Source organism: Vidua macroura, chromosome 27, assembly GCF_024509145.1.
Source record: "Vidua macroura isolate BioBank_ID:100142 chromosome 27, ASM2450914v1, whole genome shotgun sequence".
NCBI lineage: Eukaryota > Metazoa > Chordata > Aves > Passeriformes > Viduidae > Vidua > Vidua macroura.
In genome coordinates this window covers 4,762,630-4,819,843 of record NC_071597.1, presented here as the reverse complement: position 1 = coordinate 4,819,843, position 57,214 = coordinate 4,762,630, and the positions used below count along the sequence as shown (strand labels likewise).

At 59.0% G+C, this 57,214-nt stretch overlaps 6 protein-coding genes across 6 annotated transcripts; 5 read left to right on the top strand and 1 right to left on the bottom strand.

The window, feature by feature from the left end:
• The first annotated feature begins 740 nt into the window (after positions 1 to 740).
• Positions 741 to 6,938, top strand: C1QL1 (complement C1q like 1). Its single transcript, XM_054000270.1, has 2 exons — positions 741 to 1,450; positions 6,209 to 6,938. Exons 1-2 carry the CDS (start codon positions 890 to 892, stop codon positions 6,386 to 6,388), a joined length of 741 nt encoding a protein of 246 aa, XP_053856245.1. The 5' UTR covers positions 741 to 889; the 3' UTR covers positions 6,389 to 6,938.
• Positions 6,939 to 8,106: 1,168 nt separating this feature from the next.
• KIF18B (kinesin family member 18B) lies at positions 8,107 to 17,528 on the top strand. The gene is given in 11 exon segments (XM_054000382.1): positions 8,107 to 10,794; positions 11,341 to 11,430; positions 11,433 to 11,726; positions 12,879 to 13,033; positions 13,510 to 13,614; positions 13,874 to 13,984; positions 14,584 to 14,781; positions 14,889 to 15,056; positions 15,418 to 15,536; positions 15,783 to 15,988; positions 16,682 to 17,528. Coding segments are annotated over 11 exon segments (2,367 nt in total). The 5' UTR covers positions 8,107 to 10,508; the 3' UTR covers positions 17,317 to 17,528.
• Positions 17,529 to 18,001: 473 nt separating this feature from the next.
• FAM187A (family with sequence similarity 187 member A) lies at positions 18,002 to 19,686 on the top strand. The gene has a single exon (XM_054000383.1). It carries the CDS (start codon positions 18,269 to 18,271, stop codon positions 19,511 to 19,513), a length of 1,245 nt encoding a protein of 414 aa, XP_053856358.1. The 5' UTR covers positions 18,002 to 18,268; the 3' UTR covers positions 19,514 to 19,686.
• A 4,184-nt stretch (positions 19,687 to 23,870) lies between these two features.
• On the top strand, positions 23,871 to 29,276 carry GFAP (glial fibrillary acidic protein). The gene is made up of 9 exons (XM_054000228.1): positions 23,871 to 24,371; positions 24,834 to 24,894; positions 25,271 to 25,366; positions 25,433 to 25,594; positions 25,859 to 25,984; positions 26,169 to 26,389; positions 26,581 to 26,624; positions 27,266 to 27,351; positions 27,650 to 29,276. Exons 1-9 carry the CDS (start codon positions 23,905 to 23,907, stop codon positions 27,689 to 27,691), a joined length of 1,305 nt encoding a protein of 434 aa, XP_053856203.1. The 5' UTR covers positions 23,871 to 23,904; the 3' UTR covers positions 27,692 to 29,276.
• A 727-nt stretch (positions 29,277 to 30,003) lies between these two features.
• On the bottom strand, positions 30,004 to 35,161 carry CCDC103 (coiled-coil domain containing 103). The gene is made up of 3 exons (XM_054000227.1): positions 34,503 to 35,161; positions 33,501 to 33,633; positions 30,004 to 32,071 (listed from the first exon to the last, which is right to left on the bottom strand). Exons 1-3 carry the CDS (start codon positions 34,661 to 34,663, stop codon positions 31,604 to 31,606), a joined length of 762 nt encoding a protein of 253 aa, XP_053856202.1. The 5' UTR covers positions 34,664 to 35,161; the 3' UTR covers positions 30,004 to 31,603.
• A 77-nt stretch (positions 35,162 to 35,238) lies between these two features.
• EFTUD2 (elongation factor Tu GTP binding domain containing 2) lies at positions 35,239 to 56,983 on the top strand. The gene is made up of 28 exons (XM_054000226.1): positions 35,239 to 35,396; positions 35,541 to 35,646; positions 36,297 to 36,462; positions 36,888 to 36,966; positions 39,050 to 39,125; positions 39,668 to 39,733; positions 39,989 to 40,024; positions 40,851 to 40,941; positions 41,808 to 41,890; positions 42,360 to 42,526; positions 43,541 to 43,665; positions 45,243 to 45,306; positions 45,665 to 45,755; positions 46,565 to 46,700; positions 46,990 to 47,117; positions 48,125 to 48,318; positions 48,466 to 48,577; positions 48,821 to 48,961; positions 49,411 to 49,512; positions 49,991 to 50,073; positions 51,662 to 51,748; positions 52,005 to 52,131; positions 52,581 to 52,668; positions 53,015 to 53,133; positions 53,522 to 53,616; positions 54,709 to 54,862; positions 55,762 to 55,869; positions 56,426 to 56,983. Exons 2-28 carry the CDS (start codon positions 35,542 to 35,544, stop codon positions 56,519 to 56,521), a joined length of 2,919 nt encoding a protein of 972 aa, XP_053856201.1. The 5' UTR covers positions 35,239 to 35,396; position 35,541; the 3' UTR covers positions 56,522 to 56,983.
• The last annotated feature ends 231 nt before the right edge of the window (positions 56,984 to 57,214 follow it).

Below are 57,214 nucleotides of genomic sequence, written 5' to 3'. Positions count from 1 at the left end.
GTCCTGCTGTCCCCGCCGAGGCTGATGGAGATGGCAGGCGACGGAGCGGGCGCAGCCGCGTGTCCCCATGTCATGAGCCCGCCGGTGCTCAGCCCCCGGGCACGGCTCTTTCGCGTAGCCCGGCCACGCCGGCGGTGGCACCTGCGGGTGCCCCGTTGTCACTGTGGCGTTTGCCACCAGCGGTGACATCCCATCCCACGGACCCACGGTTGACCGCGGTGGATGCTTGGCCACGTGGATGTCATCTGGGCTGTCCCAAAGTGTGGTCCCGCCGGGGAGGGGAAACTGAGGCAGGGAGTAGCGGCGGGCCCTGGGGACCATGCCCCGTGGGTGGTGTTCTGTGGGGACACAGGTGACGGGTTCCAGGGTTGTCCCCAGCTCCACAGGGACGCTCGGAGTGCTCGGGGTCTGGCGTGAGGACAGGGCATGGCTCAGGTGACCACGGGGGGGCCGGGGTCACCGAGGGATCCCGCGCGCTTGGAGGAGGGGGGTCAGTGGAGCAGCCGGGGCCGATCCCCCCTCCCTTCCTCAGTTTCCCTCCCTCGTAGAGGGGGGGGGTCGCGGGTGGGCGAGGCAGGGGCGCTCTCGTGGGCGTGGTTAACACATACGGAGGCGTGTCCTGGATGGACGGGCGGGATCGGGGGCGTGACCAGCGGGGAGTTGGGCGTGGCCCGGCGGAGTGGGCGTGGCCCGTGCGGCGCGGGGCGCACCGGAGCCAGCGGAGCGCAGCGGAGCCGCCGCCGCCGCCGCCAGCCCGAGCCCCCCCGCCGCCGCCGCCCTGCTCCCCCCCGCCGGCACCATTCCCTCCCCCGGGCGCCAGCGCGCCCCGGCCGGGCGGCGGCTCAGCCTGGGCCGGAAAACTTTGCTGGCGGCCGCGGCGGGGGTGGTGATGGTTCTGGTGCTGGTGGTGCTCATCCCGGTGCTGGTGAGCTCCGCCGGTACCGACGGCCGGTACGAGATGCTGGGCACCTGCCGGATGGTCTGCGAGCCCTACGGCCCCGCCGCCCCCCCGCAACCGGCCGAACGCGGCCCCCTCCCGCCGCCCTCCACCCTGGTGCAAGGTCCTCAAGGCAAACCGGGAAGACCGGGGAAACCGGGACCACCGGGGCCGCCCGGAGAACCGGGACCGCCGGGGCCGGTGGGGGCGCGGGGTGAAGCAGGAAGACCGGGACCCCCGGGATTACCGGGACCGGGGGCTACGGGCGCGGTGAGCGCGGCCACCTACAGCACGGTGCCGCGGGTCGCCTTCTACGCCGGCCTCAAGAACCCCCACGAGGGCTACGAGGTCCTCAAGTTCGACGACGTGGTCACCAACCTGGGCAACAGCTACGACGCCGCCTCGGGCAAGTTCACCTGCGCCATCCCCGGCACCTACTTCTTCACCTACCACGTCCTCATGCGCGGCGGCGACGGCACCAGCATGTGGGCCGACCTCTGCAAGAACGGGCAGGTAAGGGCTGCCCACCCCGGCTCCCTCCGCGGGACCGGGAGCTCTGCTGTCCCCAAGCACGGGAGAAGGGCTATGGGTGCATCCTCGGGGTGCCCTGTCCTTTTCCTGGCCTCAGCGACGCGCCCTCTGGGTGTTCCATCCTTCTCCTGGCCCCAGGAATGCACCCCCAGGCTGCCACATCCTCTTTGTGCTGATGATGGACCGCGGGTGCCTCCCCAGGGGCCCCGTCCTTCTCCCGGCCCCAGCCATGCACTCCTGGGTGCTCCATTCTTCTCCTGGCCCCAGGGATGCACCCCCAGGGTGCCACATCCCTCTCCCAGTGCTGATTACGGGCTCTGGGTGCTTCCCCAGGGGCCCCATCCTTTTCCCAGCCCCAGAGATGCATCCCCAGGGTGTCACATCCTTCTCCCAGTGGCAATGATGGGCTCTGGGTTCATCCCTGGCACGCCACATTCTTCTCCCAGATGCTGACATGCACCCCTGGGGTGCTTTATCTTTCTCCCAGTGGTGAAGATGGGCTCTGTGTGCACCCCCAGAATGCCCTGTCCTTTTCCTGTCCTTAGGGATGTACCCCCAGGATGTTCTGTGCCTCTCTCGGTGACAATGATTGGATTTGGGTGCATTTCCAAGGTGCCACATCCTTTTTCCTGGGCACAGAGGTGTAACCCCAGGGTGCCCTGTTTTCCTCACAGTGACATGATGGACTCGGGGTGCACCCCTGAGGGGCTCTGTCCTGCTTCCATTTCTGGAGCTGCATCCCCAGGATGCTCCATCCTTCTCCCAGTGGCAATGACGGGCTCTGGATGTGGCCCCCGGGTGCTCCATCCTGCTCCCCGCCCTGAAGGAGCACCCCTGGGGTGCCCTGTCCCTGTCCTTCTCCCAGGGACAGTGCAATGCTCCGGGTGCACCCCTGGGGTGTCCCATCCTCCTCCTCCCGTTCCCAGACGCTGCCCTGTGTGCCCTGTCCCTCTCCCAATGCTGGGGACAGTCACCATCCACCCTGACGTGTCCCCAGGGGTTCCCTCAGCTCTTTCCTTGGCCACAGAGATGTTCTTTGGGGTGCCTTGTGATGTCTTGTGGTGCCTTGGGGCACCCCCACAGCGTCCCCGGGGTGCCCCCTCCCCCACGCCCGGCCATGCCATTGTCCCCGCTGAGGTCCCTGCGGGGACAGGGCAGGGCAGGGACAGTGTCCGCGGTGGCCTCGAGGGGGGCAGTGCCTGTCCCGCTTTTCGGGGCTGCATCCCCAGCCCGGAGCCGGCTCCGCTGTGCTGCTGGGTCAGGAGAGACGGCCTGTGTGGGGACACCGCGGGGGACACACGCCCCGAGGTGGCTCCATCCTTCCCCCTCCCCTCTCCCGCATCCCCGCGACCTCATCCCTCTGGAATCCCCAATGCCAGGACTCAGCCTCGCCATCCACACGCTTTTCGGGTGCCCCTTTCCCACGCCACGTCCCCCTCCCGGCCACGACTCGAGGGACAAGATGTTTGTGACCCCCGGGATGCCACCCGAGCTCAGTTCCCCTGGATGCCGCCACAGCCAGCATTCCCGCGGGATCCATCCACTCTGCTCTCGCTTCCCATCGCTTCCTCCGGCATCACAACCCGCCATGCATCCTTGTCCTGAGGATGCAGGACCCCGAATTAACCCAAAACTGAGTTATCACCGCAGAAACAGCCGGGGCGTGAGGCAGGAGTGGGAGCCTTGTCACGGCCACCGCGCCTCACCCTCGGCTCCGAGCCTTTCCGAGCGGGAGCACAGCAGGAGCCGCTCGGCAGCTTTTCTCCATCCAAACAGTTCGAATTTCCTTTTGTTGGGATTATTTTTGTCCTCCCCTGCCCTCCAGCCTTAAATTTTGGGGGATGCCAGCGCCGCTTGGCACTTCTGGCTCTTTCTCCCAGGCAGCATCTGTGTAACTCCGGATTGAGCACCCCAAAAACTCACCTCAAACCTTTTGCCTCCCCTAAAATCTTTGTGGGGACCACCCCAAACCTTTCTGCCCCCACCCCCCCAGCTCTGCCGGGCATCGGCATTCCTGGATGAATTTCCAGAAGCTACAGAGCCCCTTGTCAAGAGGAGCTGCGCTCGGGCGGGCGATGCAACTTAATTAACTGCTTGTTAATTACTAACAAGGCATCGCCGCATCGATATCTATAAAGAAGATCCCCCTCAACGGCCCAAATAATTTTAAAATGGGGTTATTTAGGGGGTTGCTGCCAAAAACCTCCCATCCCTGGCATGGTGTGGGGTTCCCGGCAGGTAAAGGTCGATCCTGGCATATTCAGAGCGAGTCAGAAGTTGGGGGGCCCCCTCTGGCCCCCAAAAAATCCCCTGGGTGCTGCCGATTTGAGGGGCTGCCCATCACCGTTGGGTCGGGGCTGGAGTTAATGAGAGCCAGGGGAGCTGCTGCTGGTGGTTAATTAGCATTAATTATTATTTGTATTAGCCTGTAGCTGAGGTGAGGGCAGTGGGAGGGGGGAGGTGGACGGACAGACAGACAGACAGACAGACAGGCAGGCAGACAGACAGACAGACGCACGCACAGGGCTGGTACTGGGTGGTTTTGGGGTCACCACGCTGTAGAAGGGCCATCCATAGCTCAGGGAGGGTCACAGCCCCAGGGGACTGTTGGGGACAGTCCCCAAGGGTACACAAGGACATCCTGGGGGCTCCTACTGCCCTGTCTGGGGGTCGGGGGGGCATCTGCTGATGCACCCAAGGGCTCTGGGGGGCACCTGCTGCTCTGCCCAGGGGGGGTCTGAGGGGGGGCACCCACGCTGTGCCCAGGGGTGCTAGGAGGGCACCCAGAGCTGTGCCCGAGGATCCTGAGGAGCACCTGCTGCTGCGTCTGGGGTCTCGAGAGGCAGCTGCTGCCACGCCTCGGGGGTGCTGGGCCATGGTGGCACGTGGGGCACGTGTTGTTCCCGAGGCCCCAAGTGTCACTGCACATGGCAGCACCCCACTTGTCCCCTGTCCACCTGAAAGCTCCTAGGTGCAGCCACCTTGGGGACCACTCCAGAGTGTCCCCAGCACCGGGGACACCCCCAGCATTGTCACTGGGGGCAGGGAGAGCAGCTGCAGCAGAGTCCAGGCTGAGGCCATGCCACTCCCATGGCTCCCAACTCCCGGCTGTGCCATGGGGAAACTGAGGCACAGAACAGGACAAGGGGGTGAGGCTATCGCGGGGGGCCGTGGTGGCAGCCTCCCTCCTGTTCCACTGCGGGGCCTGGAGCGGCTCAGCCCGGGCCCAGCGCTGCCATTTATCTTCCCTGGTTAGCGAGGGCTGGCGGGCGCGCGGTGATGAGGCGGCTCCCTAACGAGGGAAGACGGATGGCACCGGGCAGCTCCAGCTGTGGCGGGGGGGACGATGGTGGGAGCCCGGCGCCAAATGGCTTTTCCTGGCTCTCCTTCCTCACGGCTTCTTCCTCACTCCTGTTCCTCAGCAGGACTGCCCAGGAGAGGCAGTGTCCCCTGGAGATTGGGGCGCTGTGACTGACTGGGATTCAGGGTTCCCTACCGGGAATGGGGACCCTTGCGGTGGCAGGGTAGACATAAGGGTGACTTTTAACAGGGTGAGTGTTGCTGGTGGCATGAGGGACACGGCTGCGTGGGCAAGTCCTATGGGATCACCAGCCTGGCCGTCGGTAGGTTCCAGAATTAACAGCGTCCGACCCCAGCACCGCAGGCTGCCGGTGGGCTCGGGGAGGTGCAGCTGGGGAGGAGTGGTCCCCTGGGGACCACTGTCCTGGGGGCAAAGGACAGGACTGCACGGGGACAGCCGTCCTTCTCCCAGCGCTCCGGGACACCGCAGCCGCTCGCCGGTGCCTGCCTGCCCCGCGCGAGCCAATTAAAAGCCGATTCTCGTCGGTCGTAATTAGCGGCACCTTCTCCCGGCGCAGCGCTTCTGCATTTCACTTGGGATTTTACCAGCCGCCTTGTCACTGTCACCCAGCGCCGCGATCTCCCCGCGAGGCGCCGGCAGAGATTCGATTACCCAAAGAATTCTGCAGCGGCAGCGGGCTCCAGCCACGGAACCGCTTCTCCCGGCGGTGACGGCTCCTCTGGCTCTGCCGGCACCCAGGAAACCTTTATGGGGGGAGCATCCTGCCCCGCAGTGGGTGCGGGTCCGTGTGACGGGGGATGTGAGTTCGGCCCTCGCCACACGCTCACGGTCCCTGTGCAGCTCCCGGGAAGCGCTGCGGGGTGTGCTGGGTTCAGTGGTTTGGTTTGGGACTGGGCTGGGAGATGGGGTCCCGCGTCCCAGGCATGGTCCTGCATCCAGACCCAGAGATGGGGTCCTGTGTCTGAGCTGGGGTCCTGCATCCAGATCCGGAGTCAGGGTCCTGTGGGAGAGCCGTAGTGGAGCTGTGGTCCCATGTGTGACCCACGGTGCTGTATCCGAACCTGGGTTTGGGGTTCCGTGTCAGAGCTGTGGTCCTGTATCAGAGTGGGGTCCTGTGTCTGGGCTGTAGAACTGCACCTGAACCCAGAGCCGCAGTCACATGTCTGTGCCACGGTCCCCCATCAAAGCCAGAGCCGCGGCCCCGTGTCTGTGCCCGCCGGGTCAGGGAGGGGCTCTGGGCGGTGCTCGGCGGAGCCGCCTCCACCCGGGAGCCGCTCACCCACGGCGGGGGATCCAGGGCATCCCACGCTACTCCGGGGCGGGTGGATCTCATGTGTGTGAGGCGGGACCCGGCGCGTCCCGTGCGATCCGCGGGCCGAGGCGTGCCCTGAGCCGGTCCCGCGCTGTCCCCTGGGCAGGTCCGGGCCAGCGCCATCGCGCAGGACGCCGACCAGAACTACGACTACGCCAGCAACAGCGTCATCCTGCACCTGGACGCGGGGGACGAGGTCTTCATCAAGCTGGACGGGGGCAAAGCCCACGGCGGCAACAACAACAAGTACAGCACCTTCTCCGGCTTCATCATCTACTCGGACTGAGCCCGGAGCCGCGGCAGCGCCCCCGGCACCCTCCGCATCCGCCCAGCCCCACGGCACCGCCCCGGCATCCCCGCAGTGACCCCCCAGCCCCACGGCAACCCTGGGCCGAGGTTCTGTTCCCTGCTGCCCCCCCAGCTCCCCTCGGTCCTGCCCAGCCCCGCGGCACCCCCTGCCGCGGTCCGGCCCACCGATCCCCCCCTCCCCGCGCTCCCGGCTGCCTTCGGTGCCCCGAACCCCCCTTTTCCCGTCAGCTCACACGAAGGCTGCCACTCGAGGGCTTGGCGCTGCAGAGGGTTGGGGGTGGCAAGAGGCTGGGGGTGCCCCCCGCGCTGCCCCACGGCACCCCCATCCCCGGCTGTCCCCCCCCTTGTCACGCCCCTGCTCTGTGCCCGCCCTGGGGCGATGCCGGGGGTGTCGGGAGGCTCCGGCTGTGCAGACGCGCGGTGTCCGCACGGCCCCGGGCCGAGGGGGCTGTGCTGGGGCGGGGGGAGCCGCCGTCCTGCCCCCCCCCGCCGGGGTAACAACATGGTAAAGCAGAGCTGTGATCTCTCCCCGTCTGCTGTGTGTGTCCCCAGTGTCCCCACCCTGGGGACAGGGTCTTCCTGCCACCACCACCTCCCACCCCGACGCCGTTTGCTTTATCAAATCAGCCCAGCCATGAGAATCAGCCCTGTCCCTCCACCGCCTTCAGCGGGGCCACTTGGGGTGTCACCCTTACCACGGCCCTGTCCCCAGAGCCCAGGTGGCCCATGAGGGGGTGTCCCCCTGAGAAACACAGCATTGCCACTGCTCGGGGAGGGACACGGTCAGGCCACACAGAGCCACTGCGACCCTCGGGCACACGCGCCCGTCACCGCTGCCTCAGCACGGGCACGACGTGGTCCAATTCGAGGTGACAGCGGGTGCCCGGGGCCAGCGGCCGCCTCCGGAGTGGCTGTGGTGGGATCGGAAATGGGAGCCCTGGGGACACGGAGTGGCCTTGCGGACAGGACGGGGCTGGGTGTCCTCCTGCCCGTATGTATGTGTCCCCAAGAATGAGTGTTCATGTCCCCAGGTGTGTGTATGTGTCCCCAGGGGTGTGTCTGTGTCCCGGGGCTGTGTGTCCCTCAGGTGTGTGTGCGTGTCTGTGTCACGGGGGTGGGTGTGTGTGTGTGCCAGGTGTGTGTGTTTGTTCCAGGTGTGTGTGTTCCAGGTGTGCTCCCTCCCCCGGCTCTGTGTGTCTCAGGCCCCGGCGGGTCCCGGCGTTGTTCCCCAGCACCGATCCCGGCTGGACGAGGCGGCGGGGCCGGGCTGGATCGCAGCCCCGAGCAGAAGGTCCCCGAGAACGGTGCGGCAGGAGCGCTGCCCAGGGACCCTCCTGGACCATCCGGAACCCCCCGGGACCTCCCAAGCCCCCCAGGGACCCCCGGGACCTTCCAGACTCCGCCGCCCGCCGGGCTCTGAGCTGCTGCTGCTGACTGCCGGCAGGGGGCGCAGGCGGCGACGTGACTGCAGCTCCCATGGCGCATCGCGCGGGGCTCAGGACTACAACCCCCATGAGGCATCACGCGGCACGCAGCCAATGGGCGTCGGAAAGCGAGGCGGAGCCAATCAGGGAGCAGGGCGGGGTTTCGCGGGCCATTTAAAGGCGGCGCGGGGGCCGGAGCCTGCCTAGAGCGGAGGGGCCGGGGCCGGGGCCGGGGCCGGGGCCGGGGCCGGGGCCGGGGCCGGGGCCGGGGCCGGGGCCGGATGCAGTACCCTCTGCGAGGGGTTTTGGGACCCCAGAAGAGGTGCAGGCACAGTGAGGAGGCCGTGGCTTAAGAGGGCGTCAGGTCGAGAGGGGCTGAGCGGGCACTGAGGGGACGGTGTTACCACTATGGCGTAAATAGTTACAGGAGCGGTTTGGAGCCGAGGCGCCTCTCCCTGCGGATCGCCTTGGACCCCCTTCCCGAGGAGGCTCCGTGAGCACCGTCAGCATTCCCGAGGGGGCGGCTCCTTGCGCGGGTTTGCGGCCGGCGGCGCGGCCCGGCCGCACACCACGGGCAGCCTGGGAGCTGCACAGGAGATCTGCCCTGCAGGTGCCTCGGAAAGGAACCACCGCGCACTGAACACAGCGCCCAGCGCACGGTACAGCCCAGGACTGGCAACATTTCCCACTGAATCCTTCAAAATGCTTAAAGGACTCTGGGCTCGCTCTGTCCCCGCCCAGCCCGGCTCAGAGCCTGCTCGCCCGGACCCGCTGCAGGTGCAGGCGCAGCCCCGCACTCGATCCACTGCAGTAACTGCACCAAAATGCTGCACAACGGAGAGGCTCAAACCCACTCGTAGAACTGGTGTGCAACCTGCTCAGGAAGTTTTAACACACTCCCTTTGTTTCCTCCCTGCTGCAAGGATCCCAGGTGAACTCATCCAGCACCAGCAGTTGGATGTTTGGAGAAGGAAGGCGGGCTGGGGTCCCACATGGGTCAGCAATTGCTCAGGAAACTTTCTGGCCATCCATCCCAGAGCCCCTCTGGCAGTCACATTCTTACTCCTCCAGACTGGCACTGCTGGGATTGAAGGCCCCTCATAGCAGCAGCTCCAGAGATTGCTCAACAGGAATTCCTCCCTTGATTTTAACAGGGCATTCCTGCTAATATACTCGAAGTATATTAGTTTCAAGGGGTTTAACACTGCCCTGATACACATCATTATTGCAGGTACCAAACAACAAAATTAAGGTCAACAGAGTTGCCATAGGCCAGAAAGGATTATCAATATAAAATCACAAAAAAGGTTTGATCATTCCCTACCTATTGACATACTGGGTCAGTCACCTGGTGCTGGCAGTTGGATGTTTGGAGAAGAAAGGTGACCTGAGGTCCCATCTGGGTCAGAAACTGTTCAGGAAACTTCCCTGTCATCCATCCTGGAGCTGCTCTGGCAGCTGCACTCCCACCCCAGACCGGCCCTGGTGGGGCCAAGGCCATCAGCAGAGGGGACCTGTTGGCTCCCCCACACCCCATCCCACATTTTCTCCTGATTTCCTCTCCAGCTCAGTCCCAGGCTCTGCTTCCTTTAAGGAATTTTATCGAGCTGCAGCAGCTCAATAACAGCTTGAGATGGAGCCTCTGGGGAGGGACCCCAACAAAGGATCTCCCAGGTTTCCATCCCCTCCCAGTCTGTGCACCTGGCAGTGGGGTCTTCCTGCTGAGCCATCCTCTCCTGCTGTGTCCGAGTGTCCGGTTACCTGCCTGGCACTGCAGGGCCCTGGGCGCTTTGGGTCAGTGCCAGGTGCTGGCCATTTGCTGGAGGCTTTGGCCATTTTCCCCACAGAGCTCACCCTGCAGTTCCCAGGGCAGCTGCCCCACAAGCTTTCTCACTAAATGTGGTCCTTAACACGAGGGACCCTCATTACACACCCCAAACTGTGACAGAGCAACATCCCCAGACACCCTAATCCACAGCTGCACCTTCCTTCATCCCCTTCAAAAATCCACACACGGTCCCTCAGGACATCCTCACCCCTGAGCTGGAGGGACACGGCTGCGAGGGGTGGGCTGCTGTGGGGGTGAGGGGCTGGCTGGCCGGATGCAGCCACAAGGCTGTGGGCAGTGGCCCCTGTCCTGGGGAAGGCCGGTGGCCAGGGTGTCCCTGAGGGCTCTGGGTGGCACCGGGGCTCTGCAGTCCCTTCCTCACTGACACGGACAGTGGCTGGAGCCTGCCCTCAGCGTGTCCACAAGGGTGACACGAAGCTGTAGTGCAGGTGACATCCAGGGGGACCTGGACAAGCTCGAGAAGTGGGACCAGAACATGATGAAGTTCAATAAAGCCAAGGAAGGGGCTGCACCAGGGAAAGCCAAGGAAGGGGCTGCACCTGCGCAGGGACAGTCCCAGGCACCAGCACAGAGTGGGAGAAGAGCCGAGAGCTGCCCTGCAGAGAAGGACTTGGGGGTTCCGGTGGAGGAAGAGCTGCACCCGAGCCAACAGCGAGCACTGGCAGCACCAAACGCCAAACGCATCCTCGGCTGCAGCAAAGGAGGAGTGGCCAGAGGAGGGTGAGAGAGGGGATGCTGCCCCTCCGCTCTGCGGAGCTGTAACGAGATCACCTCTTAGGGTCCCGTCCAGCCTAAATCCGTCAGTGAGCCGTGGTTCCACGGTAATGAATCCTTGGGGATTCCGTTGGTGCCAGCACAGCTCCATGGCTACCAGCGGCACGAGTGACAACGTTCCAGGGCTGAGGCGCACCGGTGGAACCCTGAGCGCGAGTGACAACGGCCGGGCTGTCTGTCCCTCCCGGCGCGTCCCGGCCGCGCTGGCAGCGCTCGGCCGCGCTCCGGTCGCTGCTCCGCTCTCAGCGGGGCGCTGCAGGCGGAGGCGATTGCGAAGGCCGTTCCCGGTGACCGAGGCTGTGCCTCGTCCCTTGCACGGCAATGCCGACCCCACGCGTGGGTGCTGCCGTCCCCGCGGGGGACGCGGTCGCTGGGGCGGGCGCGGGAGGGGCCGGAGAGGCGGAACAGGGACACGGGGACCTGCAGGGGAGGGAGGCCGGGCTGTGGGAGGGGGCTCTGAGTGAACCAAAGGAGTGATAGGGTCGTGAGAGAGGTTGTGGGGGCCAAAAAGGGAGGAGGCTGAGTGGGCTGGAAGGGGAATGTTGGGAGCCTTGGGGAGGCTGTGAGAGGGAGCTGCATCTCAAAGGGATTTAGGGTCTTTGGGGAGGGTCCAGGGGAGCAGTAGGAGCATGAAGCAGTTTGTAGGGTTGTTTGGGATCCAAAGAGACCCGAAGAGGGGCCAGGGTTTTGGGAGAGGCTGTGGGAGCCTGAAGGGGGTTCAGGCTCATGGGGAGCTCCAAAGGGACACTGGGCAGGATTGGCACAGGGAGGGGGTGGGCGCAGACCCCGGGGAGGGGGGAAGGCTCTGAGACCTCGCCCAACCTGGGGATCTCTCTCCCCCACTGCACCTCCAGCTGAACCTATCCCCCCCCAAACCCCCAGACCACATGAGGACCCAGATGATTGGATCGGGAGCCGTGTCCCCGAGCAGCCCGATGCCCCAGGCCCAGGTGCCAGTTGGGGGGCAGAGCCCCCGCCCCAGGAGGGCTCCGTGGCCGTGGTGCTGCGTGTGAGGCCGCCCAGCCCCCGGGAGCGAGCTGCACCCGCTGTCCTGCACGTCCTGAACCAGCACGCGGTGCTGCTCAGCTCCGAGGAGCCCGGCGGCACCGGCGGCACCACGCCGCCTGCCTGCTGCCACAGGCGCCCCCTCAAGAACCTCGAATTTGAGTTCGACCACGTTTTTGACGAGAGGGCCACGCAGGAAGAGGTGTTCCAGCACACCACGCTCCCTCTGCTGGAAACCCTCCTCGCTGGCTACAACTGCTCCAGTAAGTCCTGGCACACACCCTGATCCGTGCAGGAGCTCCTGGCCCATCGGCTCCCAGGCTGGGTGGGCTCAGCAGAGCCCTGAATTTAATTTGAATGCCCATGCCCCCATGCATCTTTGGGAATGAGGTGACACAACAGCAACCCAAAACCACACACCGTGTTGGTTCCAGCAGTGCTCGGCACTGGGAGATGAGGTGCAGAGGATGGATGTAGGCGTTGGGGTAGACGTGAGGCTGGGCAGGAGCTGTCCAGGCATCTTGAGGAACAAGGATTACTTGCTCTTCTCTGTCCTGGGTCAGGAACGGTGGGAAGACCTGTGGTGGATGCATGGAGAAAGAGCCCCTTGGCTTTGCCATCCCTTTCCAGGCTGAATGGCTCCATAGAGCCAGGTCTGACAGGTCCTGGACAGTTCCCTCAGCCCCTCAGTGCTGCTGCTGCAGCCCCCGAGCCGTTCCCAGCTGTTGGCAGCCGTTGCATGTCACAGGAGCATTCCTGGGAGGAGCCCAGCACTCCCCAGGCTCACCCTGCACCAGGTGCTCAGACCAGGGGACGCTGTTCCAGCTCTCGCTGGTTCCTGAGAGCCACTGAAGTGCTGCCCCTGTCCCCAGGCTCCAGCACTGAGTGCTGCCTTCGGGAGGAGGGCTGAGGCTCCAGATCAGTGCGTCCTACCCTGATGAGGAGGCTTCAAAGGAGGTGCTGGAAGATGGGGATAAAAGAGAGGAAGTAGAAATGTCTCATGGGGAGAGGGTCAGAGGTGACCTGGGCATGGGAGCAGCACTCATTTGGAGACTCCTTCTGTCCCTGCTGCATTAGAGAGGCTGAAACCAGGTAGAAAAATTGCCCTGAGGAGCAGTAGGGAAAGTTTTACCTCGTGTCTTATCTGTGTGGGAATCTCCTCTCCTCTCCTCTCCTCTCCTCTCCTCTCCTCTCCTCTCCTCTCCTCTCCTCTCCTCTCCTCTCCTCTCCTCTCCTCTCCTCTCCTCTCCTCTCCTCTCCTCTCCTCTCCTCTCCTCTCCTCTCCTCTCCTCTCCTCTCCTCTCCTCTCCTCTCCTCTCCTCTCCTCTCCTCTCCTCTCCTCTCCGGACCCAACCTTCTGCTGCACCAGGTGAGTACTGATAGATCATTTCACCACCCACCCCTTCTCCTTCCAGTGTTTGCCTACGGTGCTTCGGGAGTCGGGAAAACCCACACCATGATGGGCTCCAAGACCACCCCTGGCATCGTGCACCTGGCCACGGTGGAGCTGTACAAGAGGCTCGAGGCCATGAAGGACAAGGGCTGTGAGGTCCTGGTCTCCTACCAGCAGGTTTGCTGTGGCCCAGCGTGTCCCCTCCTGCCTCAGGGTCCCCAGGGAAGAGATTTGGGGTTGATCTAGAGCCTGTAGTGCCACACTCATGGTACCTGCAGGGTCCCCTGTTGTGCCTGGGGTTGGCAGGGCAGCGTGATTGGGAGCAGGATCACACCTGGTGGAGTGAACTGCTGCTGCTGCTTTCTGCCAGCTGGAGCTGGGGGCTTTTCTCTCTCTTGCTGTGCTCCACAGAGCAGTGAGGGCTTCCTGGCTGGAAGGGCTGGACAGGGGCAGGGTTAGGGGAACTGTCCAGCAAGGCTCTGGGAGCTGGCCCTGCCTTCTGAGCCCCATCAGCTGTTCCCGGTGGAATGAGGTCCCAGAAGTGGTGTCAGGGGAACCCTCAGCTGTGCCAGATCCTGCAGGGGGACCCAGCTCTTCTCCCAGCTCCCTCCCAGAGAATCAAACCTCAGCCTGACCTCGTTTTCCTGCTCCAGGTGTACAAAGAGCGCGTCTATGACCTGCTGGAGCCCCAGGGCCCGCTGAATGTCTGGGAGCAGCCTGGGAAAGGAGCCGTGGCACAGGGTCTCTCCTTCCACCAGGTCTGGGCACAAGGAAGGCACAGGGGCTGGGACAGACTCATCTGCACCAGTGCTGAGAGAGGCTGGGAGTCCTGGGGACACGGGGTGTGGAGGTCCCAGGTGCCTCCTGGCTCCTGGCTGGCAGCAGACGTGGCCTCGAGCTGCCAGGGGCCCGCAGAGCTGCCGGGTGCCTCGGCCCCACTGCCCAGGGCTGCTCGGCCTCGGGGTGCTCGGCTGCCGTGCCCAGGTGCTGATGCGGGCCCTGCCCCTTCTCCCCCAGCCCACGTCAGCAGAGCAGCTCCTGGACATGTTGGCCAAAGGCAATAAAAACCGAGCACAGTGTCCCACCAAGGCCAACGCCTCCTCCTCCCGCTCCCACGCCATCTTCCAGGTGAGGGCTGCTGGCTCTGGGATCGCCCCCACTGCTGCTGCAAACGGGGCTGAAAACACACCTGCACACCTGTGCCAGGACCAGCATGCCAGGGCTGTCCCCCTCAGCACTGAGCTGGGAATGTTGCTCCCCAGGAGCTCTGTTCATGTGCTCTCTGCTTTCTGGGTGCAAAGCTGCCAGTGGATTTCAGTTCCAGCCAGGCCCTTGCCCGAATTCTCAGGGCTGTCACGGCTGCCTGGGCAGACGGAGGCTCTGGCTGTCACTTCAGCCTGAGCCTGGTGCCTCGCCCCTTGCTGCTCGCAGGGGAGCAGCCCAGGTGTCTGCATGCTTTCCCAGTCCCTCTGGGGACCTGCCCAGCCATACCCCTCTCTATCATCGAGTGTGGGAGATGCTGATTGTTCCCATAGCTGTCCCTTCCTGCCAGATCACTTCCCTGGCTCTGCTCCTTGTGTCATCACCAGGTGTTTGGCTCACCCTCCCAACATGCCAGGTTCCTCTCCTCCGCCTGCCTCATCTCCCCACAGCGTTCCCTGTCTCTTGCCCTGAAAGCACAGTGAGCACCTGTGTGGGGCCAGTCTCAGCCCCCTGTGTCCTCACAGATCCAGGTGAAGCAGTGGGACACCACTGGCGGCCTCCCCAGGGACCCACGTGTGGCCAAGCTGAGCTTCATCGACCTGGCGGGTTCGGAGCGAGCCTGGGACACCTCGGACAGGGGAGAGGGGCTGTGGGAGGGCACCAGCATCAACCGCTCGCTGCTGGCCCTCAAAAGCGTCGTCCGTGCCCTGGCGGGAGCCAAGGTGAGTCCCGGGCCCGGCTGGACTCGGCTCTCTGGGACAGCTCTGGGAAGGTGTCCCCAGGGCCCGGAGCTAAGCGGAGCCTCGGTGTCTCGGGACGTGGCGAGCAGAGCCACGTGCCGTTCCGGGACAGCAAACTGACGCTGCTGCTGAAGGACTCGCTGGGCGGCAGCTGCCGCAGCACCGTGATCGCGGCCGTGAGCCCCGCGGCGCCCGCCGGCCCCGACACCTACAGCACGCTCCGCTTCGCCAGCCTGGCCAGGCGCATCCTGCTGCCGGTGAGCAGCGGGCGGGTCCTGCCGGGACTCGGGAGCTGCTGGCTGGGGGCAGGAGGGTGCGTGGTGGGGTGCATTGGTGGGGTAAGCCGTATCCCGTGGGAATCTCCCAGCCCGAGGGTGCCGCTGGGGGCAGGAGCTGCCGATGGAGCTTCAGCAGCGTGTGCCTGCTCTGCTGCTAAAGCTGCTCAGCCCAGATCCCGCAGGGCTTTTGCCCATGGCAGCAGGTCTCTGGGCACAGATCGTGTCCCCTGCGGCCACCCGGGGGCCCTGGAGCCTGGAGGAGGCTGAGGACCAGCTCTGCTCCAGCCCCGGAGATGGGTCCGTGCTGCCCCATCGTGTTTCAACCACTGCCTCGTCCCAGTCCCTGCAGGGCACCGGGATGTCTCCCTGCAGCTCCAGAGCAGCCTCCCCGCTCAATCTGCAGTTCCAGGCAAGGACACCAAGTCCCCTTCTGCAGGACCTGCAGGACCAGGAACAGAAGTGAGTGTCCTTCTGTCCTCCCCATGTCGCGCTGCCTCTTCTCAGCCTGGGCAGACTGAGTTGTCCATGGTCTGGATGGATGTGGGACCAGGGCCGGGCTGGGCTTGGAGATGCTGGCCTGTCCCTGGGTCCCTTGTCACAGGTGCACACACACCTCGCAGCTCAGGCTCTCCAGGAAGGGACTTACAGCTTGGAAATGTCCCATGTTCCAAGTTTGACTCTCTAACCCCAAAACTCTACTCACAGCCTCAGCCCTGATGAAATTACTACGAAGACAAAGGAAGTGAAGGTCCTGGCACTGGAGGTTTCCACAGGGCTGGAGGAGTCCACAGGGCTGGAGGAGTCCACAGGGCTGGAGGAGTCCATAGGACTGGAGGAAGCTGCACCTCCCTGTAGCCCCGCAGAGCCCAGTGAGGCTGCCCCAGCCCCAGGAATGAAGCTGAGCTGTGCCGGTGAGGATTTCGGATGGGGACAGTGGGGATTGTCCCCTCTTCTGTGTCTCGATGGGGGCTGGAGGAGCCTGCGGTGGGACACAGCTCCCGGCTGCGGTGGGCACGGGGCAGAGGGACGGGCGTGTCCCCACGTGTCACCAAGTGGGTCGTGTCCGGCGTGGCTCCGGCCTCGCAGAGCGATCCGAGCTCGGCAGCACCTCGGGTAGGAGCCGGGAGCAGCCCTGGGGGGAGCTCAGCTCGTGTGTGCGAGGCAGGTCCCACGGGAGGGATGTCCCTGGCCCAGGAGCCCAAAGCAGCAGCTCTGAGCCGCGTTTCTCCCGTCTCCGTTACTCCTCCCTGGTTCCCTTGCCCGAGCCAGCCGGGATGGAGCCCCAGCCGGCTCTGAGCAGGGCTGAGCTCTTCCTTCTTATCCTCCGTGCCACGGCGCGATCCTGGCAGCGGAGCTGTGGTTCCGCAGACCCCGTTTGCCGGGGACAGCGCAGGCATTGCCCCGGGGCGCAGGCTGCGGCGCCTGTGCCGGCTCTTTTCCTCGGGCTGGACGCGCTTCGATGGAACAGCCGCTGGCAAAGGGCTGCTGCGGGGCTGGGAGGGCAGGTCTGCACTGAGCTGGGGGCACGGGGGGTGCCCCGGGGGTTGGGAGTGCTCCCGACCTGCAGACAGGGAGGTGACTCTGTTTCCTCTCTGCTCTTTTAGCCGAGGCTCCTGTCACCATGCCAGATCTCCCTGTGCCCAGCACCGACCCGGAATGTTCCCAGGAGCTCTCCCCGTGCTCCAGTCCCAGGCCGATGTCTCCGGGGCCGGTTAAGAGGATGCTCGAGTCGAGCAGCGATTCCCAATCAGAAAATTCCCGCGGCTCCGGAACACGGAGGAAGCGCCAGCGGAGTCGTGGGATGGCAGCAGAGACTCCGCGGGCAGCGCAGAGCCCCGCGCAGAGCTCCCCTGTGTCCCCGGGGCCCCGCTGTGTCAGTCGCCAGCCCTCCCCGCCGGCGGGCACCCAAAGCCCTGGCACCCCGGCACCAGCGCCTGCACGGACCCCCAGCCCCCTGCCCGGGCCGGCTCCAGGGCTGCTTCCCCCGAGCGCTGAGCAGCAGCAGCCAGAGCTCCGGGCAGCCCTCCTGCGTTCATCCCCCAGCACCTCTCCCAGTGTCCAAACTCCAAACGCCTCCAGTTCCTCTCTGCCCCGCTCTTCCTGCAGCTCCGCGAGCATCCCCTCCTGCCCCGCCGTGCCCTCCTGGCCGTGGTTCCAGCTGCGTCCCGGCGTTTGTGCCCCCTCTGTTGGCTCAGTCCTCTACGTGTGTTTGCAGGTTATGAGTGGCTTTAGGAAATAAGTTACTGTGTTTTTAATAAATTGTTCTGTCCCAAATCCAAGGGCCAACACGTGGCTGTTCTCTCCTGCCCCCCTCTTGTGTGGGGAGCCTGGAAAAGGCTCTTGCTCTGGGGTCGGGCTCCATCCCTCTCCTCCGTCATCCCAGGGCCTGTGGGTGCCTCTGATGTGGGAGGCCTGGGCCCTCTGCTGAGTGTCCCAGAGTGCAGGTGAGGGCTGTGGGGGACACATGGCCACGACAACATCAATGACAACAGTCAGGTGAGCTGTCCCACGGTGTCACTGTCATTGCAGTGGGATCACGGCCCTGCCACTGCACATTCACATTTCTAGTTCTTGTTTGTTCCCCATGCTGTGCCTCTTTGTGTCCAGGCACTTCAGAGAGCGGATCGAGAAACCATGTGGGGTGTGAGAGGTTTCACCACAGCCACACACAGCACTGATGGCGTTTGCCCTGTGATTCTCATCTCAAGCCAAGGAGCATCAAGCTCCACGGGCTGGCCTGGTCTCCTCCCCAGGAGGAAGCAATGGCACAAACATTGCCCCTTTGGAACCCACCCCCCCAAGCCTTTCCATTTAAAGCCCCTCTCATTAGATTGGCCAGTCCACGGTCGAAGGTTCTCTTGCCCTCTCTAACAGACCCCAAGCATTAAAGCACAACCCTCTGCTCCAAAAGCCAATACCTTCCCAATGGCACAGCCAAGAAGGTGTTAATCTGCACTAGAGATCCTCCCCAAGTTCCCATCCAACTCAAACCATGGTGAGATATTGGGGGTTCCGCTGATCCAGCCCAGCTCCATTGTTGCCAGGCACACGGGTGACAACGCTCCAGAGCGGCTGGGGACGGGCGGCTCCAGAGACGGTGACAGAGGCTGGGCTGTCTCAGGGCAGGATGCTCCCAGCAGATCCCTGGCTGGGCTGTGTGAGTTCTGCTGGGCCAGACAGCACCTGGAGTGATGGGGACGAGGCTGCTGGGAGCCACCATACTCCTCTCCCTGGTGGATGTTCTCCAGGCCTTTGCCATTGAGAAGAAAGGGGATGTGTTCAAGAAGACAGCGTGTCCCGCCTTCCTGATATTCGAGAATGTCGCGTACTTGGTGGACATGACCTTTGAGCTGCCCTGCAAGTGCAAGCCCGAGGAGGCCTCCTCTGTTGTCTGGTACTTCCAGAAGAACCTGCACAGCCACGAAACCACGGTGCTGACAGACTTCAATGGCACCGTGATTGTGGACTCGAGCCACGTCCGTGCGGGCAGCGACCTCCTGAAGCGCTTCAGCATCCGCATGTTCAGTCTGATCGTGTTCCGAGCCCAGGTGAGGGACTCGGGCCATTACCTGTGTGGCACCAAGGAAGGGCTCTTCTTCTACGGCTATGACGTGGACGTGCAGCCCACCAGGCAGATCACAGTGGCTTTTCTGGATAATGACGAGCACATCCAAGAGGACTACACAGGGAAGGAATTCACCCTCTTCACCACCTTCTGGGACTGGACCGGCTGTGACCGCTGCGGGGTGCGGGGCGAGCAGCGGCGGATCGGGCTCTGTTACGTGCAGAGTGCCCAGCTGAAGCCCCGGTACCGCACGGCACTGCCCAACGTCACCTCCTGCGGCTCCAGGGCCGTGCCCGCACACTTCCGGCGCCTCATCCACCTCCGGAGCCCCGAGGTGGCCATCCGGAGCTGCCTGGCCCCTTGCCCAAAGAAGGAAGTCGCCGAGGAGGGCGTGCAGTCCATCTCCAACATCGTTTACAAGCTGGGCGAGAAGCCCGAGCTGCCCCGCGTCCCCATCCAGTACCACAACCAGCCCCCCAAAAGTGACCTGGTCATCACGTGCCCGGGAGCGCGGCCGGAGCACGCCGTGGCCTGGGACAAGGGCTCCGTCCGGCTCTACCGCTCCCACTACCTCGTGGGGGTCAGGAAGCACATGAGGCTCTTCATCGACCACGGGAACCACCTGCACCTCCAGCGAGTGCGCAGGAGGGACAAAGCCACCTACTTCTGCTGGCGGGAGGGCGAGCTGGTGGCCGGCTTCCAGCTCAGCGTCACCTTCCAGCCCCGGCGCCAGCGGAGCCCCACCGACCCCGAGTCAATCTTCGTCATGAGGGCTGTGGGCATCAGCTTTGCCATCATCATCGGCATCTTCTTCCTCATCCACATGTCCCACTGCCGCTCTCAGGTGTTCAGGAAATTGGTCAAGTCATAGCAGCTCCCGCACAGGACACTCGGACACCTTGGATCACCCTCACACAAGAAGTTTCCAATGTGAGGACCATTTTCATATATTTTGGTTTCAACATTTTTTTTCAATGTTAGGTTTTGACCTTTTGAAGGGAAAATAATTTTTTTCCCAAATTAATCTGGCAAATTTCTTCAGAACTGCCTCTGCTTTTGAGGTGTTTTTAACTCATGCAACTCAGCACAGAGCTGGGAGTCAGTATTTGTGCCTGACAGAGTTATCTTACACATCCCTCAAAGGTGGTGGCATCTCTTCAGGGTTTCAGCGGGGAGCAGGATGTGCCCTCCAGGCTCATCTCCTTTGTTTGAGGATGTGACTTGAGGATTTCAGCATTCCCAAGGGAAATCCTGCTGTCTAAGAGGGCACTGTGGGTCCCAGCAATGCTCTGGCACTTGAACCCTGTAGATGATGGTGAACCCAACAACTGGTGAGGACATGAGAAGCAAAGACAGGGAGGAACAGAGCTATGGAAAACAATCTGTGTCTCCCACACTCAGGGATGGAGCAGGGTTGGGTTCTTGAAGGGCAACAAACCCACCCAAAGCCCGAGCATGAGCCAGGAGGGGCTCACACAGCGAGGCAGCTCCAGGCTTGACTCTCCCTGGGGACTTTGCCACCAAACTCAGCCCCCAGACAGAGCCTGACAGTGTCCCCAGGGAGGCACCAGCCAGGGCTGTGGGTGCCAAGCCCAGGGCTGGTGCAGCCTAGGGGAAACACAGCCACCAAGACTCAGCTGGCAGCACTGCTCCATGCCTTCCCCTCTGAATCACTAAAAATGTCCCAGTAGAACCCAACATGCTTCCCCCACTGCCCTGTAAATCCTCCAACCCCCCCAGGAGCAACCCCTGCAGGGCCAGAGGTGCTGGAAGTTGAGAACTGCTCCTGTATCCTCTGCAGCCCATGGTTTGCTTGTTGGGAGGCAGAGCTGGCAGCAGGAAGGGCAGATTTCCAGCACAGCTCAGGGAATTGTGCAGGCAGGAATCCAGGACCCACCAACGAGCCCAGCTGGGAGCTGGCTGGGAAAGCATGCAGACACCTGGGCTGCTCCCCTGCGAGCAGCAAGGGGCGAGGCACCAGGCTCAGGCTGAAGTGACAGCCAGAGCCTCCGTCTGCCCAGGCAGCCGTGACAGCCCTGAGAATTCGGGCAAGGGCCTGGCTGGAACTGAAATCCACTGGCAGCTTTGCACCCAGAAAGCAGAGAGCACATGAACAGAGCTCCTGGGGAGCAACATTCCCAGCTCAGTGCTGAGGGGGACAGCCCTGGCATGCTGGTCCTGGCACAGGTGTGCAGGTGTGTTTTCAGCCCCGTTTGCAGCAGCAGTGGGGGCGATCCCAGAGCCAGCAGCCCTCACCTGGAAGATGGCGTGGGAGCGGGAGGAGGAGGCGTTGGCCTTGGTGGGACACTGTGCTCGGTTTTTATTGCCTTTGGCCAACATGTCCAGGAGCTGCTCTGCTGACGTGGGCTGGGGGAGAAGGGGCAGGGCCCGCATCAGCACCTGGGCACGGCAGCCGAGCACCCCGAGGCCGAGCAGCCCTGGGCAGTGGGGCCGAGGCACCCGGCAGCTCTGCGGGCCCCTGGCAGCTCGAGGCCACGTCTGCTGCCAGCCAGGAGCCAGGAGGCACCTGGGACCTCCACACCCCGTGTCCCCAGGACTCCCAGCCTCTCTCAGCACTGGTGCAGGCACAGAACAGTTTCAGGCTGTGTGCTTTGGGGTTGCTGTTGTGTCTCCCCATTCCCACAGAGCTGCTGGAGCACAGGGCTCCAGTTCCAAAGGTCTGGGTGCTCATGCACTCCTTGAGGGGAGGGTTGGTTCAGCTGGGGGTGCAGTGGGGGAGCGAGATCCCCAGGCTGGGAGAGGCCTCAGAAACTCCTCCTGGGCTCTGCTTCCCACTCCCTCCCTGTGCCACCCCCGGCCAGTGCCCCCTTAGAGCCCCCGTGAGCCTGAACCCCCTCCAGGCTCCCACAGCCTCCCCTACAACACAACCTGGCACCCCCTAAAACCACAGGTTCCCCAATTATTCTGCTCCCCCTTTTGCCTCCCAAAGCCCCTCTCCCAGCTCCCGTTTGGGCTCCCAAAGGACATAGGGAGCCGGGGTTCAGGAGCAGCTCCCAGCTGAGCTGGCCTGAAAAAGGCACTTGCTCTGGGGTTGGGCTCCATTGTGGCTTCCCCCATCTCCATCATCCCAGGGTCCTGTGGGGGCCTCTGCACCCTCTTCTGAGCTGGGGGATGTCTGGGCACCCTGCTCAGTGTCCCAGAGTGCAGGTGAGGGGTGGGGGAGCCACCTGCCCTCCTGGGACCTGACACTGTATCGTGATGGGAAAAGGTTTTGTTCTGTATTTCTCCTCTGCTCCAGCCCCATCGCTGCCACCCGTGTGACACCCCCCACTCTGGGACAGAGACCCCCAAGCACCCAACCCAGGGACCAGTGTCCCCACCACCCCTGTGATCCCCTTTCCTGCCGTGCCAGGGCACATCTGGCACTGTCACATCTGGTTCCCTGCACCAGCTCCTCACAGCCGCCCTCGGTGGTGACCGCGTGTGGCAGGAGCGGGGCCGGGACCGGGACAGCCCCGGGCGCTGCTGTCCCTCGGGGCCGGGGTCACCGGCTCCTCCCGGCTCCTTCCCTGCCCGGCAGCAGCTGATGTCGCCTTTGTCTCCTTGAGCCTGGAAGCTTCCAATTAAAGCTGCCAGCCCGCTCCCAGTTCCTTTGTCTCATTGCGGGGACCAGGGAAGAGGAGGAGGAGGAGGAGAAGGAGGAGGAGGAGGGGGAGCCCAGCTCTGCCTCCCGCCGCTGCCGGCAGTGGCCGCTTCCCGTGCTTTGATCGCGCTGCGTGGGAGCCGGGAGAGAATCGATCCCTGGGGAGCAGCGGGTGCCCACACAGGACCCCAAAGCTCTGCAGCCCCCGCTCTGTCCCCCCTCCACCCCGCTGTGCACCAGGGAGGGAGGTGTCCTGTCACCAGAGCTGTCACACAGCACGTGTCTCCAGGGATGCCGCTGTTGTCTGGGGACACAAGAGTCACTGGGGGATGTGTAGGTGCCCCAAACCTGGAATTTCTGTGGGCACAATCCCTGGTGACACCAGCACAGGACAGCCGGGGGAACAGGGGGCTGGCTGGAGGCAGGGAGCTTCTGGGGGTTAAAGAAGGATGTGGGAGCTGTCCCAGTCCCACCAGTCTCACCAGTACGATCCCTGCTAGCTCTGGCTCTCCCAGGACCGCACCCACAGGGACGCAGCCGTTGCCACAGCTCTCCCCACTGGCCACTGTTGGTGGCCCAGTGATGGTGGCCGTGGTCCAGCGAAATGTCCCCGTCCCACGGCAGGCAAGAGCCTTTCCCGGCCATCGGCTGCCATCTACTGCCAGCGGCGGGGCCAGTCCCTGTCCCTGTCCCTGTCCCTGTCCCTGTCCCTGTCCCTGTCCCTGTCCCTGTCCCGGTTCCCGTCCCTGTCCCTGCAGCAGAGTTCCAGGGACACCCCTGTCCCCAGCTTCACCCTGGCTGCCTCTCGGGGCACCCACCCTGGTGCCACCACGTGTCGCTCATGTCCCCCTGTCCCCAGAACACTCCCATCCCCTCCCTGGGCCGTGCCCAAGACGCCTCCATGCCCCAGTTTGTGGCCATTGCGCTGTGACTGGGAGGGACGGGGCAGGCGCTGGCGCCGGGCCCCCCTGGATCCAGCCCCCCGCGCTTCCCGGCAGTGCCGTGCCCTGGCACAAAGGCTCCTCCCGGCTGTGCCGCGGCTCCGGCTCCGCACAAAGCCCCTTTCAGCCGCCGCGGAAAGCCCCTGGCAGCCCCTGCCGTGTGCCACCAGGGGCAAAAGGCCCCCCAGACTCAGCGCATGTGTGGCCAGTGACGGTCAGTGACATGGCCATGATCACTCAGCTGTGTGGGATCAACCTTCCCACGGGGACCCTGGGCCATTTGGGACAGGGACCGGGGCTCCAGGGCCACCAGCCAGTGCTTCCACAGACCCGTTGGGATGGGAAGGATTTAGGAGGCTCCAGCCACCTAATAAATAGCTGGTCTTCATTAGTAGCACCCCCAGTGCCCCATGGATCGCACCCAGCCTGGCACCAGTCAGCTCCCACCCACGGGGTGCCCGTGGCCACCGCTCTGTCCCCACCCTGGCGCGTTCCCCAGACCCTGCAGTGCCCGGAGTGGGGGCAGCGGTGGGCAGGGGCTGTGCCGCGGTGCCCGGGCTGGGTGCCAGGGCACAGCCACCCCGCCGGGCGCCACAGCCTGGCGCCGTGCCGGCCCGCTGGCTCCTGGCCGGGGGGCAGCGCCGGGCAGCCGGCAGGACGGGGGCTCCGGGCTGCATAAAACCCCTCGGCCGGGCACATCGCGCCCATCCGCCCGGCATGGAGAGCCGGCGCCTGCCCTCCTACGGCCGCCGCTTCGGCCCCTCCGTGCCCGTGTACCGGGTGCTCCCCGGCAGCTCCCCGGGCCGGCTCCGGGCGCCCCGCAGCCCCCAGCTGAGCGCCCGCACGGGGCCCCGGCTGGGCTCGGGCAGGATGGACTTCTCGCTGGCCACGGCGCTCAACTCGGAGTTCAGGGAGACGCGCACCAACGAGAAGGTGGAGATGATGGAGCTCAACGACCGCTTCGCCAGCTACATCGAGAAGGTGCGGCTGCTGGAGCAGCAGAACAAGGTGCTGCTGCTGGAGCTGAACCAGGAGCGGGAGCGGGAGCCCTCGCACGCGGCCGACATCTACCAGGAGGAGCTGCGGGAGCTGCGGCGCCGCGTGGAGCACTTGGCCACCGCCAAGGCCCGGCTGGAGATGGAGAGGGACAACCTGGCCGAGGACCTCAGCAGCCTCCAGCAGAAGTAAGGCAGTGTCCAGCTTGGGCTAGTGGGTGGTACACCAGGGCGGTCCACTTGGGATGGGTGTCAGGGTGACTACCAGGATCGGTGTGGCTGCTGGAAGCAAAGTGGCAGCAGGGACCAGGATGGACACCAGGATGGTGATCGGGACCTTCCTGGTGATGGGAACCATGGTGGTGACAGGGACCAGGGTGATCCCTGGGACCAGAATGGAGTCCAGGATGTACCCAGGGCTCAGACCGGCCCCTGAGACAGGAGCAGGGTAGCTCTGGGGACCAGGGACTGGCATGCACCTGGATTGTGATGGGATATGGGTGACCCCTGGGAACAGTGTGGGATGGTGTGGGGGTGTGTGGGGTGGGCACAAGAGCTGACCTGGGTTTGGAGGGGTGCTGGTGCTGTCTGTGGGCTGAGAGTGACCAGCCGTGGTGCTGGACGTGTCACTGTGCCTCTGCTCCGGCACAGGCTGCAGGACGAGGTGACCCTGAGGCTGGAGGCCGAGAGCAACCTGGCTGCCTACAGGCAGGTGAGGGCAGGGGCCAGATCCCAGCTTGGCTTCCCTTGGGAATGGGCAGGGATGGGGTAGGGATGGACAAGGATGTAGCAGGGACAGGAAGAGATGGGCAGGAGCAGGAACTGAGGGACTGGTATGTGTTACAGTGGGCAGGTAGAGAGCAGGGATGGAGCAGGGATGAATGGGAAGGACAGGGATGGACAGATATGGAACATGGATGGGCAGGAATGGCAGGAGCAAGCGGTGAGGGACTGGGAAATGCTATGATGGGTAGGGAGAGGCAGGGCTGGGTGGGAGTGGGAGGGAATGGACTTGACCAGGCAGCTCAGGACAGAGCAGACCCAGGTGGCCAGCTGGGACAGTCCCTCCTGTCTCCTCACAATGACAGGACGTGGACAATGCTGGCTTGGCTCGCCTGGACCTGGAGAGGCGTGTGGGAACCCTGCAGGACGAGATCGCCTTCCTCCACAAGGTCCACGAGGAGGTAACCCCGCTCTGGGCCTGGGGGTCTGGGGCTCAGGGGGCTGCCCTGACGCCCCTGTCCCCACAGGAGCTGCGGGAGCTGCAGGAGCAGCTGGCCCGGCAGCGGGTGCACGTCGAGGTGGACGCGAGCAAGCCGGACCTGACGGCCGCCCTGCGCCACATCCGCAGCCAGTACGAGGCCATGGCCGCCAGCAACGTCCAGGAGACCGAGGAGTGGTACAAGTCCAAGGTGCAGTGGGAGCTGGCTGCCCCACAGATGGACGGCCTGGCTGTCCCCTCCCGGGGTGTCACCATCTCAACCTGGGGTTGGTGGTGTGTGGGGTTCGGGATCTCTGCTGTCCCCACTTGGGCCAGGGATGTTTCTCCTTGCCACGCGTTCCTGGGGCCATGTCCCTGCTGTGGAGCAGAGCAGGGTCGTGTTCCCACACCGTGTGCCACCAGAACACATCCCTGCCCTGTGGTCCCATCCCACGGCACACGTCCCCTGTCCCAGTTCGCAGATCTGACAGACGCGGCCGCCCGGCACGCTGAGGCCTTGAGGGTGGCCAAGCAGGAGGCCAACGAGTACCGGCGCCAGCTGCAGGCCCTCACCTGCGACCTGGAGGCTCTGCGGGGCTCGGTAGGTGACAGCGTGGGGTGCAAGAGCAGGGACACAGCCTCAGGGAGCTGCCAGCACCAGGGGTTCCCTGGTAGGACCACCACCCAAAGCCAGGGGAATGGGAGATAGATGGACGTTGGGGAACGCCCCCAGCTCCTGGAGAAGGTGGCCATGGAAGGAGTCACGGCCCCCCGTGGCCCCCCAGAATGAGTCCCTGGAGAGGCAGCTGCGGGAGCTGGAGGAGCGCTACGCCCTGGAGACGGCCGGCTACCAGGACACGGTGGGGCGGCTGGAGGAGGACATCCGCAGCCTCAAGGAGGAGATGGCCCAGCACCTGCAGGACTACCAGGACCTGCTCAACGTCAAGCTGGCCCTCGACATTGAGATCGCCACATATCGCAAGCTGCTGGAGGGCGAGGAGAGCAGGTGACAGCTCCGTCCTGCCCCTCACCCCAACCCAGCCATGCCCCTAACCAAGCCCAAGTCCTCATGGTCCCTCTGGGGTGTCCGGCTGGGTTGGGGACCATCCTCCAGCCCTGCTGCCACAGCCCCAGGCAGGTGGAGCTGGGGGGCAGCAGGACCTCGTGCTCTTCCCAATGCTCCCATTGCCCCTGCAGGATCACCATCCCCGTGCAGAGCTTCTCCAACCTGCAGATCCGAGGTGAGGTGTGCCCCACGCGTGGGAAGGGGGAGCGGGGTGGTGGCACAAACAGGGGTGGCTTCTGGGGGCTCTGTGGCAGGAGAAGCCACCTTGGCCATCTCTGCCCCATTCAGAGGGATCAGGAGGTTTTTCTCTGAATCCCAGGGAACCTCTTGGCTGCTCCCAGGGTAGGGGGAGGAGGGTGCCATGGCTGAACATGTCCCCAAGGCCGATGATGTCCCCAGCACTGATCACATCATCATGTCCTCAATGACAACCACATCCCTAACGCCAACTGTGTTCCTCAGTGACAACTGTGTCCCCAGGGACAACCCTGTCCCCAAGCTCAATCACATCCCAAAGCCACCCATGTCCCCATGGTCCACAACATCTCCAAGGCCAGAAATGTCCCCAGCTGTCCCCACAGCCCAACTGTGTCCCCAGGACACATCAGATCCCACAGCATGCCACATCTGCAAGGCCAACCATGTCCCTGAGGCCAGCCCTGTCCCTGAGGCTGGTTGTGTCCCCAGGGCTGCTGTCTCTCATGTTCAGGGGTTTTCAGCCCAATCCATTTTCTTTGGGCTTCTCCTCTTGAGTGTGGCTGGAAGGGCCATACCCCGGGCAGGGTGTCACTGCCTTGTCCTGCCCATGTCCCCCAGAAACCAGCCTGGACACCAAATCTGTGTCAGAAGCTCACGTGAAGAGAAACATCGTGGTCAAAACTGTGGAGACCCGAGATGGAGAGGTGGGAAATCTTAATTTGCGTCACCCACACTCCATCCCCATGTCCCCACAGGGTGTCCCCAAGGGACTTGCACATGGGGCCACCATCCCTGAGCCCCACAGACAGCCCAGGCAGGGAGCCAGTGATCCCTGAGGGTATGGCATGATCTGACTGTGGGTCATGGTGGAGCTGAGCTCATAGAGAAATCTGTCCTGTCCCTGTCCCTGTCCTTGTCCCCCAGCTCGTTCAGAGCCCGCGCAGGCTCGGCCGGTGGCAGAACCCGATCCCGGGCTGACGGTCCCTCTGCCTCCACCTCCAGGTGCTGAAGGAGTCCAAGCAGGAGCACAAGGAGGTGCCGTAGCGCGGGGGAGCCGCAGCAGCCGCAGCTCCGCAGGTCCCGCCCGACGCTGCGCGGGAGCCCCGGGCCGGGCAGGGGGCACGGGAGGGACCGGGGGCGCTTGGGGGGAGCATCTCCCTCCCGTGCACCCCTCGCCTCTCCCGCGTGCCCCCGTGCCCAGGGGCCGGTGGCACCCCGTTGGGGGCTGGCAGCCAGCAGAGCACCGGGCGCACCGGGCAGCACTCGCGGGAGTCCGGCGGAGCCGGGCGGGGCCGCGCTCCCCGCCGGGCCGCTGCCGCATCCCCACAGCACGGGGTGCCGCGGGCTTGGGGCCCTGCCTGCCTCATCCTGGCTCTCCAGGGAGAGACGCTGTCCTGTTTCCATCTCCGTGCACCGTCAGACAACACGATGGTGCCGAGAGCATCTCCCTACATCCACTCTCTGGTCTCGGAGGCCTCCCTGGATGGCCCCAGTGCACCCAGACCCTGAGACCCTCGGGTGGGGGGATGCAGGGGCGAGGTACCGGCTGGAGAGGGACATTGCCCTGTCACCAGGCGCTGGGTGAGCTCAGCTGGGAGGCAGGGGCAGGGGGGCAGGAGAAAGGGGAGGATGGAGAGGCAGGGGCAGGAGGAAGAGAAGAGTGGAGGAGAAGCAGGATGCTCTTGGGATAGTGTCAAGGGGTGACAAAATGGGCAAGGAGGGGTTCCTGAGGGTGCTGGGGTGTCTGGGATGGGGTGTGAGGCTACACAGTGGCCTCAAGGGCTTCTCCTAGCACAGAGCCATGGGGCTGTCCTGATCCCACCGGGTGACTGCCACCAAGGTGTCCCCAACACAGGAAAAACAGGAAAAACCAGACCTGAGGGGCTCATGGTGTGGGATGACTCACGGCCCTATGGCAGGGGAATCTCATGCAGGTGAAAATGGAGAGGAGAGGAAAGCAGAGGAGAGGAGGAGGAGGAAGGTGTCGGGGCACCTGTGAGGGTCTCACAGCCCAAGGTGCCACCTGCAACCAAGGAGTGATGGGGGAGTCTCGTCACTTGGGGATCACACTGGGACTGCCCCAGCCACAGTCCCTGCCCCACACAGAGCCTGAGCCCACCCCCTCCATGGGCATTGGAAGAAATCTCTTGTCCCTGGGCTGCATGGGGCCCTGTCCCCCAGTTGTCCTCCCCCAGAGCAGCACTTGCCCCCAGGGCTATTGCCCAGCCCGGGGCTTGCCCACAGCCCCGTCCTCATCTTGCTGCAGCCACTGACCACGAGTAGGACCTGCCTGATGCCTCCTGACACAGGAGCAACGACCCAGCAGCACTTCCCGTGCCCTGTCAGCCTTTGGGATGAGCACACGGCTGCCCTGGGGTGCTGTCCCCTCTGTCCCTCGGTCAGGTGCCGAGCAGCTTTGCTCTGACTCCAGGCACAAAACACCCGCCCCCAGAACTGCCGTTCCCAGGGCAGGAGGTGTGATGGGAGAGCTGAGTGGTGCCCAGGGCGGGAATGCAGGGGGATGGTGCAGGGCCGGGACACCACGAGCAGCCTCCCTTGCTACCGAATTAATGCACTAACGCTGCTGCAGCTCGGGCTGAGAATAAAGCTAACGAACACACTGAGCTTCCATGGTTGTGCCTGCATCCACCTCTCTGCAGCCAGAGCTGAGGGATTTTGGGATTACCTGGGGTGGTGGGGACCTCCGGGAGCCCAAACCAATCCTAATATTGCAGGAGAAGGTGCTCAGGGCTGAGCCCCAGGGCACGGATACACTCCAGGGCCAGCAGCCACGAGGAACTGAGCAGAGGGGAGGGGGTGCAGGGATAACACCCACAGCCAGCAGTGGGGTGGGAGAGATCTCCTTCCCAGAATGGGAATCAGGGATCTGCTGCGGGTTCTTCACCCTCAAACCCAGCTCCTTCCCCACACAATCCCAGCCAGGATTGGCTGCAGCTTTGGGGCTGAGGGTGGATTGGAGATCCTGCACATCATCAAAAGGTTCAAGGGCCAGAGCATCACTGGGACCCTCAGTGTCCTCCTGGACAGAGGGATTTCTGCTGAAATCCTCAAGCCACATCCTCAGAAGAAGGAGATGAGCCTGCTCCATGCAGAGGATTAAGTGTCCACCGAAACCCTGCAGAGCTGTCACAACCTTTGGGGGATGCTCGAGATGACTTTGTCAGGCACAAACATTGACTCCAGACTGTGCTGAGTTGGGTCAGTTAAAAACACCCTGGCAGCAGCCATTTCTGAAGAAAACCAGATCAGTTTGAGAAATATTTTTCCTTTCACGAGTTAAAAAAAAAAAAAAAACAAAAAAACAACAACAACAAAACAAAAAGTAAAAGGTATGCATTTGCCCCAGCTGAGGAGCTCAAAAGGGACACTGAAGGGTTTGGTACACACAGTTCTCAACATGGAAAACAAGGCAAATAAGGGTGAGAAAGCAAGTATTAATTGGATTAAAATAGTTTGGTGGATGTTTTTAGCAGCCTCTTAGAAAAACAGCTGTAATAAATCACTGGTGTGGATCAAGAACTCTACAGTTTGGCCAAAACATCTTGCAGCAGCTCCAAGTTTTCTTTTGAAAAGGACTTTATTGAGCTTTAACCCCCACTGCCAACCAGTGGCAGAGCCAGGAATAAATCCTGGCAGTGTGAAATCCCACCTGGAGCAAACCCTGGCACTGTCAAATCCTGCCTGTCCCTACTGAGCTGTGCCCAAACAGGGACTTTCCCACATCAGTCCTGGCTGTCCCACTCCTGCCCTGAGGGGAGGGAGAGCAGGGACTTGGCAGCGTTTGACTGCTGATGGCCAGAACGTGGGGAATTTCCAACGGGATAATGGCCCAGGCTGTCCAAGTGCCCCGTGGGGATGATGTTCCAGCCTGGATGGGTTCCTGAGGGTCCGCCAGCAGCAGCACATGTGGGCAAGGATGATGATGATGCCCATGTTTGCTCCCTGTGGACCCTGTCTGGATGCCCAGGTGGGTGAGGATGAAGATGATGATGAAGCTCATGTTTCCATGGACCCCACCTGGCCCCTCAGCTCAGCTCTCAGCAGCTCAGGTCACACCATGAACTGGCTGACCTGGGAAGAGTTCCAGTGGGTCCCACAGCCCCATCCTCTGTCACCATTCCCATAATCTCTGCTCCTCTGAATTTCTCCTGAGTCTTCCCACCAAACCCCAGGGATTTTGCCTTTCCCAAGAGGCGGGATGCAGCAGGCTGCTCCCAGCCTTGCCATCCTCACCCTGAGCCTTGGCACCACCCAAGCAATGTGCCTGTTCCCACCAGAGCTGTGACTGTTGTGCTGGGGCTGTTCTGGCATCAAAATGCTCCATCCCAATCTTGGGGAACTCCAGGATCTTCTTTTGTTGAAGCCTCCAGTGCTCAGCTGTCGTCAGGTGTGCAAAAGCAGGAGGAATGGCACCGCAGCAGAGTGCAGGGACACACATGTCCCCTCAAGTGGTGCCATAAAACCCAATATTCCCATGCCAGGCCTCAGGGATGAACCTGGACCCTGCCATCAGGTGCCTGGTGGTTTCTGCAGGGCAGGCAGGAGTAGGTGGTTCCAGTCTGCTGGGGTGACTCTGCCATTTGCTGCACTGGGTTAGGGGAAAAAATGGACCTGAAATTGTCATTGTCATCGATTACATCTCCTAAAACCCCTCAGTAAATGTGGACAGGGGTGGAAGAGGAAAGGGACTACCTGGGTTTGGATTTCTCCTTCAAAACTACCGCCCCGTTTTCTTTCCCTTGGTTTTCTCCTTATCCAAGAGACTCTGCCATACCCATCTGTGAGGACACCCTGCTCAGAGATCACAGCACCACAGCCTGGGAGCTAAACTTTATTGTGCAGAACTTGTGCCCCGGCTGGTGCCAAAGTCAACCTTTGAGTTTTTTCTGAGCCTTTTTTACCCTGTTCCTGCTCAATCCTGGTGCTCCTGCTCCCTCAGCTGACCTGGTAACACTTCATCAGCTCCACCACTGTCCTCTCCTCCTCAGTTTCCTTTTCCAAGTGGGTCTCCATGGGATGGGCTTCCCTCCCTGCCTCACAGCTGGCCAGGCAGCCAGGCTGGCCAGCAGCCTGACAATCCCTGCTCTGCAGCTTCCTGAACAAATCCTGGCTGCTCTCCTTCTCCGCCTGGCTCAGGAGAGCCACGTTCAGCCCGAAGCGCTTGGTGCCCGCCAGGCTCTGCAGGATCTGAAGGACAGCAGCTCTGTCTCCAGGATGGATGTTCTCTGCCAGCACCGCCAGGAATTCCCCCAGGAGGCCAAAGCCCACATCAGCCTGGAAGATCCTGCCCAAGGCCTCCCCTCCGAGCTCCAGCAAAAACTGGTATTTCTCTGTCCCACTTTTCAGGCATCTGCGCCAGTCTCGGTGAAATTCCGCAGCGGTCCCAGGCAGCTGATCCAGCTCCTGAAGGAGAAAGGAGACACTCAGTTCCTTTTGTTTTGTTCCCTCTTGAAGACTTTGATCCCCTCGCCTCAATCAGCCCATGGACAGCCGAGATGTTTTTACCAGGGGCTTTGGCAGCACAAGGAGCTGCTGAGGGGGAAAAGGGGAAGACAAGGAAATGCCAGGTGCCTTCAACCCTGAGAAACCAGGGAACTCCAGGGGGAAAAGAGAAGTGTGGATGAGGTGTGACACCCAGTATGAACACAGATGGCTGTGGAGTGGCCCCAACCCCAGCCAGAGTCAGACTCTCTGCCCAGCCTGGATTCACCAGCACTGCCTGGGAAGGGATCTCACAGAGATCGGGGCAGGGCAGGGAACACTCTGAGCACACAGAGGAAAAAACAGGGAGTGGCAGAGAAAAAGTGGGAGATGAAAACCCCAGAAAATGTGCAGATGCCCTGTCTGGTACCACCTGGCATTGGTGGCTCTGTGGCAGAGCAGAGGCTGAGAGCTGAGCTCCAAGTGGCATTCCCAAGTAAAGGAAATCCCATTTTATACCAGCTCTAATGAACTGCTGAGCCCAGCCCCGCTGGGTCACCAACACACAGGCTGAAGGAGGAGGCAAATGTGCAGCTTTTCTATAGCCAGGGAACAAAGCAAAGTGACACCAGCTGGGGCTGAGCACAGATGGAGAAGCTCTGGAGATCTGAGCCTGGTGCTGATGGAACCAGGAGCAGGATTTGCTTGGGGAGATCATTGCTCAGTCCAAGCAAACACAGCATTACTCAGGAGAGTTGCAGAAGATCTTACAATAAACACACGTCAATGAAACCCAGCATCATAAACAAGCCTTGAGATTGTTTATAAAGCAATCCATGAAATCGCCTTATCATGGCCAGAGCCCACGGCAGGGGCAGGAGATGACTCCAATCACAAATGACTTGGACAGACAATGTCCTGTCCCTGTTTCCCACTGCTGAGGGTCCCAGTGAGCTGGTCAGCCTTGGGCAGGATTAACCCAACCCAGCTCTTTTCCATGATCATTAAACCATGGGCAATTCCCTGTGCTCAGGGAATCTCTGCAGCCAGAGGCTGCTCCAGGGAGGATCCTGGTGCACAGGCCTGGCTCTGGGTCAGGCTGCAGCTGCTGGGAGCTGCTCCCAGCCAGGAGGGACAGCTCCCACAGACTGCTCCTGGCCACCATGGGGGCACTGGGAGCTCTGGGTCCAGGGTGTGCAGCCAGACCTCCATTCCCACAGGGATGGAGCGGACTCTCCCTGAAGAGGCCCAGCCTGACCCCATGCTGATCCAAATTCCGATATTCCAGGGGCCTGGAGCGTTGGCTCACACCCAGAGTGAATCCTGAGTAACTCCTGCATTCCAATTAACGCCCAGATGATTCCTGAGTCATTTCCAGCTGTGGATGAGGCCCCAGCAACCTCTCCCTCACCTGTGGGATCTCCACAGCGTGGGCGGGTGCTGCCTGGGCTGGGCCTGCACAAGGATTCCACAGCACATTCCTCCTCTTTCCCAGCCTGTCCTTCTTCTCCAGAGGCTTCAGGTGAGAAGCCAGCACAATCTCCCTAAAGGGAACAGGGACAGGAGGGACACATGGCAAGAGAAAACACTTTGAGGCCTCAAGCTGCTCCTCTGAGCCAATTTCTGACTTTGGGCTGTGTGGATCACCCAGAGGGGCTGGACAGGCCGGAGGAGCAGGCCCTGACTGATACAAGGATAAACCAGCTTAAAATCCCTGGGGAATCCCATCAAGATATTTGGGGCAGAAGCCACTTGAAAGTGTTTTCCTGCCCCTCAGGCATGAGGTGGCATGGGGGAATGAGACAGACATGAATCCATGAATGGAATTTGAGCTGGTCCCAGAATGCCTCCCAAGGGTGGTCAAAGTCCTGGATCTACCTATGGATCCTGGATGGAGATGGACAGGGAGCCCCCAGATGGATCCATGGGGAATCCAGGAGTTTGGAGGGCACTGGGAGTGCCAAACACTGCCCCTGGAGCAGCCCTGGACACAGCAGGGACAGGCTGGGAAGGGCACAGGGGACATGTCACCCTCTGCTCCTGCTCTCCCAGCACGGCCTGGGGCTGTGGGGAGAGACGGGGGGCTGGGCTGGGAGAAGGTGGCATTGTCCTGGGGAGGGGACAGTGCCACTCCACTGCTGGCTACAGCCGGGCCACCACGGGTCAGGCACGGAGCAGGGACAGATCTCAGCCCACACGGGGCCACCTGAGGAGCTCTGGGCCAAATCTCAACCACGGCCGAGTGGGCTCTGTCCTCGGGGCTGTTCCGGGCACCCCGAGGCTGCTGCCCCTCGGGTCCCCCAGAGCAGTGCTCGGGCCATCAGCTCTGCGCTCAGACCTCGAGGGGTCCCGGAGCCGCCAGACGAGTTCCCGGCTCCTCCGGGCCCCTCGGGCCGCTCCCCGAGCCCCGGACCTGAACTGGCCGTAGTCGGGGACGCCCTGGCGCAGCGCCCGCAGCTTGGCCTCGCCCTCCCGCTGCCGCCGCTCGTCCTCCGCCAGCGCCGCCCGCAGCTCCCGCTGCAGCGCCGGGAGCGCTCCGGCCGGATCCATCCCGGGCTCCATCCCCGGCTCCATCCCGGGGCGCGGGCAGGCACCACTGCCGCCTGCGGGACGTGCGGACAGGGCCGGCCTGGGGCACAGGGACCCCTCCTGTGAGACAGCCCTGCCGGCGACGGCTTCGAGGACACACTTCTGTCACAACAGCGCTGCCGGACTGGCCCGACAGCCCCGACCTATCGCGACAGTGCTGCCTTGTGACCCCCACTGTGACAGCCCAAAGGCCGCGCACGTGGGTGGCAACCGGGAGCCTCTTCCCTGTCGGAACCCTCCAGGCCCTGACACACCCCCGGCCCCGGGGCCGCTCTCTCTATCGCGACAGCCCCGCCGGGTGACGAACACCTCGGCCGCGGGGCCGCTCTCTCTATCGCGACAGCCCCGCCGGGTGACGAACACCTCGGCCGCGGGGCCGCTCTCTCTATCGCGACAGCCCCGCCGGGTGACGAACACCTCGGCCCCGGGGCCGCTCAGCGCCGCTCCCGCCGCCGGAGCGCCGGGGCCGCGCAAGGTCCTCGGGGCTGCCCCGGCCGCGCCTGACAGAACCGGCCCCACCGCCCCGCTCGCCCCGCGGCCCTCGGGACGCTCCGGGACCGGTCCCGACCCGGCCCGGACTCACCCGGCGCTCCTCCAGCGGGCGCGGCGCTGGCGGCGGGCGCGGGACGCTCTGTCGCGACAGGCGGCGAGGGCAGCCCGGGGCCCTTCGGCAGCGGCGGCGCCGGCGAGAGCAGCGGCGGGAGCGGAGCCGGGGCAGGTGAGGGAGAGCGGGGCCGGGGCCGGGCCGGGGCTTGGGGCTGCGGCAGGGCCGGGCTCCCGTGCCACGGGCCCGGAGGGGGTTCTGTCACGGCCCGCAGTCTCTCTCCCCGGCGCCCCCACCGATCCTCTTCCCGCCCCCCAGCATGGACACCGACCTGTACGACGAGTTTGGGAACTACATCGGGCCCGAGTTGGACTCGGACGATGACGACGACGAGCTGGGCCGAGAGGCCAAAGACCTGGACGAGGTGAGGAGGGGCAGCGACCCGCGGAGCCGGCTGGGCTCGTCCTGCCCCGGACCCGGAGCGGGTTCGGGCCCGCGGCTGCTCCTGCCCCGGGCGGGTTCGGGGACTGCTCAGTGCGGGGCCCTGAATTCCTGGCGTTTAAAGAATTTACAGAACCTGTTCCTGGGTAAGGAGAAAGACAGAGCTCTTGCTGGATCGCGGAGGGAACCGGGAGCTCCTGCGGCTGGGCTGGGTTTGGCGTCAGGCCCGCGGCGGGTCCGTGTCCCGCCGGGAGCCCCTCGGGAGGGAGCTGAGGCTGCCGCAGGGAGCCGGGTCCTGCTGGGGCGAGGCAGAGCAAGAGCCCACGGACACGGGGGGAGCAGAGGGGCTGCCCCACGGGGGAAATGAGGGAGCCCCTTCCCATGTCCTGCTGCTCTGGGGTGGGGGTTGTGTTACCGGCTCTGGTTCTTGCCTTGTGCTCTGTGGGGTCGCTGCCTGGGCCGGTGTCCCTGCGAGTCCGGGGGCTGTTCCTGATGCAGGTGCTGTGGGAGGAGCTGCTCCCAGATCACCTCTGTGGGTGCTGGGGCTGCTCTGGGGGTCCCTGGCTCGGGGGTGACCCCAGGCCTGTCCCCTTGGGGGGCTCCACAGCCACTCAGGGCGAGCCTTGGTTGCAGCTGGAGGATGATGACGATGATGATGACATGGGGGAGCACGATGAGGAGCACCCCGGGATGGAGGTGGTGCTGCACGAGGACAAGAAGTACTACCCCACAGCAGAGGAGGTCTATGGGCCTGAGGTGGAGACCATCGTGCAGGAGGAGGACACACAGCCACTCACTGGTGAGTGGGGAGGGGGTGGAGGGAGGAGAAGGCTCTTAAGGATCCTTAGAAAGGGGAAATAATATTCCCTTCTGTCCTGCCCCTTTGGAGCCCCCTCATAGCCTCAGGAACTCTGCCTGCTGTGTGCAGATCTGGGCACTTGTGGTTTTTGCAAACCCAGACAAAGGCATCTTTGGAAGAACAGGAATCAGCAGAGATGGGAAAGCTATTTAAGGGAGAAGTAAATGCATTTAACTGATCTCCTTTGATCCCTCTATACTGGAAGGGCCCTGCAGTGACCACCTCCTGCAGCTTTGACAAACAGCTGAGGGAATCTGTCAGCCAGAAAACTGGGGGGTTGTCAGCTCAAGTCCCCATTCCGGGGGCCACTCCTGACCCTGCTGGTTCAGGGGCTCTGGGAACTGTTGTTCTGTCTCTTGTTTCAGAGCCCATTATCAAACCTGTGAAGACCAAGAAGTTCTCCCTGATGGAGCAGACGCTGCCGGTCACTGTCTACGAGATGGAGTGAGTGTGGGGCTGGGGAGGCAGATCTGGGGGCTCTGGCTTGGTGTCTCACTGCCCTGAGAGCAGCCAATTCCCAGGTTCTGAGCCCAAAACAAGAGGAAGTGCAGGACAAACTATTTCACAGACATTTTACCTCCCCACCAGCAGCACAGGGTAGGGTTGGACACAAAAGGGGAGTCTTACCTCAGGGGCTGAGATCAAGCTCCATAGCAGCAGCTTGCAGCTCAGGAAACCTTCTTGGAATAATTTGGGTTGCAAGGGACCTTAAAACACACCCATGCCATGGGCAGGGACACCTTCCACTATCCCAGCTTGCTCCAAGCTCCAGTGTCCAACCTGGCCTTGAACACTTCCAGGGATGGAGCAGCCACAGCTGCTCTGGACAACCTGTTAAATATCCACACAGTCAGTGTGAAGCACACATCATATTGGATATTTTGGGTTGATCCCAGTCTCAGATTAGGTCCCATCTATTCCAGTTTCCATTGGGAATTTTTATGCTGCTGAGGGAGTGCGGAGTGCTGTGCAGTCAGCAGGACCCTGCAGCTGTGCTGGGTGGGTCTATTACTTGTGTCCCAAAGCAGCTTCTTGGACACCAGAGATGGGAGAAAACATCCTGGAAAAAAGTCCAAATGCATTTAAAATTGGAGAGGTAATATGTCAAATGAGTTTTCTGTGGAATAAAAACCATCCTTGGCTTTTTCTGGTAGAAGTCTGGTGTTGGTCTGTGCATTGTGGTTGGCAGAGGGTCCGTGGCCCTGTACATGCAGTGTGTGTGTGTTGTCTCTCTTTGGGATGAGCAGGTGGAGCTGTGGGGGTCTCCTTGGGCTCATCTCCACTCACCACTTGGTGGCCTGTCAGGGCTTTTCCCAGTTTGAATGTTCCTCTCCAGGTCACAGGAGCAGGTGTGGCTGAGCAGCAGTTCCCTGGTGGTGAGCAGTGCCTGTGCCTGGCACCCAGCAGCCTCGTGTTTTCCAGAGGGGACAGGATGTTCCTGGAGCTGGTGTTCACTCAGGGCTCCCTCAGCTGCCCGGGGCTGTGCTCATTGCCTGGGGTTCAGCAGAGCTGGAGCAGAGCCCAGGAGCTGCTGGGGCTGGTTTTTCTCAGCCCTTGCTTTGGCTCAGTCCCTGACCTGAGCTCTGCATTATCCACCACTTCCCTGATCCCTGTGTGCTCTGCTCATTCCGTTTGTAATTAATTCATTTTTCTCCTATTTGTTGATATAAATGGTTAGGATGGGCCATGAGAAATTCCTTGTGGGATGTAGCCAGAAACCTGCAAGCTTGGTATTGATTTCCCATTTAGCCTTATTTTCAGACCAATTAGGAAGGTTCTAATCGGGGTTAGTATTGATTGCTGTATTTTTCAGCTCTTAATCAAAACATTTTACATTAAGAAGTCTATTGCATCAGTGAAAATTTAATCTGTTTAAAAAGGAAATTATTTGACAGCACTTATTCTCTGCAGGCCTCTGGCAGTGGCTGCATGTTTTATAGCTTCCCATTATTTTTTAGGGTTGGCAATTTAGGATCTCAATTATCTTTTGGCCAGCATCCATCCAGAAGTGACCAGCTCATCATTACCCAGCTCAGCTGCTGATTTGAAAAATACTTAATTCCTTAAGTCCCTGGAATGTCACTGTTTTAAGGCTTGAAAATCAGAATTAATGGTCTGTGGAGCCCCTGGCTGCTTCCAAAGCTCCATGGGGTGCTTGTTATCCAGCACCACGATTTACCTGACTGCCTACCGTGGTTTGAGTGGAAGTGCTTCATCATCTGAGTACATGGTTGTGATTTTTGCTCCAGTACTGACTAGAAGAGAAGAAAAATATTCAATAATATTCAGTTGCTGGCAGCTTTACCAGCTCTGTATCCTCCCACCCACTGCCATCTGTCTGGGACTCCAACTCTCTTGTCCTCCCCATCTGGAAAGTGGGATTCTTCCTCCGCAGGGCACTGGCAGGATAAAAGTTTGGCGAAGATTCAGGGGGCACCTTGGATAGAAAGTGTAGCTGAAAAGCAGCACCTACTTTTCTTAGACACAGCAGAAGCCTCCAACAGCCTTTTGTGTTTTGTTCCTGCAGTTTCCTGGCAGATCTGATGGACAACTCGGAGCTGATCCGGAATGTGACTCTGTGTGGGCATCTGCACCACGGCAAGGTACTGTGAATGTCCAAAATGCAGGGGTAGTGATGGTGACCTGCTGCTTTGCCAGCCCTCCTGGCCCCTGGTTCTCTGCAGCAGTACCTTCTGCTCCTCCTGCTCCTGCACTTATTTGTAGAATCCAAGGATGGCTTGGGTTGGAAGGGACCTTAAAGCCCACCCAGTGTCACCCCTGCCATGGGCAGGGACACCTTCCACTGTCCCAGGCTGCTCCAAGCCCTGTCCAGCCTGGCCTTGAACGCTTCCAGGGATCCAGGGGCAGCCACAGCTGCTCTGGGCTCCCTGTGCCAGGGCCTGCCCACCCTCACAGGGAGGAATTTCTTCCCACTATCCCACCTAACCCTGCCCTCCTCCAGCTTAAGGCCATTCCCCCTTGTCCTGGCACTAGGTTTCCCTGTGAAATTTGTAGATCTTTTTGTAGGTTGAATTTGTAAGTTTTACAATAGCCTGCTCAGCGTGCTCTGTGCTGCTGCTGGAGGGATGGGGTTGTGTTTGTGTCTGTCTGAAGAGAGGCACCTCCTTTCTCTGCTCTCTTCCAGACGTGCTTTGTTGACTGCCTGATAGAACAGACGCACCCGGAGATCCGGAAGCGCGACGATCAGGATGTGAGTGAGCTGCTGGGGAACTCCTGCCCTGGCAACACGGGGTGGCTTTTACACCCCGAGGGAAGGGGACAGTGCATGGGGACAGGGTGGTTCAGTGACTGGAATGTAGGATTGGGAAGCCAGAGCTCAGTCCTAATTCTGCTTCTGTCCCTTACTTGTCACCTTAGTGATGTGTCAGAGTTATTGTGTCCTGCTTCTAACTGAGCATCTGATACCAAAATGTCAGACTCTCTGATTTTTGTTTTGCCTTTGCAGCTCTGCTACACTGATATATTGTTCACAGAGCAAGAGGTGAGTGGTCTTGTAGTGATTTTATCCAGTTGTCTCATGCTTTACTCACAGTTGTTGTAGGCAGTTTCCTCGTCCATTTTAACGCCTTTCTGTGCCTTTCACATTTTGGTTCTTTTCTTTATCAATAAAACAATCCGCTCCTCTTGTTTGCCTCAGGAAGATTCCTGATCCAACTTTCTTCTCTCATCTCCATGTATGATTTTATAACTTGAGTAATGTTAAATCTACGGCAGACTCACTCCAGTCTGGGGCTAATTCTTACTTTCTTTGAGAGGAAAAGGAGGAAAGGATTTGCAGCAGTGGTAGATGAGGAAAAAATTATTTCAAAATAAATAAATTTCTGCTTGTTTTCCTTAGCTCTGACTCCATGTGGTTGGGCATGAGTGGGAATGTTATTTTGTGTCATGACCAGAACAATTCTTTGAGGCATTTTTTTTTTCTCCTCTCAGTGTTTATACTTTATACTCTGTGTGATCAAATCTTGTGCTTTGCTGTGTAACTTGGTGGCAGCAGAGGGTGAAAGCACAAACAAACACCCACATTCTGTCTCAGCTTTTGCCTGTAGTACCTCCTCAGCTGAGATCAGGTGTGGAGGGTGCAGTGGTGGCTCACCAGTCTGACCAGTACAGATGGGAGAGCTGGGCTGGGTGCTTTGGTGATCTAAGGTTATTACTCTCTTCCAGGATGAATGTTTACTTCTTTCCATCTTTCTCATTTTTCCCTGATCATCTTCTATATCTGTATGTGGCGATCCTTGTGTTTCTGTACATGGTGATCCTTTTGGTTTTTTTTTTTTTACCTGTAATTCTGGTTTCCTGTGTTTCAGAGAGGGGTGGGGATCAAGAGCACCCCAGTGACGATTGTTCTGCCAGACACCAAAGGAAAGTCTTTCCTCTTCAACATCATTGACACTCCAGGTGATTGTGCAGTCTTGAAAATCCTGCTGTGGGAAGCACTTGGCTGTGTTTTGTACATTTTATTGCTGACTCCAGCCTAGTCCTGAGCCTTTAGCTGAGTTCATTCCTGTGAAGTCACTTCCAGCAGTACTGACCCATAATCACCCAGGATGGTTTGGGGTGAAGGGACCTTAAAGTCCATCTAGTTCCAACCCCCTGCATGGGCAGGGACAAGTCAGGCTCATGTCTGTGATTAGCTGCCCTGATTGAGGGCTGGTGAGGCTGAAGAGGTGTTTCACTTAAGCAGCACAGGTAGAATTTTCTTTCCCAGATATGGCCATGTGCAATGGGACCCTGCTTTGCTCAAATGCTGTTGCCCCACAGTGAGACTCAGCAAGTTCCTCAGGCCTCTGACAGGCTTCTGTGGAGGGAACATAATCACAGATCAATTGTAAGAAACTTTAGGGAAGAGGGTCTTGGGACACATCTGCTGAGCTACAGCTCAGGATGAGGGAGGTTAGAGCACAGGAGGAGGCTGGGAGGAGAAGCATCTGTTGTCTTTGAGAAGAAATCTTCCTCCTTTTCCCGAAGCACTTGCACAGAGCTGTGAGAAAAACAGTCACAAATGTGAGGAAAAGTGCCTGTTAAACAAGTTGTGTGCAGTCTCAAAAAAATAGCATTAGAGCTGAGGCTAAATCCCCATGGGGAGCTCTGGCAGCTGCTCCCAGGTCCCCGTGTGAGGAGGAACCATCTCTGTTCTGCCTCTCTGGGTACCAGCAACCAGAGGAATCTGCAGAGCCCCATGGCTTCCCACCCTGTGTGCTGCTGCTGCTGCTGCACCAGGGCTCACTGTGCTTCTCACTGCCCACCTTTGTGTGGTTTTGAAGGTCACGTGAATTTTTCTGACGAGGTGACAGCCGGCCTTCGCATCTCGGACGGCGTCGTGCTCTTCATCGATGCGGCTGAGGGGGTGAGTGCCACCTTCTCCTGGGGCTTGCATCCCTCCCTCTGGAGTCTGTGCTCCTGCCTTAGCATGAAGGCCTGGCATGGGTTCAGCTTTCTGGGGTGAAGGGTTTTTGAAGGACGGTTTGGGAAGTGAGGGTGTTTTCCATCTGAACAGGCAGCCAAGCCTGCGGCTGCTGTGTCCAGACTGATGTGATGCTGTGGCCTGTAGGCTGATTGTCTGACTTGTGTGCATCTCCATCCCCATGATCCCTAAAACTGAGCAGGTTATTTATATCAGAGATGTCCACAGGGTTGGATTCAAGGAATTTGGTTGGGTTAGCACCTATTTCTGAATTTCAGGAGGATTAGGTGGTTGCTGAGCTTGGGCTTTTCTGCAGCCTGGCAGCAGAGTAAGGGTCACTGGTTGCCTCTCACGCCCCAGATAGCATTCTGGGGAGGCTTTCCTGGGGCTCTGAGCTTGCTGCTCCCCGCAGGTGATGCTGAACACTGAGAGGCTGATCAAGCACGCGGTGCAGGAGAGGCTGGCAGTGACTGTGTGCATCAACAAGATCGACAGACTCATCCTGGAGCTGAAACTGCCCCCCACAGACGCTTATTACAAACTCAGACACATCGTAGACGAAGTTAATGGTCTGATCAGGTGAGGCTGCTTAGGGTGCTGCATTGTTAGTGCTGCTGTCCCTGTCCCATGGCTCTCTGTGAGCCCTGCACGTGCCTGAAAACTCATCAGTTTGTCTGTTGATGTGTTGAGTCATACAAAATGGGCCAGGAAGAACCACTGGGAGTTCATCTCAGGTGATACATTGAATTAAGCAGGATTAGTTCTTCCTGGCAAACTCCAGGAGATTTCATTTCCCCCGCCTCATTTCATTTTTCCTCCATGAAAAAGTAGAGAAAGTGGACATATGACCAGAGCAGGGAATTTGTGCTCCCAGATGTCTCAAATACACTGAAATTTATCCAGGTTTATCCCAAATTGGAGGTTGAGATGTCTCAAAGCTCCTAAATACTTGCTGCAAAACTAAAAGGGAGTTTACTGTCTTAACTTTTGAACAAGGATTATGATACTAACACAGTCCAATCTCCTTGCCAGCCCTGCGCAGGAGAGGGAGGGACATCTTAGCAGCCATGCATCATTTCTGTGGGTTCTTCTGCATCCAGGGACTTTTTAACAGCATTCTGCTCTTCAAGTGTGTGTGTGTTTGCACACAAGCTCCCTAGCATGTCTCTGTTCAGTGTGTGCTGGCATCAGGCAGCTGGGAGCAGGGTAATTCACCCTGCCTAGCATGGCTGTGAGCTCATTAAACCTGTTTGGATTAAATTATATCCCTATATTATCTTTTCCCTTATTTGGTTGACCAACTTGGCTGTTTTTTAGAGGAAGAGAAGTTATCCCAGATAAAAAATCTGAAGCATTTGTGCTGGTAACTTTTTTTGTTCTAGGATCTTTAAATCTTTGCATTAATGCTTGAAATTTATAGGCAGAAAATGTTCCTGACCCTGAGATTGTGATGGCAAGCAAGCTGCAGCCTGTTTAAAGATGCTTTTTGGCAATGCAGGCTCCTTGCCTGTCACTGCTGTAGGGTGTGGGAAGTGGGCTGAAGTGTCTTCTTTGGTTCATAACATTGATTTGATTTTATTTTTCTCCTCTCAGCATGTATTCCACCGATGAGAACCTCGTGCTGTCTCCCCTTCTGGGGAACGTGTGCTTCTCCAGCTCTCAGTACAGCATCTGCTTCACACTGGGGTCTTTTGCAAAGATTTATGCAGACACATATGGTGAGGATTAGCCAGAAACCTGGTGCACTTCAACATCTCATTTCCCAACCTTTCTTGTGGGGGTTTTCTAAGCCATTCAGCTTCCCCTGCACATGGCCAGTGTTTGTGTTCTGGAATTGCTGAGGGTTGAGTGGTGCTGCAGAGCTGAGCCTCGGGGGTTAAAAAGCAGAAACACATTTTTAGCAAGATATTTTCTCCTGATAAATGTTTCTTGAGTCAGAAGCCAAGATTTTTTCATACCCTAAGCAGAAATAACAAGCAGTTGAAGGCAGGTGTGTGTGTGTTGTGCTTTGCCTCCCTGTCAGCAGCTCAGGAGCGAAGCAGTTAAGCTCTTCCTGCCTTTTCCCAAAAGTCCAAGACTCAGCTGCAGCTGGGCACAAGCTTTGCCCACAAGGTTTTGCACTCTTGCCCTCTTTCTTTTTTAAGAAACTGTCTTTTTCTGGCTTGGATTTAATTTTCTGCTCCCCAGGTGCCCACTCAAGGCAATCTGCCGCGTGTAGCAGCGGGCTCCGTGCTGGCATTAGCAGCTGCACAGCCCAGGTTTTTGAAGTCCCCCACTGGGGAATTTGGGGATCTGTAGGAGCTGAGAGCAGGGGAAGAAGGAGGTTGTAAAGCAGCTGGGCCAGCTCTTGCAGAGAACTTGGCCTGAGGGAGGATGAAGTTGTAGAGGTCAGGGACTGATGGTGTCAGGACTGTCACGTGTCCTGAGAGTTTGGAGCAATAAATGAGCTCCCTGAGTGTGTCACAGCATTAACTCAGGGCCTGCTGGGGTGAAACCCCTCCCTGGGGAGCTGAGGACAGCACAGTTGGCAGGAGATGCCAACCAGGTGGGGAAGGCAGGAGCTGAATGGGTGCTTGGAGTTGGGAATAGTGGATTCTGGTCACCAGGAATTGTATGTGCAGCCACCACATGTCAGCTAACAAGAGTTAGAGCAGCATCAGTGTCCAGACTGCAGCCACCAGGCAATTCCTTGTGTTCACACATCTGCCCACAGCAAAATCTTGTTTGGAACCTGCTGTAGGTTCTCATTCTACCCTGGTATTTGTAAATTCACCATGACAGCCAGCACTGCACTGGACCTTCAGCGCTGGGTGTTTGGCTGTGTGCTCCCTGAGAAAGAGAAGGGAACCTGGAGATGTTCAGCAGGGCAGAAAACGTTGCTGCTGAGCCTGCAGGGCTGATGGGTGGAGGCCATCCCAGCACCTTGGCACTGCAGCAGCAGTCACAGCGTTCTTGTTTGGAAGTGCAGCAGATGAGGTTGGGCTCCTGCAGCACTCCTCAGCTCTGACCCTTTGGGTAGCAGAGAGCTGGAGTGTTCCTGGGAAGTGAGTCTGTGAACTGCATGTCCCTGGGCTGCTGGGGACATCCCCAGTGGACTCTTCTGCTCATCTCTGCCTGGTCTCCCCAGGACAGCACTTCATCTTTCACTCAGAATTGGGATGAGGCATTCACTCATCAGCATCAGTTCATTAAATTGAATCCTCAGGCTTGTTTTAAAAGCCAAAATATAAAGATTTCTAAGCTAAGAAAAAAGCAGTGACATCTGAGAGGCTTTTTCATTTGCTTTTTCCTTTAGGAGACATCAATTACCAGGAGTTTGCGAAGCGGCTTTGGGGTGACATCTACTTCAACCCGAAGACGTAAGAACTCTGTTTTAATGTTGCTTTATTCCTGGGTTTTGGCCTCCTTTCCCTGTAAAATGTGGACTAGATGACCACCCAAGGTCACTCCTGACCCTATGATCCTGTGGTGGAGTAGTATCTGGGAAGGGTTGAGTCAGGCCTCCTGGCTAATGTGAGTCCATGTGGTCCTCCTGAATCCCACAAGCAGGAGCAGAGAGGCTCCTCTGGCCTTCATTTGGAGTAAGCCTGACCCATGTGTCCCTGACAGCTTCCCAGGGGATTGGGAGGGAGGAGAAGCTGGGAGGAGTAGAGGCTGTGTAGGGGTGCTGGCAGGCTGCAGTTCTTGCTCCTCACTCGCCTCTCTGGTCTCCCACAGCCGCAAGTTCACCAAGAAGGCCCCAACGAGCAGTTCCCAGCGCAGCTTTGTGGAGTTCATTCTGGAGCCCCTGTACAAGATCTTGGCTCAGGTCTGTGTTGGATCATTCTCCCTCCCACAGCTCCAGGCAGGAGCAGCTGAGGCTGGGCACTGGGTGGTGGCTGGTGGGTCTGATTCTGTCCCGTTTTCCAGCGGGATCTGCACAGGGTGGCCTTGGGGGGGTGCAGATTAATCGTTATTTCTTGCAAGTGCAGCGCTGTATTTAAAGTGAATAGAACAGTCCTTGCTCTTCCTTGTGTGCTCTGATAGCAGCCAAGTGACAGTGCTTGGACTTGGAGCAAAGATTCGGAGCTCAAGTCGGTTGAGGAGGAGTTGGGGGGGCTCAGCCTGGAGAAAATGAGGCTCAGGGGGGACCTTCTTGCTTTCTACAACTCCCTGACAGGGTGGGGCAACTGGAGGACATTGGGCTCTGCTCCCAGGGAACAGGGACAGGACAAGAGCAAATGGCCTCAGATTGTGCAGGGGGAGGTTTAGATTGAAGATTAGGAAAAATTTCTTCCCCAAAGGGTTGTCCAGTCCTGGCACAGCTGCTGAGGGCAGTGGTGGAGTCACCATGCCTGGATAGATTTAAAAGCCATGTAAATGCACTTGGGGACTAACGTGATTTAGTGGTGGCCTTGGCAGTGCTGGGGAAATGATTGGACTGGATGATCTTAGAGAGCTTTTCCAGCCTTAATGATTGCATGATTCTATGATTTGACCCATCTGGCTCTTGTGTGAGCTATAAACCAGTGCAGGTCCAGAGCCCTGCGGGTGGTGGCTGCCATGTGATGCTGCACTGGGGAGTTACTGACTGGGACCCCCACAGTGAACCTGAGAGTGAGACTTGTTGTCTTGCAGGTGGTGGGAGATGTGGACACAACCCTGCCAAGGACTCTGGATGAACTTGGCATCCACCTGACCAAAGAGGAATTGAAACTGAACATCCGGCCCCTCCTGCGGCTCGTCTGCAAGAAGTTCTTTGGGGAGTTCACAGGTACAAGCTGTTTGCCTTCTCCTCCACAATCCTCCTTATATCCCCAGTACCTCACACCAAGAGTTCAGGGCTATATTTTGGCCAAGGAGTGCTAACTTGCACAGATCCTGCTCAATTTCCCAAATCTAAACTATGACACCATTTGCCCGCAGGACAGCCTGAGACACTGCTCAGCTCTCCCCTGCTGCTGTGGGTGCTGCAGTCACCGTGGCTTTGCCTTGTGTTTATGGAGTCCATTTCTTTCCTCTACACTGGTTAACCCTGTCCTCACCAAGTGTTCCTGTTGCAGGCTTTGTGGACATGTGTGTGCAGCACATTCCCTCCCCGAAAGTGGGGGCCAAGACAAAAATTGAGCACACCTACACCGGCGGTGTCGACTCCGACCTGGGGGAGGCCATGAGCGAGTGCGACCCTGACGTAAGGAAACTCCTGTGTTTGCTCTGAGTGTGCAGAACCAAGGCTGACAGGCTCTGCTCCCCCTGCCCTGCCAGGGCAGCTGCCTCCCAGCCAGCTATCTGCACAGATTTGACTTGCAGCACTCTGAAACCTCTCATCCGACACTGGAACAAATCTCTTCACTCCAAGGAGCTTCAGCTGCCTGCCAGGGCAGCCCTGGAGAGAGGGAATTGTTTCACAGTGTTCAGAGAAGAAGAGGACTAGGTCAGGACTCCAGAGCATGTGGGAGCTGCAGGGTGGTTTTGTGTCCTTTTGCAGTCTTTTTGTCCCTTTTCCTTGAAGTTTGATTCTCTCTCCAAACTCTAAAAAACTGTATGGTGCTGATAAAAATAACCCTGTGTTAGTTAGTCAGCACCTTTCCTCTCCCAGCCCTGCAAACCCTTCCTCCTCCAACAGCTTGCACTGAGCTGTCATTCGGAGTTGTCTGGAGCCACCAACGCTGGCAGCTGAGTGAGAAATTTGCCTGTGACTTTTGCTCTGATGTCTGCAGAGAAAATTATTTTAATGAGTTGTGATTATCCACATAAAACTCCACAGTGGTGACTGTCACCACATCATCAGTGTGGAGTGACCTTGTGGCACTGGAAGCTGTGATCTTGGGGCTCTACCCTGAGCAGGTTTGCAGACCAGCAGGTGACATTTTTCCTTGTGGCTTTGTCCCAGCCACCATTTGCTGCTCTACAGGAGTAAGGAGAGGAGCTCCAGAAGAGTCCACCATGGTCATTCCAGGGTTTTCCATACAGGGCAAGGAGATGTAGGGCTTCCCGTGGCAGGCACTGAAGGACTTGGCAAATCAAAACAATTATTTCTAAATTCCAGCCCATTTATCCCTTTTATCCACAAATCATAGAATATTCTGAGTTGAAAGAGATCCACAAGGATCATCAAAGTCCAGTCCTGCTAGGTCTGTGTCTTTTTCTTGACTGTTTTGGAAGAAGCTCATTTCTGTCTCTCTGTGTCACGGGAAGGGTCCCTTGATGTGTCACACAACCAAAATGTACAGCACTGATGATGGTGTCCAGTTCCACGCCTTTGGTAGGGTGCTCAGTGGCACCATCCATGCTGGGCAGCCTGTGAAGGTCCTTGGGGAGAACTACACCCTGGAAGATGAGGAGGATTCCCAGATCTGCACCGTCGGACGCCTCTGGATCTCAGTTGCAAGGTACAGAAAGCTCTGGTGATGTGCTTATTGGGAGAGGAGTCACCTGGAGTTGAGTGAGGGACTGGGAGGGAGGGAGAGCTGCCAGAGAGAGGGAGGAGGAAGGTGCTGGAAGGTCTGAGGCTGCAGTGGTGCCCTCCTGCCTTTCAGGTATCACATTGAGGTGAACAGAGTTCCTGCTGGCAACTGGGTACTGATCGAGGGCGTGGACCAGCCCATAGTGAAGACAGCGACTGTGACAGAGCCTCGGGGCAATGAGGAGGTACTGGGCCTGGCTGGCACTGCTCAGCCTTCCAGGGAGGCAAGGTGATGGGGTACAGCCCAAAAGCTCCTCTAGTGGCGTTAAAGAATCCCTGTCTGCTCCCATGGTGAGGCTAAAGAATCCCTGTCTGACATGGTGCCAGGGCACAAGAGCCACTGAGGGAAAGAGAAGAGCTTCACATGCTGTGTATTACCCTGAGGACACGTAGGGATGCAGTTTCAGCTCTTTGTCCTCTTGTTCCAGGCTCAGATCTTCCGTCCCTTGAAGTTCAACACCACGTCTGTTATCAAAATAGCTGTGGAGCCAGTCAACCCCTCAGAGCTCCCCAAAATGTTGGATGGTCTCCGCAAAGTCAACAAGAGCTACCCCTCACTTACAACTAAGGTAACTGCTGGGGGCAGTTGGATTAGATGATTTCCAGAGGTCCCTTCCAGCCTTAACTGTTCTGTGATTTTGTGTGTGTGGCTGTTTCCAGCCAGTGCTGGGGGCAGCCTCTGGGCCAATCTTCAAAATAATCAGGTTTTTTACTATAGGTTATTACATTTGTTGTGGGTCTTTTCATGCTGTTACAGTTGATCTCATAAATTATGTAGAAATAGCAGAAAAGTGTAAATCCAGCAGAAAAACACACACCCTGCTGTGCCAGGGAAGCAGCTTTCTGCAGAGCCCAGCAGCACTTCCTCCTGGAAAAGGCTGTGGGAGCTTTCCTTGTGGTGTTCTGACTCTTAACAAGTGTATTTAAGGCTGATCCTTCCTCAGGCTTGAGTAGGAGCCTGGGAGGCAGGAGCTGTGAGCAGGGGGGCTGCCAGCTGAATCCCTCTCTTCTCTTCCAGGTGGAAGAGTCTGGGGAGCACGTGATCCTGGGAACAGGAGAGCTGTACCTGGACTGTGTGATGCACGACCTGCGGAAGATGTACTCCGAGATCGACATCAAGGTGAGGGAGTGAGAGAGGGATTTTCCCCGCTGGAAACCCTGGACAGGGTTTTGGTCCCCTCTCTCAGAAGGATGAGAAAAAGAACCTATCTGAATATACAGCATGGATTTTGTCACATTCCTGTAAAAGTAAAAAAAAGGCTGTTAGGGTGTAAAAGGGCCTCTTACAGCCTGACTGTCACACCAGTGGGACTGAGAGTGGCACATTGGCTTGGAGAGGAGTTTTCTATATTCCAGCCTTCCCCGTGCTTCAGCCATTGCCTGGCTAGCATCAAATAAATAAATTGAGCAGGATTTTTCATACCTGGAACTGAATTTAAATTTCCTGTCGCATTGGAAAGCCTCAGTGCTTCATACACAACCCTGATTAAAACAAGGCCAGTTGAACCGGTTTTTCCTTGTAGGTGTTCTGAGGTTTCAAACAGTCTTTTTACAAACAAAAAAGTACTGAAAACCTTACAAATCTTTTGTTCTTTTAGGTGGCTGATCCAGTGGTGACGTTCTGCGAGACAGTGGTGGAAACATCCTCCCTGAAGTGCTTTGCTGAGACACCCAACAAGAAGTAAGGGCCCTGGGCAAGCTGGGATGGGAGGGGGCAGAGGGAGGGTCCCTCCGTCCAAGGGGGCTGTTCCCACTGGCTGTTGTCCACATGCCTGAGTGAGCAATGTCCCATTGACCTGAACTCCTCAGGAACACTCCAGAGTCCCAGGGATGTTCCTGTGCTGTGTAGGAGCTCTGAGAATAGAGGGAATAAAGACAGATCCACATCCTCCTTTTTCCCTAAGTGTCACACCTTCTCAGCAGTTCTGAGAGCTGTTCTGGGATCCTGGAGCAGGTGCCAAAGAGCCCAGTGCTGCCTTCAATAACTCCCCCAGCAGTTTCATGAGCAAGAGCTATGTCTTCTCTTATCCACGTGTAATCTTGGATTTGTTCTTCCCAGTGATGCCCTGGAGCCTTGCAGCTGCTTTCATCTCCCTCCTCCAGCACCTCACAGTTCATGCAATTGGAAAAGGGAGGCCTGGGAGGGAACATGGGGGAGTCTGTGTGCACAGGATGTTCCCATACCTGAATTTTCAGAGAAATCATGATCTGCTGAAGTTGACTCTCCTGTGTTCCCCTGTGGTTTCTGGTTCTTCTTGCCTTCCTTTATTCTGAGACAATCTCGCCATGTTTGGCAGCACTATTTCTGGGAACAGAGAGGTTCCAGTCTTCACAGAATCACAGGATGGCTTGGGTTGGAAGCAACCTTAAAAACCATCTAGCTCCAAGCCCTCCTGTGGACAGGGACAGCTTCCACCAGACCAGGTTGTTCCCAGTCTTAGGTCAGGTTTTGATCTTCTGAGCACATGTGCTGGGGGCAGGTTTCAGGCATTGGGGGGGGGGGGTTCTCTGAGGCAGCATCTGATGTGTGAGATGCAGCTCCCAGCGGCACCTTGCCCGGCCCATGGGCTTCTCCTGCAGCCCTGGACAGAGGCTGGACATGGGACAGGAGGGCTGGAACCACACTGTCCCTCAGCTGTCTCCTTCTGGGGCTGAGCACTTGTGCTGTGGTCACAAAGACACAGGAACAGCAGTGGATGCAGGTGGCTTCATCAACCCAACTGCATCCAAGCTGGGTGCAGTCAGAGAATCACAGAATTGTGGCATTAGTAAGGTTGGAAAAAACCCTAAAGTCCAACTGTCAACCCAGCACCACCCTCCTGTTTGCCACTAAACCATATCTACAAGTGCCACATTCACATGCTTTTTGAACAGTTCCAGAGATGATGATTCCGCCACTGCCCTTTGCAGCTGTGCCATGCCTTTACAACCTTTCCTGTGCAGAAATTGTCCCTAATATCTCACCTAAACCTCCTCTGGCTCAACGTGAGGCTTCTTTCTTTCTCATCCTGTCCTTCATTCCCTGGGAGCAGAGTCTGACCCCCACCCCTGGCTGCCCCCTCCTGTCAGGGAGTTGTGGGGAGCCAGAAGGTGCCCCTGAGCCTCCTTTTCTCCAGGCTGATTACCCCAGCTCCTCAGCTGCCCCTGTGCTCCAGACCCTTCCCAGCTCTGTTCCCTTCTCTGGACACATCCCAGCCTCTCCAGGGCTGCCAGTCCCTGTGGTCCTCCCAGTTAGTCTCATTTCCATCACTGTGACTGTCTCTCCTCAGGAACAAGATCACAATGATTGCTGAGCCCCTGGAGAAGGGACTGGCAGAGGACATTGAGAACGAAGTGGTGCAGATAACATGGAACAGGTATGAGTGATCTGGGAGAGCAGGAATCCAGCTGGAAGTAAATAACTGGGGAAGAAGGGGATGCTGGAATCTGCAGGGTGCACAGTACCAGGCAGCAGCCTCTGGGCAGGGATCCTGGTTTGGTTTTCCTGCCAGCCACTCTGCGAGCATCTCTGGCTGAGACTATTTTGTGCCTGAAGAGAACAGGGTTGTAAATACATCGTGAGTTCAGGTCAGATTCTTGTTTCCTAAATCTTCTTCCCTTTCTCTCTGTCAGAAAGAAGCTGGGTGAATTCTTCCAGACCAAATACGACTGGGATTTGCTGGCTGCCCGTTCCATCTGGGCCTTTGGGCCAGACGCCACTGGCCCAAACATCCTGGTGGATGACACACTGCCCTCAGAGGTGAGGAGTGGGGGTCACTCTTCAGTGAGACCTTTGTCCTGTGGTGCCAAGAGGTGCCCACTCCTCCCAGAACTTTCAGCAACGCCCTGGTGCCTTTGGGGTGCTCGTTGTTTTCCACAGCTCAGATCTGCTACACTTTCCCCAAAATTATCCTACCCTGCTTACCAGGTCACCTGTTATTTTTCAGGTATTGCTGTTTGGGCCAATGTCCTTAACTTGCCAAAACTTGCAACCAAATGGCCTTGCCTTTCAGGATCACCAAAACATGAGCTCTTAATTTATAGCGCTCTAGAAATTTTATAGTGCTGATGCTCTTGAGCTGTGAGAGGGAGGGGTGGACATTGGGTGCACAGGGGAGCACTGCTGCTGTTTTAGAAACTGGCTTTTAAACACTGAGTGTTACTGGCTGTGATGAGGTGTGGTCTCTGAAGCTGTCTGTCTGTCTCTAGGTGGACAAGTCTCTGCTGGGTTCAGTGAAGGACAGCATCGTGCAGGGCTTCCAGTGGGGGACCAGGGAAGGGCCCCTTTGTGATGAATGTAAGTGGGACCTGTGGGGAAATTGAGACAGTGGGATTGGTTAAATTCTTCCATCTGTAAGCATTCAGGTGTTCCAGGCTGAACAGGCTTGGAGCAGCCTGGTCTAGTGCAAGGTGTCTCTGCCCATGGCAAGGAGTTGGACTAGATCAGCTTTAAGGCTCCTTCCAACCCGAATCACTCCATGATTCTGTGATATGCAGGGTTATGATGTGGTGATGCATTCCCTGCTGGAATTAAATTTAGGAGAACTGCTGGTGGCTCTGGGTGTTTGGGCATCTGGGGATGTGGTTGGTGCTGGCAGAGAACGTCCCCTGGGGTCACTGGCTGTCATTTCTCCCTTCCGCAGTGATCCGCAATGTGAAGTTCAAGATCCTGGACGCGGTGATTGCTCAGGAGCCCTTGCACAGGGGCGGAGGGCAGATCATCCCCACAGCCCGCAGGGTCGTGTACTCTGCCTTCCTCATGGTGAGGGCCTGCCTGTGCTGGGCTGATCCCCAGGGACCTGCCTGGGGTGTGGGTGCACACTGACTCATTCACCCATCAATGTCTGCAGCGCCCTTGTGGGCTGGCACACAAGTCCTGCAGGCCTACATTGCAGCCTGGTGTGCATCTGCTCACTCTCCCCTTCTTGCTGCTGCTGGGCTTGCTGGGAAGGGTGGGCATGGGGGAGAGGGAGGCATGTGACTCATGCCCAGAGGGAGAAAAAGTCCTTTCAGTGTTTGTGATGTTGGTTTGGGCAGCCATGGGGCAGCAGGAACCCTGTAATCTCATCAGGAGCTGAGTTTGACCAAAGAACTTGAGCTGTGCTGGTGCTCCAAGAGGCTCAGTGGCTCGTGTCCATGTCCCCTCACAGGCCACCCCTCGCCTGATGGAGCCCTACTACTTCGTGGAGGTCCAGGCCCCTGCTGACTGCGTGTCCGCCGTGTACACGGTGCTGGCCCGGCGCAGGTGAGCTGCTCCCACTGCCAGCAGTGGGGGTTTGCAAAGCAGCAGCGTTGGGATCTGGGCTGTTGGAGAATTCCTGGCACTGGTGCAGAGGGTGAAGTCTCTGTGAAGTGACAGTTGGAAGCTTCCTGACTGATCCTGGCCCCAAGCAATGTGGGGAGGGATGTTCAGGGTCACTCGCAGCCTTTGGGTTGTGCCTGGTTCTTCCTGAGTGTCAGAGAGGAGAATGTGCAAAGCACTGTGCTCGGCCCTGGGGCCCCAGCAGAGGAAGGACTTGGACCTCCTTCAGTGGCTCCAGAAAAGGCCAGGAAGATGCTCAGGGGGCTGGAGTGACTTCCCTGTAAAAACAGCTTGGGAGATCTGGGGTGGTTCAACCTGGAGAAGAAAAGGCTGCAGGGAAACCTTAGAGCCCATTCTAATGCCTAAAGGGAAGCCAAGAGAGCTGGAAAAGGGCCTGGAGTGCCAGGATGTCAGCACAATGGGTCCCTGGCCAGGTAATGATTGACATAGACTCCATGTATTACAGAAGGCTGATCTTTTTCTTTATTAAGAAACCCATAGCTTTTTTATACCCTAGTTCGCTACAGGTGGACCTAATTGGTCCTTAAAACACCATCACCATTGGCTAAAGATGGTTTCTTATCTCCATAACACATTCCACATGTTCACAATACCAGATGCAGCAAAATAGAAGGATTTTTTCTCATTCTTTTCTCTGCTCTTCTCACAGCCTTTCCCAGAAGATGCCTGGGAAAGTTGTGTGTTGCTCTCTGTGGCCAGAGAGCTGCTGCCACACCAGGACAAGGGGGAATGGCTTGCCAAAGAACAGGGCTAGATGGGATATTGGCAAGAAGTTCTTCCCTGTGAGGGTGGAGAGGCCTTGGCACAGGTTGCTCAGAGCAGCTGTGGCTGCCCCATCCCTGGCAGTGTCCAAGGCCAGGTTGGACAGGGCTTGGAGCAACCTGGGATAGTGGAAGGTGTCTCTGCCCATGGTAGAGGGGGGTGGAACTGTGTGGGGTTTGGGGTCCCTTCCCACCCAGACCAGTCCATGATTCTGTGACACATGGGAATGCTGAGCCTTTGACACGTTTGCAGAGGCCACGTGACCCAGGATGCTCCGATCCCAGGCTCTCCCCTCTACACCATCAAAGCCTTCATCCCAGCCATTGATTCCTTTGGGTTTGAGACAGACTTGAGGACCCACACGCAGGGGCAAGCCTTCTCTCTCTCTGTCTTCCACCACTGGCAGGTGAGTCCATACCCTGGGGAGATGGGGAAGGGGGATAGGTAGGATCAGGCACCAGGTAGGTGCTCTCAGTGCCATAGCTCCAACAGCAGGAAAGCTGTGGAGAGCATCCTCAGAGGATCTTGGGCAGGCTTTGTGCAGCAGCTGTTCCATGTCTGCCAGGACTTTGTTCCAAGTCCTAGTCAGGGAGCCCTGGAAGCTGCTGCTGGCTGAGTGTCAGGGTCCTGCAGTGCCTGGGGAGAGGACATTCCCCTTGGGAGGAGGGAACCTGTTCGGGTCCACTTCATGCTCTGTAGCTTGGGCAGCAGAAGTCTTGGAGTGAGGCTCAGACTCACTGATCTGCCATAGGAAGTTGGATCTGTGCCACACTTCAGCTTTGCCTCTAGAGGCGGTGTTTTAAACCTGTAGAAAGCAAAGTTTGGGGCAAAACTGTTCTCTGGCTACTTCTGTGTCTGGGGCAGATCAGGTCCTGTGGGAGCCACAGCTGTGAGGTGCACAGTGGTTTGGGGTACAGCTCCATGAGAGCAGCTGCTGCAGTCTGAGCCCTGGCCTAAAGGTTGATGTGTCAAAGACCAAGGCTCAGCTCTGAAACAATAAGCATGCCTGGTTTGTGGAGGGGGTTGTGCTGACCAGTTCTGGCATGGATTGTTCTGTTAGGAGGTGTTATGGGGTCTTGCAGTACTCCCTGGGGAAGGGACATGTCCTTGGCGTGAGTTCTCAGCACTGTGTTACTGACTTCTCACAGGCATGATCACCAGCAGTGACATGAGTTTGTGTGCCAGGAGAGCAGATGGGGTGTTGGGGTGTCTGTGGGACCCAGGCATGGTTCCTGTTGCAGTTGGTGTCTCCAGGAGGTTGAACCAGCCCCAACATGATGCTCACACCCTGGCCCTGTGTTTCAGATTGTGCCTGGTGACCCCTTGGACAAGAGCATCGTCATCCGGCCGCTGGAGCCGCAGCCAGCCCCACACCTGGCCAGGGAGTTCATGATCAAGACCAGGCGCAGGAAGGTATGTCTGGGACAGATCCCTGTGCTGTGCCTCTGTCCCAGCAGCTGGGCTGTTGCAGAGTTGTCCCTTGGCTGTGCCACATCCCCTCTGTGTTCCCAGAGTGCTCTGATGGCCTTTGTGCCCTGGGACCTCCCCTGTACTGCCCGGCAGTGCCCGGCAGTCCCATCAGTGACCCCAGTCCAAAACAGGATCCTGTGGCCTCTGCTGAGCCCTGCTCCCTCCCCAGCCCCTCTGACTCCTCAGTGGCCTGGTGTAGCCCCCATGTCCAGTAGAAACAGCAGAACTGCTTTCTGTGCTGGTTTAGTGAGCTGGACTGAGGAGCTGCAGAGGGAATCAAGCCCTCCTGTGGGGAGCAGTGAGCTGGTAGATGTGCTCAGCAGCAGAAACCACATGTTTACAGGTTCCTGAGGAGTGTTAGATGCCTTCAAGCTGCAGAGAAGCACCTCATGCCTTTTTTGGAGGCAATTTATCTTACCGGTGGGACACAAGGTCTCTTCAGTGGGCTCTCTGGGCAGTGGCAGTATGGGGAACAACCCTGGCTTTGTGTTACCTGCAGGGCCTGAGTGAGGACGTGAGCATCAGCAAGTTCTTCGACGACCCCATGTTGCTGGAACTGGCCAAGCAAGACGTCGTTCTCAACTACCCCATGTAACCCTGCTGCCCTGGCATGGGGGCTGAGCCGAGCCCTGGCTGGCACTGCCGGTCCTTCCCCATCCCTGCTTGCCCAGCCCTGGCTCCTGGAGGCTCAGGGCAGGCAGGGAGCTGCTCCTCAGGTCACTTCCATGGCTGTAGGAGTCTCCATGGACCAATTGTGGGCATTTCCATACGGGGAGCAGCCCAGACCCAGAGCCCTGATCCATTTTGTATTGTTAGTCTCCAGCTGCTGTTGCCTCCAGTGAGGTTTTCCTTTTGGATGGGCTCCTCCAGCTCATGGGGCTGAGCAGTGTCAGTATGGATTCCTGAGGACTGAGCCTCAACTGTGTCAAGCATTTCAGGCAGCTGAGAAAGGGGGATGCTGGTGGGGCAGTGCTTTACCAGCCTCCCCAGGAGGAGAAATGTGGCTTTGACCTTTCTGTACCCCTTTTTTGAACCCTTTTAAACGTTTAGTACAAACTTCCAGGGTGGGCTGTTTGATTGTGCTCGGACACGGCAGTGTTGGGGGAGGCTCTGCTTTCCCAGTGTGTCCAGTACCCGCTGTCAGGATTTCTCCCACCCTCAGCCCCAGTTCCCTCTGGCCTCAGCACTGTACCACTCCCAAGGACTCCCTGTCTCCCAGCCATCCCACGCCAGCCTGTGGTAGTGAATGGACCAGCCACCCCAGGCCTATTTTTTTCCTTTCTTGCTC

Bases quoted from the DNA above. Each gene is read 5' to 3' on its own strand.
- C1QL1 (XM_054000270.1), top strand. From the start codon at position 890: ATGGTTCTGGTGCTGGTGGTGCTCATCCCGGTGCTGGTGAGCTCCGCC. The intron at 1,451-6,208 runs GTAAGGGCTGCC...TCCCCTGGGCAG, and splicing joins ACCTCTGCAAGAACGGGCAG to GTCCGGGCCAGCGCCATCGC.
- FAM187A (XM_054000383.1), top strand. From the start codon at position 18,269: ATGGGGACGAGGCTGCTGGGAGCCACCATACTCCTCTCCCTGGTGGAT.
- GFAP (XM_054000228.1), top strand. From the start codon at position 23,905: ATGGAGAGCCGGCGCCTGCCCTCCTACGGCCGCCGCTTCGGCCCCTCC. The intron at 25,985-26,168 runs GTAGGTGACAGC...GTGGCCCCCCAG, and splicing joins TGGAGGCTCTGCGGGGCTCG to AATGAGTCCCTGGAGAGGCA. The intron at 26,390-26,580 runs GTGACAGCTCCG...TTGCCCCTGCAG, and splicing joins CTGGAGGGCGAGGAGAGCAG to GATCACCATCCCCGTGCAGA.
- CCDC103 (XM_054000227.1), bottom strand. From the start codon at position 34,663: ATGGAGCCGGGGATGGAGCCCGGGATGGATCCGGCCGGAGCGCTCCCG. The intron at 33,634-34,502 runs GTCCGGGGCTCG...TGTTCCCTTTAG, and splicing joins CCCGACTACGGCCAGTTCAG to GGAGATTGTGCTGGCTTCTC. The intron at 32,072-33,500 runs GTGAGGGAGAGG...TTTCTCCTTCAG, and splicing joins ACGCTGTGGAGATCCCACAG to GAGCTGGATCAGCTGCCTGG.
- EFTUD2 (XM_054000226.1), top strand. From the start codon at position 35,542: ATGGACACCGACCTGTACGACGAGTTTGGGAACTACATCGGGCCCGAG. The intron at 48,962-49,410 runs GTAACTGCTGGG...CTTCTCTTCCAG, and splicing joins ACCCCTCACTTACAACTAAG to GTGGAAGAGTCTGGGGAGCA. The intron at 54,863-55,761 runs GTGAGTCCATAC...CCTGTGTTTCAG, and splicing joins CTGTCTTCCACCACTGGCAG to ATTGTGCCTGGTGACCCCTT.